General features: G+C 38.0%; 1 long non-coding RNA gene across 1 annotated transcript; it reads right to left on the reverse strand.

The window, feature by feature from the left end:
- Window positions 1-25,621: 25,621 nt before the first annotated feature.
- LOC115431134 (uncharacterized) lies at window positions 25,622-48,356 on the reverse strand. The gene is made up of 3 exons (XR_003937053.1): window positions 48,227-48,356; window positions 26,065-26,070; window positions 25,622-25,634 (listed from the first exon to the last, which is right to left on the reverse strand). It is a non-coding gene; the product is annotated as an uncharacterized LOC115431134 (long non-coding RNA).
- Between the last annotated feature and the right edge of the window lie 23,733 nt (window positions 48,357-72,089).

Genomic DNA, 72,089 nt, shown 5'->3' on the forward strand with positions numbered 1-72,089 from the left:
ATCAAGACCCTTAAGAGTGCATACAAATGCTGACCTTGAGACACAGAAGATTAGACACTTGAACTCCAAACTGAAGAGACACGCATCCTCCGAGTGGCGGAACCTTGTGAAAAAGCGACAACATACTTTTCTAAGAGACTGGAGGCAGGCACTTGAGGGAAAATTAAATCTCTCCAAGGATGCTGTCGGGGCATTGAGGAAAGATTGGCATTTTGTGTCTAAATACATGTACACTCAACTGGCTTACCTCACGTATTCTCAATTTTTATGTTTTTTGTTTATGGTGGATTCATTTATGCTGCTTTAAATGCTGTTCCAAAGGTGCAGAAACTTGCCTTGGAAGGTTTTGCACAAGATTATTGTTCAGTACATGGAGTGACAAAGTTTGAATTTAATTTTTTTATTTACAATGGATGAAGAGATGAAGTGGTTACTCAATCAAATGAAGAAGATAAATAAATAAATAAAATGTAATTGCACTCTTTTTAGTCCAAAGTCAGAAGAAAGTCCCATCAGTGGCATCCAGCTCTTCCTGGAGGTTTTTTTTCCCCCACTGATTCTCCAATTGTAACTGTCTAGGTCATTACCTTGTCTTTTATGTCTTTTAAAATTAGTTTTCATAATGTGAACTCTTTTTATCTAGTAATAATTTGTGAGCTTATTTTTTTTTTCCTGAAATTGATTGAGCTTGTAAGATGGTGCGTGACCATTTCAAAACCAAGTTACAAATGGTATATTTTCATTAGTCGGAAATGTAAGAACAAATTTAAACCAAAGTGGAATTTCTATTAGAAAATCTATCACAAACATCTATAGAAAACTAGATTTATTGCTGTAGGTGTCCTTTAGCCAGGACAAAGGTATAGTAATTCCATATTTATTGGCTTTTGAAGAATATAAGAGAACATATTCACATAGAATTATGCACGCATAGCACATATTAAAGAAACATGGAACATAGTATTATTATAATTGATATTATTGTTATGTTTAGGTAACTGAGTACATGGACAAGAATAAATAACATTGTTGTCCTTCCAAAACTCCACTAAGGCCACTGAAATCACCATAACAGAGCATGATCACATAAATCTATGCAGAGCTCCTTAGATTTCATGTTGCTTTCTGAAAGACTAGTCAAAAAATGTCCACAATCCCTGCCTTAGTGTGTCCTTGAGCTTTGAGTTTCAAGGTCAAACACTCTGCTGCTCTAGATCTGGACTCTATATGTGAAGAATTAGAATAAAACAGAATGGGTTTTGACTAAGATAATATATATATATATATATATATATATATATATATATATATATATATATATATATATATAATTTTTTTTTTTTTTTTTAAATGGAACATGAGAAAGTACTTTCAAAGTATTTTTTCTTGATCTTGACCTTTAACCTCAAAGGACAATCACCTGTAATCGCTGGTGTCAGTAGGGGTGTATGAAAATATTGGTTCCGCAATATATCACAATGTTTCATTTCAAGATACTGTATTGATTTTAAAAAGTTATGTATCAATATTTTTAGATATTTTTTTCAAATGCAGATGTGGCGGATGTTCATTTTGTTTTTTTGTTTTTCTTTTTTGCTTATATATGTTGGGAAATCTGCAAGCTCTTATTTCTATATTAACATGGGTATTTTGCTTGGTAGTATCATGATATTGCAGGTCATACATGCAGTTTTTTTGTGATTATAACACTGTTTTTAGCTTACCGGCTGACAGGCCGTAAGCTATTGTCGTCATGCGGTGTCTGTTGTCGTCGTCGTCTGTCGTTGTCTGTCATCCAATACAAAATTTTCAATCATCTTCTTCTCCGAAACTACAATTCCGATTGACTTCAAACTTGGTATACAGCTTCTTTATGATGATGTAAACAAAAGTTAGTGAAATTATTTGGATCCGGATCTGATTCTGGATTTGGTGCCACTTTGAAAAATGTCCCCATTATAAGAGATAGGAAGTGGATCGATGCAATAATCAATAAATATAAATGATATCCAGTGGTAAATTTCTCCAGTCCAGCCCTGATGGGGAGATGACCAAACATAATGTCCACATGCTGATCAGGATCTTCTTCTGGATCCGGGAACTTATGGCAAATTTAACATGGGCTCTTACGGGTGAAAAAATTTCAATCGTCTTCTTCTCCGAAACTCCAGTTCTGATTGACTTCAAACTTGGTTACAGCTCTGTATGATGACATCAACACAAGTATTGAATTATTTGATCCGGATCTGATTCTGGATGGTGCGACTTTGAAAAATTTTCCCATTATAAGAGATAGGAAGTGGACCTGATCCAATAAATCAGTAAGTATCAATGGATATCAAAGTTGGAATTTAAATTTTTTACAGATCTGATTGGAATATGACCAAAACATGGGCTATTTCTGTAATATAATAAATACACATAACTGGATGATAATAAATGGCATCTGGATACATTTCTCAAAGCTTTTAATTTGTCCGGTAAGCTACAGGGCCATTGGTCCTATTTTGTTAAATAATGGTTATTTCAAGCACCCGAAAAGCACTTTTTACTGTCTGAAAGAGGCAGATGTTAGTTTTCCAGGAAATATTTTATTAAAAGAAACAAAACAAACAAAAAAATATCACCTTATTAGTATTGTGATATATTGCAATATATTGTAATGAGATCCTAGTATTGTGATTTGTATTATTTCACTAGATTCTTGCCAATACACACCCCTAGTTATCAGGAACTCACAAACACACAAAAAACCCCAAAAAATCAAGATGAATTGTCCAAAATTCTGTGTGTGTACAGTGGTAAAGGATAAACAGTCATCCTTTAAATTGCACCAAACAATACAGTACAGAGTTTTAAGTAGCACTTAAGACTTTAAAACTGTTAAATATTGAAAATGTTTTTAAAGTTTCAGTGTTTATTAGAATAAATACTTTCTACGTCTTCTGCTCTTTGTTTTCTGTATTTCTGTTTTTCTGTTTTGCTTCTGTTATCAATGCGATTTCCCCACAGTGGGATCAGCAAAGTCTTATCTTTGGTGAGTAAAACTAATTTCCAGAATGCAAATGTCACTCATGCTGTAGTCGTAGTACTTAGAACTGTTTTAAAGGACATTTTACCCTGAATGACATTGTGCTACTGCTTTACTTATTGTAAGTTTAAGTCAAGTTTCAATTCTAAGCATTTTCAAAGTTGCATAGAATTTTATTAAAGGATTTGCTTGCATTGAGAAATTAAAAGGTATTATCCTTCTCTCCTTAGTTTCTATTGTAAGTTTTTTTTCCTATTACTTCTCTGATTACTTCTTTCACTGAATGAAGGGCATAGTGGCACTGACCCAAGTGCTTAACAAAATGAAGCTTATTTTATTACCATGGTCGTTATGTATATTATCCAGTGAAAGGTGATGTGCTGATGAAGTGCTAGGTCAATTAGCATGATTTATCTGAAAGAAATTGTTTTCAAAACTTACAACAAAGTTTGAAGTATTCGTTAAAATAGTTTTAGTAAAAGCAAGGAACATTTGCTGTGTTAATATTACTACTGCTCTCAATTTTAAATGTCTAGGTCAGTGCTCTTTTGCATTTTCTGTTTTGATTTTTAATGAGTGTTCATTCACCTCTTTGTTCGGTTGTGAATTGTAAGCTGGAGCACCCTGAAAAGTCAAGTTTTTTTCCACCGGCGTTTGAAAGAAAAGGGGAGCAGGCTGGAGCAAAGACAATTGATTGAGACTGACACAGGCGCACACCTCTGAACACACACACCGGCATAAAGATGAAAGAATCAGTCATTCAAAACTTTCTCCGAACCCACAGGTTGTGTCGCAGAGGGAACAGAGAGATGAAAGGCGAGGAAAAGTGCGAATGAAAGAGAAAGGTAGAGCGGCAGGGTGACTGACTGGCAGAGTAGATCGCGTGCCAGGCCACTGTCACTGGTACTTAAAGGGCACACACTTGAACACACACACACACACACACACACACACACACACACACACACACACACACACACACACACTGTATAGCTTAACCACTCCAGTATATACATAGATGCAGAAATGAGAATCACAGAATAGTTTTATGAACATTTAAAGTAACAAACCAGGTTTTGTACAGTTTTGACTGATAAGAACACACACACACACACACACACACACACATACACACAAAAACTCACAAAACACAAATTAGCTAATGATGTGTTGTCAAAGTTTCCTCTTCACTTTGTTTCTGTACTGGTTACCATGACGCCCAGGGGCTGTCACTCAGACAACTGTGCAACGGTGAGTAATGAACACACACAAACAGACACACACACGCACACACTTTAACACGCTCGGCGACGGTGTACAAGTGACTGCGGGTGCCCACATCAGAATGCAGGTTGGAGGTTTGACATTCCTGGAGGCTGTGTCCGTCTAGCCAGTTAGGGGGAGGACAGCCAATATCACACACACACACACACACACACACACACACACACACCTACACACACACACACACACACACACACACCTACACACACACGCACACACACACAACACTAACCCGACTATCTGATGAGCCTAATGCTGATCCAAGTCAATAGTGAGAAAAAAGATGGGCTTTTAAATGCTATAGCTCTTACCAGGACGGCGTGTGTGTATGTGTGTGTGCTGGAGAATAGGTGTTGGGGCTTGAATGTATTTGTGCTTCCTCAGTGTGTTTTTCTTGATTCTTGTCTCTACGTGTGTGTGTGTGTGTGTGTGTGTGTGTGTCCTATAGTAGTAATGAAGGCAGTCGCAGAGATTATCACAGTTGGGCGCTCGCAGACCTCAAGGTTAAAGGAGCACAAAGGCGCAGCAGAAACACTGTGGCGTGTGTGTGTATGTGTGTGTAATTGTGCGCATGTCTTTGTATATGTGCACATGGGAGTGTGTGTGTGTGTGTGTAGGTAAGATTTAAGGACGAGACAGCAGAGCCACAATAGGCGTGATGATTGATTGGCTTGATGCTGAGAGACAGAAAGGGCAAGAGAGCCAGTGAAGAATTAAGAAAAAAGAGAGAGAGAGAGACTGGAAGAGATTAATGCAGGGTTTTGCAAAGATTTTATTAAAAAAATTCTCTTAAATTTTTGGGAAACATGGCTGAATTGTGTTTGATGCTGTGCAAGTATGTCCCCAACAGGAAATTTTGCAAATATGCCCTGAAAGTATTAAGAGTAAATAGGTGAATTAAATGTATATAGGACTTTTGCATGTACATGATCCAACATAGTGTTAAAAAGGCTGTAGGAAATATATATGTGTACATAAAAAGCAGACCTGATGCATACATATTACCCAAACACTCATCTGTATATGTGTATGAGGAGCTGCCTTTTAAAGGTCCAGTGTGTAATATTCATAATTATGCTTTCAATAGTGTATAGTTGCCTGCAAATATGAATCTTGTTTGTGTTCCCTTAGGAACACAGTCATCTGTTTCCTAAAGAATGTTGTATATTTCTGCAATCAGAATGGACTCCCTCATACTTTTTCCATTAAATGTCTGATGATATAGAATGTGAAGGTGCATTACCATCGCTGACTGTGTCAGACGATGCCAGAGTTAATATCCTCTTATTTGGAGCAGACAAACCAAACACTAGCTTTAATGTGGGATTTCCATGTTTTTTTGCAGCCAAGTTCTACAACCTGATAAACATTATGGTTTAGTATTCAACAGTTCAAGTGCTACCACCTCAAAGGTTGACCACTACAGGTCTTTAGGTGAATGTGTAGGACAGTCAATTTAACACATTTGTGAGTTAGGGTAGATACTCATACATTCACTACGAACAAAAAGTCAAGGATATATCTTTTTTTTGTAATTTTTTGGTCATTTTTGCCATTTGTAAATAAAACTATGTATGGTCAATAAAGTGTTTCAATTCAGTTCACACACAAAAAAGTAAAAAGTGCTGTGCAAGAATAACAAGTGAAAAAAATAGCCCAAAAATTTAAAAAAATATCCTTAACTTTTTTTTTTTGTGGTGTGTGTAGTTTACCACCACCAGAATGTGCATGTGTGAGTGAATGAATAATGGATCCACTGTACGCGTTTTGAGTATGCGTTTATAGAAAAGCACTATATAAATCTAATCCATTAATATTAGTATTATAGAGTCAATCAGCCATATAATTAGAAGCCAGTAGTGATCAGTTCGTTTCTTTATTTTATTTGATTCTTATTTTTTGAAATTGCACTAAGATAAGACGAGGTACAATTTAACAAAATATGCTTTTGGATTCCTTGAAGATCTGCCGTTGATAATTTAGAAACTGTACATTATTCACTGTGTGCTAAAAAAAAAAGGTGAGTTCCCTCGAGGTAAACGAAGGGCACTTTTAATTCGTTTCGGAGAAGCCTTGTGCCTGTGCTCGAAGTGTTTCCTTTGGTGTTTACGACTGTTTAGTCAACCTTGCCAAATTACCTCTGAAGTTTTTAATGTCGCTCATTCAATTAAAGTTCGAGGGAGAGCTGAACCTGAGGGGGCAATAAGTCACATATTGGTATTATCCTGCCCTGCTAATTACTGAAGCAATGAACTTTAATTAATATCAGAGGTGGATGTGTGTGTTAAAGCATGCAAATGGAGGTGTATGTGGCATGTTTCTTTGCATACTTGTGGCCAGCGCTCCTTTATCTCAAGCCATCTCTTTCCAACACACGTACATACACACACTTAGACACACATACACCAGGGGCTGACATTTCCCCAAGTGTCTCGGTTCACGTGAGCAACGCTGACACCGTGAACCCAGGAAGGCTAGCAGTGCCGTTAGCATTAGCATAATTATCTCAGTTATCAGCAGTGTGGAAGAGCAGATTGAACAACAAGAACGACGAAATACACAGCTCAGTGTTGTGCTTCTGTTTCGCTTCACTGACTGATAATCACAACATGTCAGTCTTGTCCAGCGAGAACCAGTTTGTTCCTTAATACTTGTTTTTTCATAAGTCCGTGTGGCTTTTTTGTCTGTATTGTGCTGTCAGTCTGTCATAGCGGGGCCTTTTGCCATGCTTTGTTGGTGTTGAACAAGTTGATCCCATCATCCATGTGGAATAGTGGAAAAACTCATTGACTTTCTTTGTGTTTCTTTAAAATATGCTCACTCAAAGGAATGAAAAACAGCACAGAGAACTAAGCCTGTCTCATGCACAATTCAACTCCTAACCAAAGCTTTAAAAACCATTTTCTGCATGTCGTAGGAGGGAGGAGAATGCTTTCTAAAATAGCCGCCCATCATCAGAGTTATACGAACACACTACTTCCTGTGACGCACACTTTAACACTGCAATAAAAAAAAAAAGTATTGAGGCTCTTTATAGTGAGGGGTTGCTTATGCAAAATGACAGAAGAAAAGGTTAATAAATATTAAATGAATAATCATTTGGGTTTAAAACTCAACGTATTGTTGGCTTTCCAATTAACAAATTCATTCATTTAGCTAATTTATTAACTAAATTAGCTTGGCACAAGGATCCACACTAGGCTTGTATTATAGATAAATCAGATAAATAATTATATAGTTGTGCTAGTTTCATGGAAAAGGGTTTTAAACGATCCCAGTGGAAATCTGACTTGATAATCAATATGAATTAAAAAATAATCAGTGAGTAGTCTTGCATCTTATCATGGATGGGATTTTGGGGTGAGTTTGACTTGCTTTGGATAGAAAATAAAGTCCAAAAAAAAAAAAAAACAGTCATTTTGGGTTGTAGTAGGAAAACTAGCATGTCTAGTTTTTTGTCATTTTTAGTTTTGCCTACAACACAATCAGATTCGCCATCATCTTTTAACAGGTCCTTCAGTTCCCTTCATTGCTGAAACAGTCGATCCTTATGCTTCCAGACAGCAGAGTTATTGTTGTAACATGTAAGTGTCACATCATGTGTCACTGGAGACCAGAGGCTGTTCTGTTTGGATGGAGTCCTATGGGAGGAGTGGCTCAGTTCCCTGAATAAACAGCCATTTAGTGAAAACAGTTGGTCTCATAACAATCCCATTATCTCTCTAATGATCTTTAACATGTATGCCATGAACTGGCAAATTATGACGCCACCAGATAAGTTATAAAAACAACCAAATGACAGAGATGTTTTGACAAGTCAGACCCATTTACAGCAACTCAATAATCTATCGACTGCCTGACCACTTTATTTTTTTCTCTATATCATGAAAACTGTTCAAAACCCATCAGGATTCTCAGGTTTCATGACTAAAACAACGCTTTTGTACCACGAGACCACATTCGGAGAACGTTGGTTGAAGGTGGAGACTTGATACCATTTGCTGATAAACATGTTTAAGCTACTTGGCTGCAGGTTAGCTGGTATGATTTTAGTAATTGGTCAAACAGCCAAAATAGGAATCCTCCCTCTTTAGTTTTGGTTATGCACTGTGGGACATTAATCGAGAAAAAAAGTGATATTTGATCTTGTTAGAATGACATCAGTAACACACAAAACACATACAAGCTTGAAGCAAGAAGCAGTTCATTATAAAATGAAAACTCGTATAAAGACTCAACATCCAAAAGCTGCGTTCCTCTGTTAGATGTGAGATCTGTTGAAGATGCAGACCTCAACATAACCTTTTTTTTTTTTTTTTTTTTTTTTTTAAATGAATTGATGCCTATAAGCTCAGTTCAGGCACCTGCTCCATCCACACTAACATGCCTTTCTCTCCACATATTAACCACCCCCTTCATTTTGGCGGCCTGTTTAAACTGCAGCTCTCCCTGTAACACACCAATGCTGCTGTCGGGTCTTTAAACCGCCTCCACCCCCCAGCATCCACCTGTGGGATCCATTGGGAGTTATTTATCCATCAAACCCCAATACCTGCACTTAAATATCTGCCGTGAATGATGATCCCAGAGCTGAAACGCCAAACTCTACATGCGTCTGGCAACTACGAATAAAATATTCTATCTTTATGAGCAAGTAAAACAGAAAGTGTTATTATAGATATTGAGTATGTAGTGCATAAAATGAAATTTAGACCAAGAGTGTAGTGTTTTCTTTGTTTTTTCTAGTTGTTAAATAGAATATCCAAATAATTTTTAAATAAATGCATGGATTTTGTATTTCTAAAGAATATTTGGTGTATGATCTCAGTGAAATAGATTAGCTATGTTTGCATTTTCTTTATTAATTAAATAAACTGGGGCTTCAACAACAGTAACAGTGTTTTCTCAAAAAGCCTGAATTTTTTAAAATTAATTTAGTTTTTTTTTCTAGTCTGTACGTAGCTTACTAGCTAATGTACATATTTCGATTAAAAAACATAACAAAACATGTAATCATATATTTGGAAAATATCCCAGGAACTGCTGTAAAAAAGAAAAAAAATGCAAATGACAGGAAGTAGCGTTTTTGCATGTTTCCAGGTTTCTGGTATGGATCAGGTAGTAACAATTCCCTCTTGATATACAAAATATCCTTTAAAATTTAAGTTTTTTTTTTTTAATACTATTTTTACAGCCAATTAAATTTAGTTACCATGTGGCCTCCTTTGTATCCAGACAAAATAATACAGTACAAAACGCACAGTTAAAAGCAAAAAGTACCAAAGGTGTATTTTGTGTATAAGTGTGCTGATTCCTCTGTGTGTGTGTGTTTTCTGTGTGTGAGTCATGCTGCCTACTGGGCTTTGCCTTAAGCTAGTTGTGCCCTTCACTTCCCTTTGCCCAGAGCTTTGCTACGGCCGCAACTGCTGTGAGGCACACAAAGACACTCTCCCAACTAAAACAACTGTCCCGGTGAGAACAGTAGCTTCTTGGACATGTGAGATACACTTTCATTTTTGCCTGTCCTTGTTTGACTGTTTTTGAAAAGGATTTATTAGTCGGGCCCATGAACTTCTCTTGAATGAATCAAGATTATTTTAGTGGACACAGAAATTAGTTTATACACAGCTTCAATGTATCCCTCCTGTCTTTATTCCTCCATTCACTTTCATCCTCTCCATCCTGCCTCTCTGCCTCTGTCTTTTTGTCTCTCTGTGATCATTTCATGTGGGCTGATCCCTCCTTGTGTGTTTGAAGCCCAAAGAGCAGTGGCAGGTGATTCTGGATCACACTACAGAAGACCCCGACACATCTGAGAGCAAGGATGGATGGATGGATGAGTGGGTAGGTGGATGAATGAATGAATGGATGAGTGGGAGGGTGAGTAGGTGAATGGAGTAATGGATGGAGTGGATGAATGGGTGAGTGGGTGAATGAATGGGTGAGCGGGTGGATGGATGGATGGATGGATGGAGGGATGAGGTGAGGGATAGATGGATGAGTGGGTGAATGGATGGATGAGTGGGTGAATGGAGTAATGGATGAGTGGATGGATGATGAGTGGGTGAATGAATGGTTGAGTGGGTGGGTGGGTGGATGGATGGATGAGTGGGTGGGTGGACGGATGGATGAATAGATGAGTGGATGGATGAGTGGGTGGGTGGGTGGACGGATGGATGAATAGATGAGTGGATGGATGAATGGATGGATGAGTGGATGGATGAGTGGGTAGGTGGGTGGACGGATGGATGAGTGGATGGATGAACGGATGGATGAGTTGATGGATGGATGGATGAGTGGATGGATGGATGGATGAGTGGGTGAATGGATGGATGAATGGATGAGTGGGTGAATGGATGGATGAGTGGGTGGGTGGGTGGACGAGTGGATGGATGAGTTGATGGATGGATGGATGAGTGGATGGATGGATGGATGAGTGGGTGAATGGAGTAATGGATGAGTGGATGGATGATGAGTGGGTGAATGAATGGTTGAGTGGGTGGGTGGGTGGATGGATGGATGAGTGGGTGGGTGGACGGATGGATGAATAGATGAGTGGATGGATGAGTGGGTGGGTGGGTGGACGGATGGATGAATAGATGAGTGGATGGATGAATGGATGGATGAGTGGATGGATGAGTGGGTAGGTGGGTGGACGGATGGATGAGTGGGTGGGTGGACGGATGGATGAATAGATGAGTGGATGGATGAGTGGGTGGGTGGGTGGACGGATGGATGAATAGATGAGTGGATGGATGAATGGATGGATGAGTGGATGGATGAGTGGGTAGGTGGGTGGACGGATGGATGAGTGGATGGATGAACGGATGGATGAGTTGATGGATGGATGGATGAGTGGATGGATGGATGGATGAGTGGGTGAATGGATGGATGAATGGATGAGTGGGTGAATGGATGGATGAGTGGGTGGGTGGGTGGACGAGTGGATGGATGAGTTGATGGATGGATGGATGAGTGGATGGATGGATGGATGAGTGGGTGAATGGATGGATGAATGGATGAGTGGGTGAATGGATGGATGAGTGGATGGATGAGTGGGTGGGTGGGTGGGTGGACGGATGGATGAGTGGATGGATGGATGGATGGATGGATGAGTGGATGGATGGATGAGTGGGTGAATGGATGGATGCATGGGTGAATGGAGTAATGGATGAGTGGATAGATGGATGAGTGGGTGAATGAATGGATGAGTGGGTGGATGAGTGGGTGGGTAGTTAAGTTGGATGGATGGAAGGATAGATAGATAGATAGATAGATAGATAGATAGATAGATAGATAGATAGATAGATAGATAGATAGATAGATAGATAGATAGATAGATAGATAGATAGATAGATAGAGCAGAATGAAGACAAAGAAAAGAGAGTCAGGTACACTGAGAGTGCTTTTCATGTCGGTCTTTCGTGCCACTCACATGCAGATGTCACCAGTTGTTCTTGCCAACCCAGCACACACACACACACACACACACACACACACACACACACACACACACACACACACACACACACGTTCTCTCGATCACCTTGCCACAGGCTCTGTCCTCCTGCTTCAAGCCGCTGCTGTCTGCGAGTGTATTGAGTTGGTTCAATCAATGGTAAATTCTGTGTGTGCGTGTCCACGAGTTTTGAGCGCAGAAACTGATGTGCCCCCCACCCCCTCCACCCCCCACCAGTGACGTATATAACAAAAAGCACACATTAGAGCTGATTCAGACAGGAATAACACAATACAAAATATAAAAGGCTTGACAAAGAAAGCAGCATATGCGTGTGTTTCCGTTTTGACTCACCTCCAACATCCTGCCCGGCTGCATCCACGTATACATCAGCATGTGCCTAGGTTCACTGTAGACATCTTGAATCCAAAGGTGTGTCCAGTCACTAAGTTTTTAAGAACACACACCCTCTCCGGCGTATTCATTTCACCATATCTTGCGGATGCAGCTGCAGTCTGATCCAACACCTACCCCCAACCTTTGATCCAGGAAGTAAAAGTTTTTAGTCCCACCATGCACCATTACTGAAGAATTACCGCAGTTAAAGCCATGTTGAATGAATGTTGCTTGCCTTAAACATGTTTTCCGTGAACGCCTCACTGTGGGTCACTGTATACGCTTGTTAGGTTGTGTAGACATATGCAACTATTGTACATTTTCCTTGTTTGTCCACTGAAATATTAATAGTTAGTCTTCTCCTAGCAGATTGGTCCTATAGCCTGTTTTTCAGATGGTTCATGTGTGTTTTGCTCCTCATTCTAATGTCCCTGTACCTTCATTTGCACCAGTCAGGGGTCATTAGAAATCATCCACCAGTATCCTGACTGTCCTGTGAACTTCATCTGAACTGTCCAAATAGCAAAACAATACGACTATAAAAGCTCTGCTCCGTATTATTCATGGGGTTTACCGACCTTTAGGCAGGTTTTTAGATGACCCATGTGTTTCCTGTGCTGAAATAATCCTGTATGTGTCTTTGTAGATTTGAAGAGTAGGTGTGGTGTACATTCTTATACTTGATTAAGCATAGAGACACATAAATCTGTCAGCACCTATTCTACACATCTCATGTGAGGAAATGACCCGGCGAGTGTACTTTTAATGGCTTTGCACTGGCATTTAACAAAGTCAATGTGGAAACAGTTTTTGAAGGGGAAAAAATTATCCAAAATCATTCTGTATTCACAAATGTCATTGGTTTTAGTGTAAAATAGAAAAAAAGACTAATTCATGCATTTTGTCAAAACACCAAGAAAGGAGAAGTAATTTTTCCAGCCCCAACAGTTTTGCTCCTAACAATGAACCAAAGATTAACCTGCGTTTAGCCGCTTTGAACGAAATCACCTCCATCTCACCAGGAGTTTCCTGTGCCATCATGTACTGACGCACAAGATCTTCCTCATGTTTAAAATGGCACAGCTCACGTGTAAGCCACGCCATACCAACAAAACCAGCCTTAACACTTTCTAAATTATATTTCAGTTCTTTTACTGTCAGTTTCTGTCTGCTCCTAATTCAGAACTTCATTAAATTTGTCCCTTTTTATTGTAAAATGAGTACAATATTTGTTTATCTGTTTCCTTTCATTGCTATGGCATTGAGTCATGTAGTTCACCTCGCTACCATCAGTATGTGCAGAGCTTTATAAAATAAACTGCTTCACAGATATTACAGGAAAATCTTTTCAGCTTTACTCTGTGTAAATGACCCCTGATCTCTGTGTCTGCACAGCTGTATTGTTTCATGCTTCTTTTGTCTCATTGCTGTCGGTCTCTTTCTGTGAATCTGCGTGCCTTTTTTGTACAGTGTATCTGTAAGCTTGTGTGTCTTTATAATCCCATCCCTCAAAATATCACAACACACAGTGTACCTTCCTTTTCCTGTGGAAAATCTGCCATGCTGCCTCTCTTTTTGAACCGAAAATGCAGAAGATGAGACAAGGTGTTTTTAACTAGAGTAGGTTAAAGAGTAGCACCAGACGACCCTGTTCGTTTCCATATGGAAACTGCAGCTTAAATTGTAATTTAGTGATGATGGAAAGAAAGGCGTCATGAGCAAGTTATTTGAAGGCAGTACGTCAATGCATCAAAGTGGACCGGAGTGCTGATAATACACATTAACCTTTTAAGACCAAGGACTATATTTGTGGTGAATTCTCTACATGTAACCTTTCCTAAGCAATTTATCACCATTTATTTTACTATCCTCTGCATTTTGCATTTTTCAGTGAATAAGGGCTTTTTACTGGTGAATCAATGTTGCAGAAAATGACAGTGTTTCCACATTCACTACAGAAGCTCTGAAAGTCCAAATGTTCATAGCTGATTACAGTGAAAACCTGAGAAACTGTGTTTTTAGCTGAATTACTTCCATGTTTTGATAGGATTAGTGGTTCAGAAGTTATTAAACATTTTTAAATCAGTAGATGTTTTTGGTCACCAGTGACTGTTCAGGTCTTTGAGGGTTAATGTTGAATGTAAGAGGAGGACAGCTATTTTTTTTTTTTTTTTTATAAACTTGTCTTGTCCAGAGTCATGACAGCAGACTGGTAGTCTGGCTGCCTTTTGGGGCTGAACAAATTTGCTTTGCCAAGGGAAAGTTCATAAAGTATATGAAGCTCCCCTTGCTATTTTACTGTCTTTATTATGAGTTTTATTGAACCACACAGCTATTGGCACCTATTGATGTTTGAGTTGTAAACACTCAGATACTGCTCATGTTCTTCTGCCCCGTGTCTCTCTACGTTTGTGTGTCTGTTCATGTTTGAGTTCGATTGGCCAGTGTGTCAGGTATTTACAGGATAAAATTCACACACTGAGCTGTGCTTGATATCCAATTGATCTGAAAAGCCTGCATCTTACAAATGACCAGGTAAAACCTAATGTGTCATTTGGTGATTTAAGCACACTGTTGGACTGGGAAGTGTGGATTTTTGTCCATCAAGGACTTTTTGAAGGACAGTTATTGTATTGAACATTGATTTAGGTTTACAAAGTCCAAATACTTAAATATATTTCACATCTAATGGAGGTTTTTGCCTGGATAGTTTCATTTGCAAGCTCTTGTTTTTAGAAATACTTTATGTCCTTTTTCCGTACCAAGTGTTGCCCTTGCTGCCTTTGTGTGTAATGTTAGGGAAACAAGGGTTAATATTTTAACAGCAAAAACTGTGAAAAGTGTAGCCTTTTAGTATTGGTGTATTTGTATATTGGTATATTTTGTATTCTTATATTCATTACTATGCAAAATACTGTAGAAATGTCTTAAGCAGCCTTTAGCTTGATTGTTTTTGAAGGGTTGTAATGGACATGCGTCGTTATTTCTAACAAGAAGTATGCAGGAAATATGTGCACAGTATCAAAACAAACATAAAAATTAGACTCAAACAGCTTCTCCAGGGAAAGTCACTGTTCACTGTGACCTCATCAACATCCAGAGAGTTGACCCGAAAGAGATGAAGATTTACTGAGTCCAAATGGAGGTCAATATTGTCCACATATTTTTACACATTTCACATTTCTAACACAAAATTAAGGCACACACCCATTATAGTCCTGTAAAAGCAACAAAGCTAAAGGCTGCCTAAGACTTTTGCACAATAGTGTATATATAGTACAAATGGTTTAACAATTGTCAAAACCCACCACGGGATTCAGTTTGTTTTTTGGATACTAGGAAGACAGATTAACATACAAAATTAACTTCACATAAATTAACTAAGTACACAAACGCAAATAAATAAATCCTGCTGAGGAGTTAATATCAGTGTTTTTTTTTTTTTTTATATGACCAATTTACAGTAAGGAGACTAAAATATGTGTACAATTTGCCCTGAACTTATATAGAGTAATATTTCTGTGATTTAAAAAAAAAAAAAAAGATCTTTAACCCATAAAGACCCAAACATCCATTGGTGACCTAAAGTTTCTGCTGATGTTAAATGTTTAATACCTGCCGATCCACTAATCCTATCAATATGTTGAAATTATTAGTGTAAAATGCAGTTTGTCGTCTTTTCATAGTTATCAGATATGACCCGTTTGGACGTTCAGAGGCTCTGTAGTGAACATGGAAACACAGTCATCTTCTACAACATTGATTCACCAGTAAAACCCATAGAGTTGGATCAGTGACAGTGGATGGAGACACTGGGTTTATGTTCAGTTAATGATAGATTTTACTGGAAAAGTCACTTGGTCTTCAGTTTCCTCTGTGTTTGATATTATAACCTTTTAATTTAATCTGAGCTTTTGCGAAAATCTACATGATCAGCAAATTAACTATAGGAAGTTACCTGATTTTCACTTAAAAAATGCAAAATACAGAGGATAATATTATAGTAAATGGTGATAAATCGCTTACGAAAGAATAGAATATGGAGAAAAATGAGTAGCACTGGGTCTTTATGGGTTAAAAGACAGAAACACAAATGAAAACTATATTGTATATTCTTGCTGATTTCAGAACTGTCACACTGACCGTCCTTCTTTCCACACTCATCATCTTTGTGTGTGCCCATCCCCTCTCCTCAATGCTCTGTAGCTCCTCGCTGTAGAAAGCCAGCATCTGGCCCATTCTCCTTCTTTAACCTCTGCGGCCTCTTGCCTGTGTCTCCATGAGTGTGTGTCAGTTTAGTGTGCATCTCTATCTGCCCAGGGCACTGAGGCAAATGGTGTGGTCCAGCTGTAGACGCTACAAGCCAACAACTATGATAATGTGCACACAATTAGAATTCAACCTGACAGCCCTATATTAGAATATTTCAGTTATTACTCCATTTTGAGGAATATCTTGGATTAAAATGTCTCCAAGGTGGCAAAACACACATTTGAGGTAAAAGCTGATAATATACAGTGTATGGCAGAGTAAACCTGAGACGTGCACAGAGCAGGTGACATCAGTCAGGTTAGAAAAAGTCATTGCGCTTCACGTCTTTGACACCTGCTTACAGCAGTGAAGCAGCAGCAGTCGATGGAGCAGAAAAACACTGAGCTTTTCTTCTGCTTGTCTGATCAGCAGGGTGGTGCTGAGACACCTGGACGCCCTCCAAAGGAAGCACACACACATACACACACTCATTCAGTGTCCACTAGGATGAGTGGCTAATGTGTAATGAAGAAGAAAAGACACATCTGCATGCTGCTGCTGTGTTCTTGGGAGGGGGGTTGAAATGAGGAAATAATAAAGACGTACAGTGTGCTGGAGTCAAACAGTGGTAATCTGGTTGATCCTCTTGGATTATTCAGTATCAGGAAACTCATCCATTTGAAGGTTTGCACCACAAATCTTGGGACTGTCATTATTTACCATCGAGTTTTCTGTAAGAATCATTCGATATGTATTAAGACAACAGGTATTCAGATGTAGTTCCTTTCATGCTTAACATGCATTTTGTCTGCTTAATCTCTAAAAGTATGACTAAAACGATTTAATATCTTTGTCTCAACATTGTTATCATGTCCATTGGAACTGTATATGTGGATTTATTTCATTCCTGAAAAGCCAAGTGTGTGTTTGAGGAACACACTCCAGACATTTACCGCAAGGAATTGGAACGCCAACAAAAGACAGACACCAAAACAAATCCACAAAACCATAACGTGAGATTATACATGTACCACTTTGGGAGCTTAGAAAATAAAACATAAGATTATGAAGAACAGATTTAGAAGGAGAGAAAGTGAAGAGAGCGGGGATAATAAAGAAAGACATCTGTAGCAGTTGTAAGGACATGGATTTACTGTCTTAATACAGTTACGTCTCTCCCAAGGGGACCAAAGGATTAGATATGGTCATTTCATCAGACAGGGGTAGCGGATGGGTGGAGGATTAAGAAAAGACTGAAAGAGGAGGGGAAAAAAATAGACGATAAGAAACAGAGATAGACAAGGGGATTGAGGAATCGACGAGACACAAAATAATTTTGGCTCTTTGCTTTTATGAAATTAAACTAAATCTTTACAATGAGGGACTTTTAAGGAGTTTATAAATGTGGGCCGTGTTCACCCATCATCCCACTTACAAAAATAGCAAAAAAAAAAAGAGGGGGGAGGGGGTGTCCTTAGTTTATTTCTAAAACATATCACAGGCTTTTGAGGATGACTCGCACTCAGAAACCTGAGAGGAACTGAAAGAAAGGCCACGAGTTTGTGGAAAAGGAGACATGAAAAAGCACAAGGCTTCCTTCCAGCCGGGGTCACTGCCACACCAGCTGTCTCCACACAGGGGATCACCACACACATATGCACACACAAACAAGCTAAATACACAAACCAAAATAAATTCAACTACATTTTTAATTGATGTTGATTGGTACTGTTTACCTTTTAGAAAACTCTCCTACTTATTTAATCAGTTTACTGTAATAAGACGCAGTTCAGTTCTAAGGGCTTCAGCTGATGTTACACAAAAAGGATGTCTGAAGTACGTCAAAGTGGCTTTTCTTTTCTTTAATGAACAAATTGAATAAAGCAAAGACAAGCAAACTAGAAAAGCGGAAACGAGGAAAGAATTAGAAAAAAAGAGACTGTGAGGAAACGAGACAGCTGAGAAGAAGGAGTGAGGCCAAGGCTCAGCACCCTCAGACATATGGCTGTCTCCTTCTTGATTACACTTCAGCTGGCTGGAAGATTACCAGCTCTGTGTGTGTGTGTGTCCTCCTGCATATGCTCGTGTGTGCGTCCAAGAGCTCATACTGAAGCCTGCTAAAGATTACTAGATACCACTTAACTTCTGTGTCTGTTTGAGACACTTATTTAAGATTACAAGGCTCTGCTCGTCTGTGAGTGTGTGTCGTGATGCTTAGTGTGCTTTAAGACGCAGTGAGTGTGTGCAGATTATCAGACAACGCTGGAGTTTTATTTACATGATTGTGTGAGTGTGTTCAGACTTCCTCAGATGGTCTTCTCTGGATTACTGACATATTAAGCGCAGTGTGTGTCTTAACACCAAGATTACTCCAAGTCAAGTAGATTGAGCCCTGAGGTCATAGAGAAGATGAGAAGTGAGATCAGAGCTTGTGGTTTTCTTTAATCTCCTACTTCCACTGAGAGAGTGTGTGATATGCATGCATGTTCTCTGTGTCTGCAAACACGTATCCGTTTTTTTTTTTTTTTTTTTTTAGGGATGCACAGATACCGATATCAGTATCGGGTATCGGGTCTGATACTCAGCATGTGTACTCTGATACAACCCCACCGATACCATTAATGGCAGCGTGACATTTGCAGTTAAGTGCAGCAGGTACGCGGTGGAGGTGTAATGTCAGCAGTGTGGAGATTTTTCAAAATAAAGGACGGTGACAAAAGTAATGCTGACTGAAAGTTACATTAAAGACTCAGACGGATACAGACAGAGTGTTCTCTGTGCACATTCCATCCATTTTCCAGGTGCTCACAGATGCATACCCAAACGGAGAATACTACCGTGAACCGTGGAGGTAGTGGATCTTTTCAAAGAGCAACTGTGTGTTAGTGAAAAACTATTGACATATTTACGGCCACTACCCTCATCAATATCAATATCCACATTAGTATCCACATCTCTGTCATCTCCATGTTTATTATTACCCCAGGAAGAATAGCAATTGACGATTCAGTTGCTAATGGGGATCTTAATAAATGAAACAAAATTATTACTGACTTTCTTCTTCTTCTCAAAAAACTTTACTTTTCTTCGTAGTATTTGTCCAGTATGGTTAATTAAGAGTGGCGCCCCCTGGTGGATTAATTGAGAAGCGCTCATTCCAACGCATTAAATGTCAGTCGCAGCACTTTGTTGCAGTCAGACTAATGACAACGACAGTGAAGCACATTTTCAAAAGGACCTAAGAACTGTAATGGTATTATAAAGTACTCATGTCAGAACTTGGTATCGGCAAGTACTCAAATGTAAGTACTTGTACTCGGTGTGGAAAAAAGTGTTATTGGTGCATCCCTAAATTTTTTTTAATCTTTTATTTCATTTCTCTATTCACTTGTGTCTTTGCATGTGTGTGTGCATGTGTGTGGTCTCATCTGGTTGAGGTTTTCTTGGAAGGAAACGAGTCCATATGCTACAAGAAGGCTGCCTGTGACCTCACACCAGGACCCTGCTATAGTCTGCCACTATCCACAAGGAGGGCGAGAGACATAGACGGAGGAGGAGACAGAAAGTGAGAGAGAAAATAAAATGAGGTGGTGGGTAGAGACATGGAAAAACAAGGGAGGAGGGAGGGGGAAAGAGATGCCAAGACAGAGGGAGATAACAGCAGTGGAAGCGGAAATAGGAGATACAGTCAATACGTCACCACACGGCATCATTACAAGGCTTATATTTAGTAGATAACACTTTATGTTGCAAGAGAAAGAAAAATGAATATCAACAGAGTGTAACATGTCAGTCAGACCTGGCAGACCCCAATGAGGGTGTACAGAGAACGTTTGGCGGAACCCTCATCATCTCCCACCTCCAGTAGAGCTTGGACTCTGAATGGACTATGTTCAGTGTCCCCCCTGGAGGAGCTAGGGGAGGTTTTAGGGGAGTGGGTAGTCTGGGGGTCCCTGCTGAGGCTGCTGCCCACCTCGATCCAGACCCAGATATGCAGAAGAGGATAGATGGATGACATGTTCATTAGATGTATTAAATAGAAGACACTGGCGAATCTTATCTGTCCATATTCAACTTTTCTCTTTTGGAAAAGACCATTGGAGAACAGCAGGAGATCAAATTTCTTCCCCAAGTAATTTTGATGAATTCAGAAATTAATTCTTGATATTATTGTCATTCTGATTTAGCATCTCCTCCTACTTCTCCAAAATAGTATGAGCATTTAATAGCCATTTTTGCAACAATATACCCATTGGAAGCGGAATTTCCTGCTCCCACAGTGACATTTGAGCAGCCCTGTCGTTGTCAACAGACTTAAATAATAGTAGCTGCTTTTATATAAGTGGCATTAATAATTACACATACATATTATTATGATGATTCATCTTCTAATATTGAATCTAGTATAAAGGGCCATCAAACATAGCCTGTTAACTCCATCTAAATCCATTTATTTGATCTTTTTCATAACATTTTTATTTGTTTTCAGTAACATGCATGAAGCAACCTTTTATTTTAAGAAATCTATAAATCTCTGACATTGCTGGTTTAGCTTTTAGAAGATAATATTATTTGGTGAAATGGTGATTAAAAGTTTATGGAAAGAAAAATTCTCTCTTTCTGTAATATATACATCAGGCTTGTGTCTAGGACAGTCTGAAACTTCTAGAAAAAAGTCTGGATGCTGTACTTATTCCTTTGTGAAAGAAGAGTTTAATAGCTACGTTTCATGATGCAAAAACAGTAGCACATTGATGTCAGTCTATTCTGAGGCCTCCCTTTTGCTAGTAGTGGTAATTGAACTTTCATGAAGCAGTGGTGATGGCACGAGCCAAGGAAGTTCTGAAAAAACAGAATTTAGGTTTGATTCAGTACCATTACTAGTGCTGTCCATGGTGCTGATTCTGCTGTACTGTAGAAACTGGCTTTCCCTAGGGACATGTCTACTTTTTTTATTTATTGATTTTTATTTTTATTTTTTTAACCAGCTTTACCACTAGAAATCACCACAATAATTAAGAAGATTGGTAAATTTAGCAGTTTTACCTGATTTACATGGGCTGTTGTACTGTTTCCTCTGCTTTCTCCTCTGCTAAAGATATACAAGTTTTTATTCCATAAGCTGTAGACATATTTCAGTGAAGATTGATGAGGCAAATAACATATCAGCAACTAATTATCGTAAACCAAACAGCAATGTCTTATAACATGTGTTCAAGGGATCTTTAAAAATTCCAGCCATAACCCACAGGCAATTGTCTAAACAGATTGTTCTAAACAGATTCTCATCTTATTAAATAATATGTACATGCAACATATGCAGAATCGTAATATATGAAAAAAAGTGTGAAAACGTTTTGGTATTAAGACATTAAAGAGCAAAGGGGTATCTCCAGGTGATTTTCCAAAAACCAGACAGAACCAACAGGCTCCATCTACATGATCTTAGTTGTATTTTGTTAATATGTGGGTTTGTGTATGTACATATGTATGTCACTACACATTCGTCTGCAGTAAGTTTGCGTGTGGAGACTGAGCATCTAGAGAAACCAAATCACAGAACAGGAGACAGATTTGTTTAATCCAGATGGACACTAATGGGTCAAGGTTTGTGTTTTTGTGTTTCAAGCATGCATAAGCATCATTCAAAGCTATTATAGCTGACGTTTAAGGAAACGCCGTCTCGCAGAAGACACACATAGCCTGGGGGCGACGAAACAAGAATAATAAGCAAAAACGAGTGTGTGTGCTTTCCCATGCTAGATCATTTCCCTGAAATCAAGTGGCATCTTCATTATCCACATATTTAAAAATACTCTATATGCCTTCATACATTAGTGTTTGTGTGTGCAAATCTATACCATTACTTCACATCGCCAGTGGCAGTGTTGTGACTAAGGAACGTAGCATTGACAGTTTTCTTCCTATAAATATTGTAGAGTTCAGGTACTAAATTAGAAAAATACTCTTGGGATTGCTTGGATAAATAAATTACTGAATCTTACTTTTTGTGTGTTCTTATACATGAAAAATGTATTGTTATTATATGTGGTGACTTATGTGTGGCCGCTTGAGGAAATAGCCCCAAGGTTTCTGGTAATGTTTATTGTAGTGAAGACCAAGGAAATGTCACATAGAATATCTATATGGTTCGATTTTTTTTATTTATTTATTTTTTAGATTTTTCTGAATTTAGAAGTAGAAAATTATCTACACAATCTTACTCCCAACTTGTCGAATACTGATGCTTGGTCAATGTGTCACATTTCAACACACAGGGTACCCTTAGAGTGTCACTTTTTGACACGTGGGGGAGGCATCGTTTCTTGACGAGCGTGGTAGTTCGACAGATGTCTAGGTGATACCATGGTTACAGTTGTTAGGTTTAGGCATATATACAATTGGGTAGTGTTAGAGGAAAAGGAATGAAGAAATGGTGAGAAACAAGAAAGCAAGTACACACGGATAGATAGAATACGCAAGTAGAATTTATCAAGGCTTTTAGTTTCTGCCATCAAAGCATTTACAGTGTTCTGCTGGGCTCCCTGTATGTTGACAACTGGTGTTATAGGGGTGACCCAGGAGTTAAAAATAGGCAGCACAGGGTCATGACCAAACAGCAGCATGTGATGACGTAATGACCAAAGTGTTCTTTTTTTATGGCTTTTATTTTTTAGTAACTTTTTCCAAACATATCACATCATCACACATCAAATACTAACATTAGAGCACTGGTAAATTGCCCACCCTCCCACCTGCCTGTAACCCGAAGGGATCTTCATATCGATATTGTGGCTTTTACCCCACACACATCACCTTGGAGTGTCTATGTATATAATATATACATACACCATAAGTATCTACACAGAGGTGTCTAATCATAATATACAAACATGCAAACATAAGGTATGTGATCATTGTCTTTTCAGTGTGAATTCTCTTAGCCTTTAGTCTTTGAGATCTAAAGATTCCAGGTATTTGCTCCATTTCAAAAGTTATGTTTGTCTTGTCCTGCATCCTTTATGACTTTCTTTCATATGATGACCAAAGTATTCTAATTAAAATTTTTCTAATTATGTAATCTGAGAGAAAAAAAATTATAGGTCCTAGCACCAAACCCTGTGGAACTCTATGATTTATCTTTTGCGTACAAGATTCATTAGTAACGAGATAAATTAGAAACAAATCTGATAAATAATATTTAATCCAAGTGAGGCTCCAGTGCAGAATGTTCTAAACAAAGGTACAATTAAAGGAGTATATAAAGTGCTTTATAAAAACAGTCCATTCAGTGGTTAAAGTGCTGTTTCTTTAAAACACAGGCGAGAGAGCAGTGAAGGTATAGGTGGGAGTAAACACAGATGTTTGTACTCAGTTCCTGCAGTTATAGGAGGGGTAACACATGGAAATTTTAGAACCCCTGACAGTAGCTCTGACAGAAAGAATACCGATAATCCCTGGATAGATTCAGGGGCCGCCTGTCCAGCTCTGGCCCCTGAAAACATTTAACCCCCCACTGGTGCATTGAAGGCCAGTCTCTCCAACTGTTAACACACCCTCCACCCTCCACCCCCAGGCCACTGATCTGGCTAAAATCCTCAAACAGGAGCCATGACATCGACTGACACAGAGCATAAAATATCCCGCGGCTTTTTAAAGGACTTTGGCCTGGATGTGTGTGTGTGTGTGTGTGTGTGTGTGTGTGTGTGTGTGTGTGTGTGTGTGTGTGTGTGTGTGTGTGTGTGTGTGTGTGCAGTGTCTGTTCAGGGCCACTGGGAGAAAAAGCCTGAGCATGAGTGGGATCTGTGTGTGCTGCCATGAAATCTTTAGTCAAATATTTGCACAGCGGCCACCGTGGATGAGTAAGATAACCTCAGAGCTTGAACTCAATCCCTCTTTACTGAAAACAGCAGTTCAGCTCTTTCTCCTTTTGTCACATCCTCTGATTCTGTCCGTCTTCCATTCTCCAATATATTCATCTTTATTAACTCCTACTGTGTACTTTTCCCAGCTCACCAGTTGACCAATCATTTAGTATTTTCCTGCATTGAGCTGTGCATGTACATGTGTCTTGCTGTCTTGTTCAAACAGCTTCCAGAGAATTCATCGCAATCACAGGAAGGACAAGATGACAGAATAACAGAGATCAAAAAAGATAGAACAAGATAACAAATGAGATTAATGCCTTGGCCACACTTACATAGATATTTTGCAGAAAGGCATGTGTTTCGTCTATATTTGGGTTTTTCATCCACACAGAAATGGATTTAAGGAGTTTTTTTAAAGGCACTTTCTAAAGCAAAAATAATGGGAAACTCTGGTTCATGTTTATATGTCTGAACAGGGAAAAGGAAGAGATTTGAAAATGATATAATTGTTGCTTTGTGTAATAAATTTTCAACCTGGACCAATGCTTGAGGTAGCTGAAATTCCTAATTATACTCCGCTACTGCCCAGTTTAACAGATTAAAACCACCAGTTCTGCTACGTCCAGTATGATCTATGGTGTCCATAGTTTAGAGTTTCCAGAAACAACGGTTTGTTGAAGTGAAGAGATATTTTGTAAATGGAACACTGTGTGGACTGTGTGAATTTAAAAAAGAAAAAAAAAAAAGCTGATGAAATGTACTTGCATCTGTGTGGACAGTGCATAATATAATATGACATAATAGAGTGATTTAAGGGTAATGAAGGGTAAGGTAAAAACAAGTATCACTAGAGAAATGAGTGTGAGGAATGGATGAAGGGCCTAGATGAAGGGAGAGGACTTTTGGCAGCTCGTAGCATTAATCCGGTGCCTGTGTAAATGATTAGCATATATGCTAAACACTTCAATTCAATCAGCTAACACTGAGAAGGTGAGATAACTACCACAGCACATATTCCTCTCTACACCTCTGTCTCTATCGCTTTTTGTCTGCTGCCCCTCTTGACAAACTGTATGTTTCCTCTTTTGCACATTTGCACATTATTCCTCTTTTCCTGAATCCCATCTTTGTCCTTTTCAGTCATTTCTCATGTATCCATTGCCCCCCTTCTTATTATCTTATTTCCTTGTTTCCTTCCAGATTCTTTTGCCTATATTTCAAATCCAGACAAGTTAATGAACTTTTTGACCACATTAATATATTTATTATGTATCTAATAATAAGCATAAAGCAATATTCAATAAAGCTGCAGGTGAGATTTAAAGTAAAATACAGCTTTTTTTTTCTTCTAATATTTTTTTAAAATAAAACTACAAACTTGAAAGATGATAAACTGTATTTTTAAATGCTGTATAATACTGTTTTTGCATATTTATGTATCACTTGAGTTTCTCCACCCTCACAAATAACTGTAATAAATTCTCCGAGGCTGTGTTGTACAACAAAGGGCCATTTGTGTTGGAGTCTTACCTCATGAAAACAACCTACATCCTTGTTATTTGCAATTGTTGATAATGTCTTTGCACACACACGTACATGTGTGCACGTACACACACACTTGAGGAGGTGTGAAAGGTGTCTATGAAACACTAGCTACGTTTGTGCAGAGTGCTAGAGAAACACATTGGGGCTCTTCAGTATCCATTCAAATGCAAAACACTTGCAGACACATACACAAACGGACGCACACGTACAGTACTCATCCCTGCCCACACACTCAACTCATCAGCACACACTTTCTCTCCACTCTCTGGACTGTGAGTGTGAGAGTGGGGGTGCATCATACAGAAAGAAATTACAGATTTTAACTGCATGCTCTACAGTAATGGCTCGTAACGATTTTAGTTACAGTGAAAATAAAGCCCCTAAATTCTAGCCTGGAGAACTTGCTGACATCCCCTCAATATATTTAGTGCTTTGATGAGTTTTTGTGGTGGTGAGATGGTGTATATGGAATTATCAAAGTAAGTTAAAGTGTGTGTTTTCTAGCAACATGTCAAGAAGTGTTACTAAATGGCTTTTCTCAAATAGGTTTTGGATCAAAGTATTCAGTACCTTTCTGACAGAGGATTCAATGGGGAAACTTGTCCGTAGGATCAATTCATTGTTGATTTTGAATTTGATGTTCAATCTGTATGATTTTTTGTTACATTTAGTATTGCTGTATGTGATAAATGGTATCTGGTAATAGTACCTGGGGGTCTCTGGTCTCATGTAATGGTACAGGCCGTTCCAAGTCAAGGTGAGTTGAGTCCTTGATAGATCTGTAATCACACATAAGTTTGTTTAACTTTTCCTTTCACTTATGGAATATTTTATTCTAACTGTATGACTTGGTAGATCATTATGCATTGCCCCGTTCTTCTTGCTGGATTCTTATATCAATAAACTGAAGCAAGGAATGTCTGTTCCTCTTCATGATGACCATAGTGTGGTTGTGCAGGATACCATGTAATCAGTAGTATAGTATTTATTCACTTATTCATTTTCTAAACCCACTTTTTCCTCACTACTGTTACGGGGGTCACTGGAAGCTACCCCAGCTACTTTATGGGCGAAGGTGGGGTACACCTGGACATGTCACCAGTTCATCGCAGGGCTGACATATAGAGACAAACAATCACTCTCACATTCACACCTATGGGAAATTTAGATTAACCAATTAACCTATCAGTGCACAGTATAGTATATTAAATAAATAAATGTACTGATGGTTTTACACAGCAATGACTCAGTAATCACTCATTTGAGACCTCAACAGAGCTTCAGCCAAAAAAGTACTATCCACAACTTCTTCCTGATGGAAAACACAAATAGGACAGTAGAGTAGAGATTGGCCGGTACCATGTGAGTGGAAAAAAAAAAAAGAATCACGACGAACAGAGTAACTGCATGCCTCAGCTGATTTTCAAAATAAAGTTTGACAGCAAATAGAGATTAGTTTTCTTCCTTTCTGTTTGATGTAATCTGTTTTTGTTCATCTTCCTTTTTCCTCCGTTCTTTTCTGTCTAATCTAGCATCTGTTTGTCTTCAGTGGTGAAGTGCAGGGCCTCCCAGCGCTCCTGGCCTTCCATACTGACACTTCCCTCCCATCTTTTATTCAGCTGCTGCCCAGCTAAGGGCTCCTCCAGACGGGCTGTGCCTTCAGGCAAGCCCGAGGCCTAGGCACCCAACAAGGCCTCTCGAGTGGAGCTCTGCGCTCCACCCCTGCCCCTGCCCCTGCCCCTGCACACACACATACACACACACACACGCACACGCACACACACACACGCACACACACACACATGCGCGCACACCATCGTACTAAAATATATTAAACGCACTTTCACACTTGAGCTGACAAAACACAAATACACACAGCAGAGTATCCACTGGACCATTCATATTGGTCACGTCACTGTTCTTTTTATTCATACAACTAGTTATTCATTTATTGTTACTCTTTTATTAATTTGCTCACTGGAGAGTAGGAAGAGAAGGGCTTATGACAATGGTACTTAAGCAGAAAGTTTACAGTTTCTTGTTTTGTCTGTGCAGATGTGGTTGAGAGATATGTCCTCCGTACTATAGCAGCTTTAATAAATGATGGCTGGTTAAAACTGGGGTTAAAACTGTGTTAGATAATCACTGGAAGGGTTGAGGTTATGTCAGGTTGTATAGTGATGAAGGCTCCGAACTGAGGCGTTGCAAGAAAAGTGTGTGTCTGATGGTGTTTGACATGTTTTCCTCTGTGTGTCTCTCAGGGTCTGGAGCTCACAGACAAGAGCTGATACATCCGTCCATCCTTGTGCTTGGCTGTGTGTATTTGTGCATGTGTCTGTGTAAGTGTGTGTGATATACAAGCTGCTTAAGCCTGGAGAGACTCCAAACAGGAAGACTTCAGCCATGGTGTTGAGAAATACTTCCAGGTTACCGCAAGGTCAGGTTGGGGGGGGTTACAGGAAGTGTTAAGCTGACAGCTGCGTCCATCTATCTTTGCTGACGCATACACACATGCGTAAAGACAAACACTTGCACACACACACACACTCGTGGTGCCCAGGGACAGCGAGGAGCCTCCTGGTCTATCACATGCGTCCTGTTTTTGCTGCATGGCAGAGAAACAGAGAAGGGGGAGAGGGGAAACAATCAGGCAAAAGAGAAAGAGAAAGAAAGACGCTTGGGCCAAAAAAAAAAAAAGAAATGATGCAAAGTGTTAAATGAAAATGATGGAGATGTAGTGTTAAGACACTTCTCTGTGAGAGAGCAGTATGTTTAAGTGACGTAGGATGTGCAATGGCAGTGTGCTCATACCTTCACCTAGGTGTGTGTGTGTGTATTCTCCTGTGTGTCTGCCTGCATCGTCTTGAGGATAGGCGCAGCTATGCGACAGCCATTGTGTTCAAGCGAGCATATGGTTTCTGACACGTCTCTTTTTAGTGCCATACTGTCTGTCTATACGGCATAATGGCAGCCAAGACAGCAGTCCTTTTTACTGCGACTGAAGGCCTGTTTGAAGGAAAACATGGAAGAGCATTAGTGGAAGTTTATTCCCCGGCTTATCATTTTGGACTCCACGGATGAAGACGGTTTTAAAAAGTGGATTCACTTTAAAGGAAAAAAAAAAGTTTGTGTCTCCAACTTACTTTTTCTTGATTTCTATTTATACTTGCTGGAACAATGTGATTCTCAGTGGGAATGGGAGATCAGGGAATAGTACCTTCCAAATGACTTGGAAAGTCAAATAGAGAAGGAGGAGAATTTCCTTTCTTATTGTTTTGCAGGGGATTGGGTGGAAAATGCTGGAAATGGTATTGTGTTTAAGGCAGGTCTCTGCAACTAGTAACACTCCAGAGGGGATTGGAGAGCCTGTTCACTTGCTCTGTCACTCCGAAATTTCCCTCTTCTCAATTTTCCGTTCCTTTCTGTACTTTAAAATAGGTCATATGTCCTCAAAATAACACTCACTCTTAAATGGCAAAGCACAATAACATTTGTACACAAGTGAAAATTTTTTATGTTCTATGTAGTACCTATGTATTTAATTTATTCAGGGCAGATAGGTACTTATGGTCATTGGATTAATACAGTTTAGATAATGTGTTTATGAACTGCATTACATTCTTCTAATGATCAGAACAGTGGACATACACTATGTATTGAATGTTAGAGTAGAGACAACTAAAGCGCTTTGGTGAGGGTTACCAACAGACTGTCATTTGGTTTGTTTGACTGGTTTGTAGACTTCTACAATGAAACAAGCAATCTTCCCTAAGTTTAATGAAATATTATCAGAACGCATCCTGCACAGCATTATCATCAGCTTGTGGGATGCAGCTCAGTAGATTTTTTTATTATTAGTGATACAGTTAACAAGACATAGTGGAAAGAAAAAAAACAACAATGACAACATCATATTACAGTGAAAAAGATAATAAACGTAAAGAGCAACGAAACAATATAGATTGATTAGGGGTGATTATTAGAATAATGTAGTAATTATTAGAATAATGATAATAACAATATATAGTAATAAGTCTAATTTGTTAGTATTACTGTGACAGCTGCAGCAGTGGAGGCAGTCACAATAACAGCAAAAATGGGTTAAATAATTAAATATTCATAATTTATATCAAACGTAGCTCATTAATGGGACTAGGGATGTAACAGTATGAACAGCATCTATCAAAATGCCAGTTAATACTGTATTACACTGTATTTTTTAGTCCCCTCGCAAGAAAACATATGTAAGGTCACCTGACAATAGCAACAGTTAGCCTAGCTCTGGTAGCTCTTTTTACCGTATGAGACTAGATGTCGGCACTAAAGAGTCTCAAACTCGCGCCTGTCAGAATGCACTAAGAAGGAACAGTCCAGAATTCAACAGAAGAATAAAACAAGTGGTGCCAGGCACAACAAACCCCGCCTCTCACACATATTTTGTCCTTTATAAGTAAATGGGAAGATTTTTAAAATTCATTAAAAAATTGAACTTTGACCTCCTGTTCCCAAAATGTGATGACCTGTATTCTGGGTCAGTGGCAATCTAGAAAGTCAATTTGGTATAGATTCAACCAAAGATTTGCTGCTACACACATGAAATTTCACCCATTATAAGTAAATGGAGAAAAAAAGATTTAAAAAATTCAGAAAAAAATTTAATTTTGACCTACTTTTCCCAAAATGTAATGACATGTATTCCAGGTCACAGGCAATCTACAAAGTCCATTTGGTATGGATTCAGCCAATAGTGTTGCTGCTACACACGTGAAATTTCGCCCATTATAAGTAAATGGAAAAAAAAAAAAGATTTAAAAAAATTCATTAAAAATTTTAGCTTTGACTTACTTTTCCTAAAACGTAATGACATCTATTCTGGGTCACTGGCAATCTATGAACCAAATTTGTTATGAATTACACCAATAGTTTTGCTGCTACAGACATTTGACATTTCACCCATTATAAGAAAATGGGGGGAAAAAAAATAATTTAAAAATTCATAAAAAATTTTAACTTTGACTTACTGTTCCCAAAATGTAATGAGATCTATTCTGGGTCACTGGCAATCTATAAAGTCCATTTGGTATGGATTCAATCAGTAGTTTTGCTGCTAGAGTGTTAAACAAATAAACTGAACCAAAAACAGTACCCCTTGCCTCCCCTTTGGGGGGCGGAGTAATAAACAGGAAAATACAGGATAACGTTTCTGATGTGATGCATTTGTTATGTCTGTTTGTGATCTGTGCTCTTTAATATTCTCTGTTTCTTCCTTTCTTCTGCTCTCAAACTCTCTTGTTTGATGGCCAACCACTTAACTGAAATTCAACTTCTTGGTCAATAAAAGTTTAAAGTCAACATGAAGTATAATTTCCCAGCGACTTCAAGGAAACAGTGTACAGCACAAATTCCCAAATGTTGCCCAGTGACAGTCGGAATACAAAGATGTGGAGGCTGCCTTAGTTGCTTGGTCTCATGCTGTGGGATCATGGGTAGTTAGTCACAGAAAAGATTTGAGAAGGCCACATTAAATTGTATCAACAGATGAGTTCTATAGTTGTAAGACTGTGTCCATTGCAAATCGCAGCGCTGCAGGCCTGGGAACACTGGCTCTACAGAATAGAAGATTTACTGGATGACATTGAGAGAAAACCACCCTTTATCAGTGCAGGACAAGAATGAAATATTACCATATAACCATAACATTCACATTAATTCATTAAAAAAGCAAGTGATCCACATCCCTTTTTCACGCCTTTTCCTTTTTTTCTTTATATTACACCTACTTAAAAAACCTGCAAGGTTTGTTTTTTTTACAATGTGTTCACAAACACTCTCCTGTAAACACTGTAAAATGTTAAAGAACTGATAACTTTGTAATGCTTACTGGAGCTTGAAAAGTGACACGCTAACTGTTAAGACAGGGGAGTGGAAGGACATGAAAGAGAGGATAAAAGATGAGAGAACAAGCACATGTCCCAGAGGACGGGAAGACTAAATAAATGGGTTAATCCTCTGAAAAGATGAGAAGAGAGTGGGATGAGGGTGGAAGAGGAGAGAAAAATGGTTTGATTGCTGTTCTTCTTAAAAGGTGACACTCTTGATGTTACAAAGAATGTCCCTGTAGAGCAAACACAAGCACATGTGGTGAAATTAAATAGTCTTAAGAGGCCACTGAGGATGTGACAATGAACAACAGACAGAGGAGGAGAGAATTTATAACGGTGATGGTCTGGAGGGAGGAAAGGGAACAGGAAGATGTGGCGAAGAGGCAGAAGGACAGGAAGATAGAGAGCACTCTCAGGATGTAGTGTGTGTCTTGGAGATGCTCAGACTGGATGATTGTTTGGAGATGGTCACCAGGGAGATGCCGGCGATTGTTTAGAGGACCTATGGGAAAGAATGAAGTACACATGAGTATACTTGTCTCAACATGTTTGTGTCAAAAATAACCAAACGCATGTTAATTTATTATCATAATTCAGCAAATTTTCAGGTTTAATAATAACCAAATATCAAATATATCATGTTAGAAAAAAAAGATATACATTTTATTAGTATTATTCCTTCACGTAAACTATAGCATAGTTGATACATAAATTCCAAAACATAATTAGAGATAAGAATTTACTCATTAGGTGAATTTCATCAAGCTTTGGCTCCTTACACATGTTCTTGTGTGTTAATACCTTCCATCAGGCACACGACCAGGTTGCTGTGACCTTTGATCCGAGTCTTTTTCTGTAAGCTTCCCTGGATTTTCTGTTTATAATCACAACAAAGGCTGTAAGATGAGAGATAAACACACTGGTTTAGTAGTAGTGACATTAGGATTCCAGCATATATTTGAGTCTTAATTAACCCATAAAGACCCAGTGCTACTTTTGTGGCAGTTCCCAAATGATTTTTTTTTTCTTTTCTTAACATTTCTTAAGTGATTTATCACCAATATTTATATTTTCATTCTCTGTGTTTTGTGTTTTTAAGTGTACATCAGGTATTTTCCTATGTGTAATTCACTGATCATGTAGATGTTCATTATAATTCAGATTAAAGTTGAAGGTTGTTATATCAAAAACAGAAAAAACTGAGGAAAAAGTGGCTTTTCAGCAAAGATATCATTAACTGAATGTAAAAATAACTGTCTTTATCCACTGTCTTTAATCCTTTATAGAGCACTCATACAAATAGTCTGAAATTCAACATAAATGCTGATCCAGACCCCTGTCCACATCCACATTATCCCTTTGAACATCATTCCTTACATTAGTACCATTACTTCATGGTACCTAACAAAGCAGGTACACTCACTGTTCATGCAGAAGTGGACCTTACAGACCCTGTAGACCACATTGGACCTGAGATTATTGACTCACTGTCCTCACTGGAACTTTTGCTGTCACTATCTTGGAATGTATGTGGAAATTACCAAAACTAGTCACTTGCCTGATAAATGGTTAATCAAACTCCATGGGTTTTACTGGTAATCAGTGTTTTGGAAGATGACTGTACTTCCATGTTAACTATGGAGTCTCTGAACATCCAAATGGGTCATATCTGATGACCATGAAAAAATGACAAACTGCATTTTACACCAATTATTTGCATGCATTGATAGGATTAGTGGATCAACAGGGATTAGACAGTTTAAATCAATAGTTAGTTTTGGTTGCCAGTGGCTGTTTGGGTCTTTATGGGTTGAACAAAATAAAAAGGAAAAAGCATATTAACCCTTTCATGCATAGTGGTCACTACAGTGGACAGCTATTCTACAATGTAATTTAACCTGAACTTCTGTAACAGTACCTGAATAATATCTGTATGAGTGAATATAAGGGCAAGGAAATAAAATTCCTATTTAACCCATAAAGACCCTTCGCTTTTTTTATGGCAGTTCCCAAATGATTGTTTCCTCTCTATTTAACCTTTCTTAAGAATTTATCACCATTTATCATTATATTATCCTCTGTATTTAGAATTTTTTTTCAGTGTAAAGTAGGTATTTTCCTATATTTAATCTGCTGATCATGTTGATGTTCATTAAAACAGAGTAAATTCAAAGGTTATTAAATCAGAAACAGCAAAAACAGAAAAAAAGGGACTTTTTCCAGCAAATTTATCATTAATCAAATGTCTCCATCCACTGTCATTGATCCAATTCCATGGGTTTTACTGGTGAATCAATGTTGGAGAAGATGACAGTGTTTCTGTGGTAACTACGGGGCCTCTGAATGTCCAAATATGGTCATATCTAATGACCACGAAAAGATGAAGAACTGTATTTTACAACAATTATTTACATTTTCATGGAGTTGAAAAATGTCCGAGTGGACATTTTTTAACTCCATGAAAAATAGGTTAAAATTTTTTAATTGCATTGTTTGTTTTTTTTTCATGCCTAAAGAGGAATAAAAACACTCCAGAAAAAAATCTTGACTAAGGTTCTCATAATTCGTGCATGAAAGGGTTAATACATACAAATATATTTTTTTCCCGTCTCCATTTGGTTTTCAGTGTGTGAAGCCTGAACACAGTACAGAAATAAAACCTGGTAGCCTTATGAGTGGGCCTCCCCTGCCTTCATGCAAGATGCTCCTCCAGTTGGAGGCTGTGCCACCTCTTGACTTCATTTTTTAAGCCTTTGTCAAAGAACAGGATCCTGCAGCGTAAAGGAGAAAGAAGAGCAAGGAGAGAAAGGCAGAGAATGGACAGAAAGAAGACAGATGATAGAGGATATATTCCTCCTGCTGTGAACCAGAGTCATTTATCATTAAAACCATGTCTGCGGTGTCCAACACCTTCTAAAATCCTTAAACGCAGTATTAGTTTTCTTACAAACCTATATAAATATCAGCTGGACTGTCAGGAAACAAGTCTATCTTCCCCCCTTTGTGAGTGAAAGTGACGGTTCAGAAAACACATAGCATTGTTGTCGCTCAGATCTCTCCTTTCTCCTTCAAATCTCTCCCACTTTCCATCAATCACTCCATCTCGTGCTTTCACCAGCGCCTCCATCCATCACTTCTTGCTCTCTTCTCCATCCTCCCCTCCTTCTTTTGTCTGCCTCCTTCCATCATCGGTGGGTACAGTGCTAATGTTTTGACAAGGGCATGGTCACAGGTTAGTCTATACATCATTACTGTCAGGTGCAGACTTCAGTGGCTTTACAATCTCATCTACAGTTGTTAGTTTGACAGTGGTGTCTGTAGATTGAGATTCAAAAGAGATGTGAAAGCTACTCAGTTTATAATCATCATCATCATCATCAGACAAGAAGCACATTTATGTTCTGAGGTGTCGTGTTCCTTCTTCATATAGTACAGTATATTACACCTTTCAGTAGCCGGGTATCCATTAAACATTGTGTGTAGTTGAAGAATTAATGTTTTCAAAAGATGCACAAAAGAAAGTAATCACATGTTTGAATGGATATACTAGGCTGAGTCATGTCATTAGAATGTGGTGCTAGAGGCTTCATTGCACATTGCTCGAATAAACAATAGAACAAGAGCATACAATTGTTGTTTTCCATTGAACATTGCTGCAGTTTTGTTTTGTTTTTTTCATATAAGAAAGCGAGGAATGAGGGATCTCCCAGTACACTGTATTTATTGTTGTAGCCATATTATTTAGCTTCACTGGAATATGATAAAGGAAGCTGCCGGAAGAACAGCTGATCAATTTTGTGTATTGAATTATTGCTATATTTCTTAGAAAAACTTGTTCTCATTTCCAATTAATGCTCATTTTTGCCGAACTAAAGAGTGGAAAAGCTTCTATTTTCTAGGATATTCCTGTTTATAGATAAAGCAGTCAGTGTGTTAGAACTAATAGTTCAATCATTTTCATTTTGTCTTCTTATCTTAATCATACAGGAGTTATTTTCTTTTGTTCAAAGTAGCAGTAGAGTGATGTTCTCATGCCTGACATGTTTCTGCTGTTGCTGCAGCCTTCTTCAGAGATGTCTCCCAACGTGACGTGTTATCAGTTGTTTTTACCCTGAGGCGTGGCCGTCCCAGTGAACTTGTTAAATCCACTGGGACATCCATGCCCCTTGTTGTGTGATGGTCTCTGGAGAGGGGAGTCCCAGGTGTGTGAGAACATGTATGCCTCCTCGTCCCAGCTGATGGTCCCATTGGCCCGCTTCCTGATCTCAGTAGCCTCCTTGGTCCAACGTTTGTATCTATTGCTCTCCGATCCAACAGTCCTTGTTCTGTCCCAATCCATAATGTGATTGTTTCTCTGAAGAAGGCTGCAGCCACAGGCCGAACATGTCAGATATGAGACCATCACTCTACTACTACTTTGTCTGAACAAAAGAAAATAACCCCTGTATCGTGGTAGAACTCCAAGTCTGAAAGCATTTATTTGTTACAATATTCAGGTTTCCATCCAAATATATTTCACATTTATATTAATATTCAGAAAATTCCATATGTGCATGTAGGTGGTTGATATCGATAAGCAGTAGGTGGTGTACATACAGTAACATACTCGCTGTGGTATTTGACCCAAAACTTCATCCATTTTATCCAAAAACCTAGGTTTCTTTCTTAGATTTCTGAATTTTCTTCTTCATGTATTTCTTTAAAACTTTCCCACTTGCTTCTCAGAATCTGCCAGTTTGTCAAAGACGTCTAATATTTATTTCAGCAGCTCTTTTTACATGTGGTGTTTCGTGTCCATTTCTCATGTAATGTGTTTTGTTTGGGCTTTTTTGCCACTATTTTTCACCTCCCCTGAAACAACAACTTGAATGACAAATGAGTCACATGATTTCTCTGTCAGCATTTAGTTGCTAAATATGTTTCTTCTTATTCCTTTTTCCTTTTCATCGATATATCAGCTTTTCACCTCCTCTGATTAGTTTGGGATTTCCACACTGCAAAAATCTAAATCTTACCAAGTGTATTTTTCTCATTTCTAATCAAAATATCTCATCACACTTAAAATAAGACATAATCACCTAAAGAATAACTTTTCAATGAGATAAAAAAACTTATTTTTAGACAATAGATCTTGAAAATCTTATTTCAAGAAATCTTACCAAGATAATTTTCACTTGTTCCATTGGCAGATTTTTTTTGTTTAATTCGCAATTTTTTTTTTTTTTTTTTTTGCTTAATTCAAGATTTTTTTATTTTTTTTTTTCTTAATCCAAGCAAATGGAACAAGTGAAAATTATCTTGGTAAAATTTCTTGAAATAAGATTGTCAAGATCTGTTGTCTAAAGTAAGTTCTTATATCTCTCTGAAAAGTTACTCTTTAGATGATTATGTCTTATTTTAAGTGTGATGAGATATTTTGACTAGAAATGAGAAAAATACAGTTAAGATTTTGATTTTTGCAGTGTATTCTCGTTCTTTTTAAAAATGTGCATAAATACTGTCTAGACCTAGAAATAAGCAGATACTTAAGGTATCATCTCGTGTTGATTTAAATATTTACATCAAACAATCATGAGTTGTGCTCCACACATTTCTGACTCCAAATGCACAAACTCATTCAAAGTGCAAAGAGACAGGCAGGGAAGAAACTCAAGTAATTACTACCCTCTTCCTCTGAAGAGCTCTCTTCTTTCTCACACTCTCCATCCCTCCTTCACGCCCCTTCCTCAACCCTCGGTCTCCTCCTGCCCTCGCCCCGCTCCTTCCTTCCCATCAACCATATCACCCATCACCTCCTTAATCTGTCCCTCTTTCTCTCTCTCTCTCTTTCCCTCATTTCCTCCGTCACCTTTGTGCCCCCGCTGAGATTTCTGAGGGTTCTCTTCTAACACACGCACTCACGCACACACACACACACACACACACATACATCTGTACCTGCAACATTCATATGCTAACACACATTATCCACAGTGATGAGCATACAGAGGTGGAGAAAAGGTGTGTATGTATAGATTTGTTGTTTTCAAAAAAACACACGCACAAATATAAGCATTTGTAAGTGTGCACACACACACACAAACACACAGAAATAGGATAATGGAGTATGATTAGAGGCAAGAGAGGGTGGTGGCTAAGACATGACCTTATGACTCAAGTAACCACTCAGAGCGCAGCGTTCATATGAACTACTTCAACCTTTCCACAAGAGCTTGATTGCTTCCTAGAGGAGATTTGTGTGTGTGTTTGTGCAGGTGTGTTTGTGCAGGTGAGTGTGTGTGTGTGTGTGTGTGTGTGTGTGTGTGTGTGTGTGTGTGTGTGTGTGTGGTAAAAGGTGAAGAAGAAAGGGAGAAAGACAGGAACAGACAGGAGGTAGAAAGAGAAGTTGCCCCCTCCCTCCTTTTCCTCTCAGAAGGGTACAGTACTTAGCAGAAATCCTTGATAGAGGCGATCGGCCAATTCAGCCTTTTACCTGAAGAGACCACTTGAAGAAAAATGCAGAAATTGATTAGAAATTGAATTCAGCGTGTGCGAGTAATAAATGAGCGCTGGTTAAAGTCACTGAGGTACAAGTGTGTGCGCGTGTTTGGTGTGCATTAAGATTGTTGTATTCTCTAAAGGGTCAAAGTTCAAACACAGAAAATCAAATAAAATTCTGTTGTTACCCTTAAAGAAATAATGCAGTCATAGAAAATGCCCATTTTAATTTGTATTAAATAGTCAGGATGAGACTGAATGGAATTATGGACTCAAACAAAGTAATTTTTCTCCTTTCACTTGCACAGTTATTTAACAGCGGGAACAAGAGTGATTAAGAATTGAGGTAGCCCCAGATCAAGGTTCTGCTGAAATGCTCCTACAAGAATGATGTAAAGGAAGGAGAATAGGGAGATATTAGAGCCTTGAAGGTTCCAATAGCTCAAGACCTTTCCATTCAGTGGAGTACATTATGAAAGTGGTTGCAAAAGCCTCAGACTTGCTTGAGATAACTAATTACTACCGCCAAAGAGGTTATGTGATTATTACGAGGATTACATAGAAACTACAACGCTGATTTTCATGAATTGCGGTGGAGGGGTAGTAAATGGGCCAAGGCCAAACTTCAAATTCTAGAGCAGATATGGGAAAAAAAAGATCCAAAAAACATTCAGATTTTCAGAGGAATTATCGAAGGTGATCCAAAGCATTTAACAAAGGAAGATGAAAAACAACCTGAAGACGGAAAAAAGAGCTGTGGTAGCATATGAGGAGGAAGTTACACAAGTATTTAATATTTAGTCCAATGGCCCGAAGGGTCCAATGGACTATTGGTCAGTTGTCGTCCGTCCGTCTGTCTGTCCATCCGTTAACATTTTTTCAACAATCTTCTTCTCCGAAACCGTCAGCTAGAATCAATTGAAATTCATAGCAGAGATTCCTTGGGGGTAAGGTCTATCAAGTTTGTTCAGAGAATTGAGAAATATTTGATTTTTGAATCTTTTATGAATTTTTCAAATTTTAAAAATCCCCATTGGTTCATAATGGGAAAAATTACCACCTCTAAAAAGTACTATAACTTCAAAACAGTTGAAGATACTGATACAATTACTATTGGCAATAGATGGGAAGTCACATATTGGCTTTCATGTAGTGCCATGACCTTTGGCCTTGACTGACCTTGAAAGGTCAAACAAATCTCAATTAATGTCTTTAAATATGCTGTTGGACTACAGTACCCTTGGTCCTATTTTTACATAACAGGCTTGTGCATTTAGTGAACTTGTACAGTGTTACGCCATAATAATGATGATCATTTTTGACAACAAAGTTAGTTTTTTATCACTCAAGCAGATAAGGCTACCCACCAAACTGAATGTTGAGGAATGGATGTATACTTACAAAAGTTACGAAGATGACCAGAAAAAACATGAAATACATTGTAAGTATTTGAAGTCAACCCATATAGTGTTTAATATGTTTATTGAATTTTTAACAATAACAACAAAAGCTTAAAAGAAAAATAAATACATAAATAAGCAAAAATCCCACCCCACACAAATACGAAATCCCCATCCTCACTTACAAAAAAAAGACAATCTGTAAAACACTAATAAATAGACCCTCAGTATGTAAATCAGCCAGAATACTGTGTAAAGATCCATTCATTGGTTTAAGTCAAAAAGGCCTCCACACCTGATGGAACCTCGTTTCAGAATCCTTCATCACGAGTCAAGCTTTGCTTTCTTCAATCTGTCTTATTTTAGGATGTAAGCCAATGTGGCATTTTTCATACTGCCTCAAACTGTCTTAATGGAGGTTGTAAAAAGCAGACAATGTGAATCACAAGGAGACGCAGCCTACATACAGGATTATGATGGGATGTAGTTATGCTAAAGGTGTCCACATGTCATGCAATGTTGTTTAATGTGGTGTGAAGTCATAATTTACTATAACAAAACATGGTTCAGACCTTGGTTCAATCATGAAAAGGTCTTAAATAGCTTCGTAGGGTTAAAAGTTGTACTTTTTAGTTTACCGACCGACAGGCTAAGCTATTGTTGTCATGCATCGTCATCTGTCGTCTGTTACGAAACTTTCAATCATTGTCTTCTCTGAAACTACAATTCTGATTGATTTCAAACTTGGTATACAGCTTCTTTATGATGATGTCAACAAAAGTTAGTGAAATTATTTGGATCCAGATCTGATTCTGGATTTGGTGCCACTTTGAAATATTTCCCCATTATAAGAGATAGGAAGTGGATCAGTGCAGTAACTCAGTAAATATAAATGATATCCAGTGTAAATTTCTACAGTCCAGCCCTGATGGGGAGATGACCAAAACATAATGGCCACATGCTGATCAGGATCTTCTTCTGGATCCGGGAACTTACGGAAAATTTAACATGGGCTCTTATGGGGAAAAAAATTCAATCATCTTCTTCTCCAAAACTCCAGTTCTGATTGACTACAAACTTGGTATACAGCTTCTGTATGATGACGTCAACACAAGGTATTGAAATTATTTCCATTAGGATCTGATTCTGGATTTGCTGCAACTTTGAAAAATGTTCCCATTATAAGTGATAGGAAGTGGATTAATACAATAAATCAGTATCAATGATATCAAGTTGGAATTTGAATTTTTACAGATCTGATTGGAATATGACCAAAACATGGGCTATTTCTGTAATAGAATAAATACACATAACTGGGTGATAATAAATGGCATCTGGATACATTTCCCAAAGCTTTTAATTTGGCCGGTAAGCTACAGGGCCATTGGTCCTATTTTTTAAGTTGGTGTGACATAAAGGCAGGATGACCCGACTTCTTGTGGCACTGGACGTTTGCTGAATCCAAAACTAATTAAATGAATAAACTAAAGATGAAAAGTGTCCGCCAAAAATGCACAATAGCAGAAGAAGATGTGGTCGACGAGAACAGACGACGAGCAAGAAGTGAGGAGCACAGAGGAGACAAGGTGATGATAGAGGAGGTGAGGGAGGAGGATGGCAAGAGAGATAGAGGAGAGATGAGAGGAGCGATAGCACAATGGACGCCTGAAGGACGCGTGTACTTCGATAACAGATACCATCGGAGAAGATGCTATCAAGGCCGCTATCGCTCAGCACCACACACTGTTAATGGACAGCAAATAGGGGACGGGTTGTGTGTATACAGTGTGTATGTGTGTTTTTCTATATGCATGACTAGAAACGGCTCCTTTTGTGATGTATACCGCATACCTAGCTCGTCTACTTCACCATCTCACTTTTTATTCCCTCTACATCTGTCTTTTTTTTCTGCCGAACCCGCTTTCAAGCCATTATGTGGCTATTATATCACAAATGAGTCATTCCAGAGAACAAGAGAGTGAGCAAGAGAGAAAGAGGGGGGGAAATTGTCTAATTGAATGAAATCATTTCTCCAAGTTGGCAAACTGGTTCAAGTGCCATTAAGTTGTTCACAGGCTCGCATTAGCTCTGTGTCTCTCTCAGAGAATGTTGGTCGTGGGTAACAAAAGAAAATTGTCATTGGCTAGATGTGTTTGGGGGCTCGTCAACCCTTTTCACACTGAGACACACACACACACACACACACACACACACACTCTCTGGCACATACAAACACACACACACAATCCATCAGCCAATCATGTAGACAGATGGGTCATCAGCGCTCTAATTGTGTGATTGGCTGAAATCAGCAGCAGAGGATGCACCGGACGGTTGGATGACACATTAGGTTTCTTTCCATGTAAACAGGGATCTTGTGGGAGTAAGTTTGTGTGTGTTAGTAAATTCACGTCGGTTTGCATTCATCACTGTGACGTCTTGCGATAAATGCACAAAGCGACAAGGAGATAAAAGTGAGAAAGGTGAAGAGAGAGAGAGAGAGAGAGAGAGATGGAGAAAAAAAAAAACAAAAAGCTGCAACACTTTCTTTTCCTTCACTGCAGAGTCATAAAAAGGAGTAGATAATAGATATGTTGGCTGGCTGACTTGTGTGTGTGAGTATGTGTGCTCATGTTTTTGTCCTTGCAGAGATCGGGCCAAAACACATTAGAGCACATCTGTCCACTCCACTTCCACTCCTCATCCCTATTCTGAAGAGCGCTCTCCCTTTCCACTCTCTCTCCATCATCCATACATCCATCCATCTACCCGAAATATTTCTTGAATTAATCAATTTGTGTCAATTCCACTCGAAACAGTGTGTAGGCGACGTGACACTTGTAAAACAGCTCAACTTCTCTTTCAGCCTCTCTTTTTTTCTTGTTATTTCTACATCCACACATTATCCATTACATCACCTGTGTATTCATCTGCCCTCTGTTCAGAATAATAATAATAATAATAATAATAATAATTAATAATAATCTGATGATTGGTAGTGACGTGGAAGGGCCTCTGACTGATGAATCCAAACACTGAATTAATGAGTATAGAGCGCCAGTGATTAATTGAACAATCAATCAATCAATATGTTCCTTTTTTTAATCTAATATCAGGTTTATCCTTGGGGTGTTGGACTGTCTGTGGGAACTGATGAGGCATGTATGTATAGATGATGAAGCTTGGTGTGCACAAATATCACATTTTATAAACTAGACATTGTTTCTAACACATGCAGTATGTTTATCTGATTAATACCTACAACACATTACATTCCTTACCTACATTTTCTATATGACTTGGGTTGGGCAGTTTCACAGTCTTAGATCATGATTGTTGTTATTTGTTTTATGATCTACTTTTCAGAGGGATTGTACAGGGTTGTGGCATTAACTCATAAAGACCCAGTGCTACTTTTGTGTGAATTTTCCCTCGATTTATCCTTTCCTACATGATTAATTACCATTTATTATAATATTATCCATTCTATTATGTATTTTTCACTGTAATTCATATATTTTCCTATATTTAATTTACGTCTTTTTTTAAATTTGTATTATGTATTTATATTTTTTATTTTATTTTTCATTCAGTTATGGCCACAGTGGCAACAAACATGGAAGCAGCTTCATTGCCTCTTGCTACTACAGCTGCGTGGAACTCCGCTTCTCACAATGCACGTTGCGACAAATTTCGGAAAATGCCCGAGTGACCTACCAGCTCTGTTTGTAAACAAATGGATTGTTAATGGTGGAGTACACTTTGAAACTGTTCACCGTGAGGGAGGAGATTCAGGTGCGTAATCACGGAAAGACTTACAGATTTATGATACTTAGGCTATGACTGGGGTTTTATAGATTTGATGAAAAATTGGAGACAAAAGTCATATGCAGCTTTAAAGTGATTTATTACCATTTATTATAATATTATCCATGGTATTTTGTGTTTTTCACTGTAATTCATACATTGTCCTATATTTAATTTTGATCTTAATGAAAACTTTGAGTAAATTCAAAGGTTGTTCTATCAAAACAGGGAAACTGAAGAAAAAGTCACTTTTTTCAATAAAATCTATCATTAACTGAACATAAACCAAGTGTCTTCATCCAGTGTCATTGATCCAACTCCATGGGTTTTACTGGTGAATCAATGTTGTAGAAGATGACAGTGTTTCCACCTTCACTGTGGAGCCTCTAAATGTCCAAATGGGTCATATCTGATGACCATGAAAAGATGACAAAACTGTGTTTACACAAATTATTTACATGCATTGATAGGATTAATGGATTGATAGGTATTCAACAGTTTACGTCATTAGATGGTTTTGGTTGCCAGTGGATGTTTGGGTCTTTATGGGTTAAAAGAACAAAATAACAACATTGTCACAACTTTTCTACTGTGCTAACATTCACCTTTTAGTGTAATTGTGATTTTTACAATAATGCAGTAAACAATTAGTTTCTAGCATAAGTGTCTGTAGTGCAGGTTGCTGAGCTAATCAGTTTATTATATGTATATAATCAGCTAATAATTATTTGGTCTGTTTATATTGACACTTAATTGAAGGTATCTGCAGTTTGACGTTTAAACTACTTTTCAAGGCGTCTGATCAAATTTCAGACTTTACATTCAGATAAATAACAGTACAACAGGTCTCATAGTATTAACCATGTTTCCATCTATCGTATGTTCCATTTCCATTTCTCCTTGACTGATTCTGCTACTGACACTCAAGCTGCTAAAGCTCATACCTGAACTCCTCCACTCATGAATGATCATTGGTGGCTCCAGTCATTCTGATTTTCCGTATGCTAAATAGACAAACAATAATCACAAATCTGACAAATTCTTTAGAAAGATTTCCAAAGCAAAAATAATATCTTTTATTGTTTCTGTGGAATTTTTAAAACATTTGATTGTCACTTTTAAGGATTAAGAATCAATTTTAAGGATAGTTAAGGCGTTAATGTAAGACAACCAGAAGACTTCGTAAGGATCTGTGGACACCCTGTAAAGTGTTCCGTTTTAGTCTTTATGTAATGTGTTATTTTGATGCCAAAGAAGAAATAATTACAGTAAGAGTTAGGGTTCAACCATCAGTTGAGCTGAAATCCAACATGCATTGAATCTGATTTACAGATTTTTTACAGTTAAGCTGGCGTGAAAATGTTTTTGATTCATTGTAAAACTCGGGACAAATTACTGCACAACGGCCAAGGTAATTATTGGAGACACAGCTGCGATCTGGGCTAGAAATTGTGAATATTGTGATAATGTTGACCCAAAGTGATGCAAAAATGTTTCTACAGAAAAAAAACCCTCACACACAGACTAAGCCTCCAGTAACCACAGAACATGAGGGACGTTCAGTTCGGTTATGCCTCACCTATGTTTTGTATGAGGTGAAAAAAATATGATTTGGATTGAAGATTGTGAAAGTACCTCAAAAGGTTTTTAGTTGATTGATTGTTATTCATTGTTTTATTCACCAGTTCTACGGTGGAACATACACACAGAGATTTCATTTGAGCTCCATTAGTGCTAAAAAGACATACTTACCAAGTTTCATATTGATCAGAACTGAATTAGATTATGTGTGTATTCTGAACCGATCAACAGGCAGATGTACAGTCATAGAGAAGCATGGACACATCTAAGAATGTAATAAAACCAAATGTTATTATTATTAAAAATAAATAAATAAATAAATAAATAAATAAATAAATAAATAAATGTATATGTACAGGGTGGGGAAGCAAAATTTACAATTTTTTGAGGCAGGGATTGAAAGACAGTGACCAATTAGTTTATTGAAAGTCATGAGAATTTATTTGCCACAAGAAAATTTACATAATAGAAAATGTTTTTATTCTATGTGTCCTCCTTCTTTCTCAATAACTGCCTTCACACGCTTCCTGAAACTTGCGCAAGTGTTCCTCAAATATTCAGGTGAGAACTTCTCCCATTCTTCTTTAACAGTATCTTCCAGACTTTCTCATAATAGTTTTGCTCATAGTCATTCTCTTCTTTCCATTATAAACAGTCTTTATGGACACTCCAACTATTTTTGAAATCTCCTTTGGTGTGACGAGTGCATTCAGCAAATCACACACTCTTTGACGTTTGCTTTCCTGATTACTCATATGGGCAAAAGTTTCTGAAAAGGTATGGATAATAGTGTAAGGTATGATTATGACATTAATATATGTTTGGTTTCAAAACAATTGACGTAGTGCCTGCTGAGAAAAAACAACTAAATGTTCATTGTAAATTTTGCCTCCCCACCCTGTATATATCTGTTTTTGCATTATACTTCCTGTAAGAAACATAAAAATCATATTGTTTGTTATTGGAAAACATGCTGAACACCCATTCCGGATCATTCTAGGACAGGCTCATACTGTTTGGGCTGTGGAGTTTTCACCCTCTCGCTGGCATCAAGAAGGAAGTTTTATGTACTCTCTCTCTCTGTGCGTGTGTGTGTGCGCGCACATGTGTGTGTGTGTCTGTGTGCACGTGCACATGTGTAACGTCTTAGTCTGTAGCATTAACCTCATTAACACATGCCTGAACCTAACCCTTAACCCAGGGGTGTCAAACATACGGCCCGTGGGCCAAAGCCTGCCTAAGGGTCCAATCTGGGCCATAGGATGAATTTGTGAAATAAGAGTTATTACTCAGATATTAACAATCAAAGATGTCAAGATTATTTTAGTTCAGGTTCTACACACGGACAATATGATCTAAAATGGATCAGACCAGTAACATACTATCATAATAAAAATAAAAATAGTGACAACTCCAAATTCTTCTCCTGGTTTTAGTGTAAAGTAAAATTCTGTGAAAATGTTTTTTGAATGATTGATGTACAAACCAAAATAAATTCATTCAAAGTAAATTTAGGAAAAGACCTGATTTTCACTTAAGAATCCAAAATACTGACCATAATACTAGAATAAATGATGATAAATCACTTAAGATAAGTTAAAAATAGAGAAAAAATAACACTAACACTAGTAGCACTGGGTCTTTATGGGTTAACCAAACCCTAAAACCCTCAGATTTACTGGTACACTTCTTAGGGTTGAGCTCTAAGTCCTCATCATACAAGCTGTGTCCTTCCAATGTGAGTGTCTGTTCTGGTTCACATCGTCTTAGTGTAATAAACAAGAAAAGCACACACACACACGCATACACACACAAACAAAAAGCTCTTCCTGAGGTTATTGATTTGTCTTTAACTCAAGATTCTCAGCTCTAATAACTCCCATTACAAGAGATATTACTTTGTTATCCAGTTGATGTATGCTGAAACATACACACACTGAAGCTGTGTGCATATGTGTGTGAAAGTGTGTGTCTATCTATGTCTAATCATTGTCATTTTTTCTGCTTTTCCTCTCTAATTCCTCTCTTAGTCCACTCTTAGGCTCCCTCTCATTGTGTCTTTATTTCAAATATTTAATTTATACGCTGTTACGTCTAATTCAATGTTTTTCTGTCGATCTTTCTTTCTTTCTCTTTCTCGCTCCCTGTGTAGCCTCATAATTAAAGTGCACTGATATATAATTACTGTGCATATTTACCTCAAGTCCCATCTCGGTGAATGGGAGGCCTCTCCCCCCTCTTTTGTGGCTCCGCATTATCAAATGTTATTATTTGCATCCCGTTCAGCTTCTCAGCCATCCACTCATTAAGTCTGCGGCTTTGAGAAAATTAACAACCTCATATGCAAATCAAAAAAAAAAAAAAAAAGGAAAAAATAGGCTTGCCACTAAAGCATGGGCAGTATGTCAGAGTGTGGGATTGTGTGTAATCGTGGTTGTGTACGTCTTCAACAGCGTGTGATAACATTTTCATTTTCCCCCTGTGCAACCCATAAACACATAGTCAATATGCTTTCTTCTTGTACTAATGGGAATATTGAAGGAAACTTGAAGTTAATTTCAATTTCACAATAGCAAGTAGTGAATGTGCCTTAAAAACTGCAGTGAATAGCAAGGTGCTGACCTTGGTTTGGTCCTAAACACACATAGCAGTGCCTTTATTCATATTGTTGAAGCTTAATAAACTAAAAAAAAAAAAAAAAACTAATTAACTTTTTTTTTATCCGTACCATTTAATTAATTATTAAAGAAAGATGTCCATTTTTTTTAAACAAATTCCTTAATTGCTCCCTGATCCCTTTGAAAGGAACCTGTGTTTGGATGGAGGTCATCTTTCATTAAACCCCTCTATGATGCCACAAGAGACAGGAGAATTCAGTCATGTGTATTCTTAAAAATAGATAGTTGGTGAGTTAAAGAAACCCAACTATGGAGAAGTTTCATTTTGATGGATTCATATTTGTTTTTCTATTCTGTCCTTCCCCTTTAGCGATACCCTCATACTTGTTTCAAAGAATACAAGCATCTTAACCTTCCCAGTTTAATTATTTTACATTATCATCAGAGTTTGGGTTCTTCCTCTTGACATTTGAAAATGCATGAAAAAGGAACAAAGAATAAAGAAATGTATGACTTCACTATCATGGTTGTCAACATTAGGAGCGCTAAAAAATAAGTGAATGCAGTTGAGTTATGAATGTACTTCTTTAATATTGTTAGATGACATTTCATGGTTGGTGGCTTTACTTAAAGGTAGGGTGGAAGATCCTGGAAAAAATGGTTCGAGCAAGCTACATTTTGAAAATACACAATTCAAAAGTCCAAACCCCTTTCTTCAGACTTCCTCCCAAAGCCACGCCTTCAGAGTACAGGAAGGCGCAATGCGAGTTTCTGAGCGCTGCACAACATCAGTGGACTCTATGCACAGTCCCACTACTTCCTGAACTTCAGGTGGGTCCTTTATTTCCTGTCTTTCATTATTGGACACACTGATTAATCCAGGTGTGTCTGCTACTTCTTGTTGTGACTACTGATTAATTAGGCACACCTGGATTAATCAGTGTGTCCAATAATGAAAGACAGGAAATAAAGGACCCACCTGAAGTTCAGGAAGTAGTGGGACTGTGCATAGTCCATATCCCCCACCCTCGTCTGTGGATCATGCATACGTCATTGATTCTCCTCCAACCCCCCACCCCCCCTCGCTCTTATGATTCACACCCCCTCACCTCTGAATTCAGGTCTGTATATCAGTATATTTGATTAGAAGTTGGACTTTTCACTTGTTGTTTTGATCCATGATCTACGTAATTTCGGGCTACTAAGAACAGCAGATAGATAGATAGATAGATAGATAGATAGATAGATAGATAGATAGATAGATAGATAGATAGATAGATAGATAGATAGATAGATAGATAGATAGATAGATAGATAGATGCTTTATTAATCCCATGGGAAGTTCAAGTATTCAGCAGCTTTGCATATAGCACAAGAAAACAAAAAACAGACAGACCAAAACAAAACAGTAGGTTAGTCACCAGGTTGACATTAAGGTTAGTATGTATACTCTAAAAGACACTTGCTAAAGAACTACCTCTAAAAGAGCTTGTGTGCAGTAAAACTGATGTCAGGCTAAAATGACACTTGAGTTTGATAAACGTATCACCATTCAATAATTTCGATGGGTCGGTTAAAATGATTGGTGTTTTTTCTGTGCTGTTCATTCCACAGGTCACTAAAAATTTGTATTTTTGTGTCAGAGCATTTAATTAATTGGTTGTAATTGGGATGTGAAGGCGATTTTAAGCAATATAGTAAAAAATGCTCCAGGAAAACATCTCCTACCCCACCTTTAATCATTAGGCCTGTGAACTTAGAAGCCAAACTGTGTCACAGTACCACCACCCCCACCCCAATCATTCTGCATTGATCGGTTGATATAATGTTATGCCAAGAATTTATAATAAGGACATATGCAAATGCTTAATTGTTGGCTTTCTGCATTGATATGTAAATGAACATCCACATGCTTTTGCCATTGTACATGATTAGTCTGTGTTGTTATGTGTTCTGTTCCGACTGTAAGAGAGTATGAAACACATTTGTCGTTATGGTCAGTCTTAGGACACGCTCTGCTGTTTTTATGTCAGATTTTGAGTATTTATCAAGATGATTGCGTTCGACTTTTTCTGAAATCTGTGTCTGGCAACAATAGAGAAAAAGCCTACTGCGTTGAGGCTTTTCATGTTCTATTTTTAAGCATTATGATGTGGGTCAACATGTCATTTTTAACTTATCCAGTCCAAACTTGACGCTATATTTGGGATATAACAATACCTCTCAAGGTCAGTCAGCTGTAAATGCTCAAAAGGAGAGCAGGGGAACACACAGGGCCATTGTATTGTTACCCTCGGATTCTGTTTAGCTGTGATTAGTATTAATGTAGCTGTTTTGTCTGTGTTGACCTCATATTAACACTATGTGCTATTTAAATGCATGGTTGAAGCCACTTAAGGCCATGTTTTTGGAAAGACATTGGCCACGTTTCAGTAAAAATAATAAAATCCCACCTGAATTATGACAAATTTCTTTGCTCATGTTTAAATTGTTATGCAGAAAGTTGTGCATGAAGGGGACAGTGCTGCAATAAAACGACTGGTTTTGAATAGTTCGTCGAACCTATAGAGTGTCTTCAGCGCAGCATTGGAACAAGCACATTTTTAATATGCATGAAAATAAACTTTGAAGGAGGGAGTATAAGGGAAGTTGAAGTGCTGTAAATGTGTAGGTGCTGCTGTCTCAGGGCCAGTGGATGGTGACTTGCTGCTCTCAAACCTGCCTGTCAGACGCACTCAAACCAAGTCACACACATGCAGAAAAAACACGCACAAAGTCACCCGCACACCGAACCACTGTAGACACTCTTGACCCTGCACTGAACTGACACAAGCTTTAGTTTGTCGACCGGTCAAGCAGTTTTTCTCCATAATCACCGTGACTAAGGGACTAAAAACAGTAAATACAGAGAGGGGACGTGAGGTAGAATAAGACTGAAGAAAAGATGAGTGTGGTGACCTGAACTGAAAGATGACACAAGACAGAAAGGGAATAAAAAGCAGCATAAATGAATAGATACTCCAAGGAAGAAGGAGTACTCTGCATGTTGAGTTTGTTTGGGAAAGGCGCAGACAGGCAGCATACGACGTCACGATGATTATGCAGCGTCTATTGTCCAGTGGCTCGCTAATTATTGCAGCACACAGCGCTCTGCTCTTCAAAAACCATTATGGAGCTTGGATAAGAAGTCTGACCTCTTTCTGTCTGTCTGGAGGGAGGATTCGAAGAAATAGAGGGGGGCGGTCGGAGGGGAGAAGAGAAGAGAGGATTCAGTGTTTTGTAGTTTTCATTTATAAAAAATTAGATATAAGAAGAGTAGAAGCAAAGACTTGACTAAACATTTTCCATTTTGTTGTTTTAAATGACGTATTTTTTACCATTGTTTAATTCCTCTGTCAACTCATTTGTTGAACATTCAAGACAGACATTAACTAACTATATCCTTTTACAGGAGGAGTTATTATAATGCACGTGATATTCAGTCGTTTAAGTTTGGATGTGTTAATGTAAATGTGGAGTGTTTTTCAAACAGTTGTAGCCCTGCTGATCCCTTTCACACGCACAAATATTTCTTCATTAAAGCACCACTCAGGAGCCTCTGCACCTGACAACCAAATGGTTTCACAATGCAATTAATTAGATTAGTCCACTAATGCATCCATTTGACGTATCATTTTTACCTCCTCACATAATAATAGGGACAAGAAGGGGCGCGGCTGTTAGAGGGGCGGTGTCTGTTTGCTCTTCATTTATGATAATTATCTTTTGTGTCTCGTGTGGGGCCATCCTAATTTGGATTTTGCTCAATGGCAAGTGCCACACTGTAGTCACGCACTTTAGGATTACAACTACTGCTGTAATCTATTACTGCGAAAATAATCACTTTAGTTTGATTCTTCTGAAGTAGCCCTTCAAAAGATTTTCTGATTGCATATTTATTTTTGCTGTGTGATGCTCAGTAAAAAGAATAAGATGGGTTTTTTTTGCATATTTTAATGTTGGTAGCCCAGTCTCAGCAGGAAATTTACTGACTGTTTTCGCTCCTACCCTCACGCAAAAGGTACCACAACCTGAAATGCAAAACTGCTAGGTTCAGGAACAGTTTCTTTCCCACCGCCATCCATCTTTTAAACAAAGGACTGTAAATAAGGGGATGTGCATTTAGCTTGGGATGATTGTGCAATAACTTTTTACTTATTTGTGCAATAAGTACCAATTTATTCTCTCGTTTTATATTTATTTTATTCACTCACTGCACTACCTCACCAGTATTTTATAACTTATTTTATCTCAGGTGGGTTTTTTTTTTAAGCTATATGTGTTTTTATTATTGACCCTGTATCGTCATTTCATTCTGCAGTGCATCTTTGATGTAATTTGTTTGAATGACAATAAAGTGATCTGATTCTGAAAATGACAATACTTCATACTTACAATTAATTGTTTAAGTTTAAGGGGGGTTTAAAAAGAACTGTCAAATAGTTTAGTGATGCATTTACAGGATTTAGTGCACCTTAGAGATCAATTTGTCACTGTAGTAAAACCGTTATTTTGTGCATTTTAACATTCTCTGTGGTATTTCTTCTACTGCCAGAAGGGGGCACTTATCCATTTTCTATGATCAGCAAATCTGCAAACAATAATATGTCCTTTTGGGAGTACAGTTTGTGAGACATTTGATTAATTCTGTTTGATATATGTGAAGCTGGTAAATAGATCCATGAAAGGTGGACCTTTAGGATGAAATTAAGGAAAACACGTGGCTCAGCTCTGACGTTGAAGGGGTAAACTAACGAAGCACATGAATTGTCGGTTGTTTGTGGTTTGTTAATACTGTGGAACTCGAGGAAGAGTGGACCATTCACTTTGGTGGCGGTTTGTGCTCTCTGAGTGCCCTTCTAGTTCCAAATAACAGAGGAGCTGTTCTTTCTCACAGCAAGGTCTTTGTCCAGCACATTTTCCTCACTCTTTTTCAACAGCCTTCATGCTAGTTAATCTTGCAGTCTGCCCCAAATTGGCACCATTTAATCTGAATATCCGACCACTGCCCGAATGGCCGAATGGTGTGAATGCATGGTCCGGGCAGTAAAATTTCCCTCTGATAAGTCAGATGTAAGCATGGTGCTGAATTTTGACTGCATTAAGCATGTAAATGAAATGATTTTTCTTATTCATTGTTTTCCAGGCAGTCTTCTGCAGTGACTTCATCATGCATATTCATAGTGCAATGATGATGAAAATGCAACAGTAATACTTAGCAGCTTTCAACTGGACTCTATGTAAGAGTTGGCGTTACCAATATTAGCAGTTTACTTTGCATACTTTCCCATCCTTGAGAGACCGACCATTTATGTCTGCTCATGACTGAAACTAGCCAGGCATGATAACATCAGCACACAAATTTTAAAAGTGAGAATTTTAGTAAGTATTGCCTCTCCTGCAGCCATCACAAACACATAGTCACACCATAAAGCAGTCCATTTAGACCAGTGTCACTACTACATATTGTTCTCTCCCAAGGCTAATGCAGTGTGTGTGATTGAGAAAGAGAGGGGAGAGGAGCAGCGACAAAGAGGGAGGAGGGATAATAGTATTGTTGGTAATGGATGTGAAGGGCTTAAAATTGGATGTTATTAGGACTACAAGGCTTTACTACATACTTTACATGGACACAGTGGAGTAGAAAGACAGGGCAGTGGAAGCTGGGGTTGAAAGTCTGTCAGATTTTAGAATTAGGGTGGGAATTTCACTTTTTCTTCTCAGAGGCCACTGAATATGCATCTTTAAAAACTTGCAATGTCCACAACAGCCTTAGGTCACATCCATGCTAATATGCGTCCGTCCACATTTTCCACACTAACAATCTGTATCCTCATGAATGTTTTAAGAAATGATCTCCAAAGTGTTTCGACAGGTCTGAAGTGCATATGAAATGACCATTAACCCATAAAGACCCAAACAGCCACTGGCAAATACAAGCATCTGCTGACCTAAAATGTTTAGTAACGTCTGAACCACTGAACCTATCAATATGCTGAAATAATTGGTGTAAAATGCAGTTTGTCATCTTTTCATTGTCATTAGATAGGATGTTCAGAGGCTCCGTAGTGAACATGGAAACACTATCATCTGCTACAACATTGATTCACCAGTAAAACCCATGGAGTTGGATCAATAACAGTGGATGGAGACACTTGGTTTATGTTCAGTTAATGATATATTTGACTGAAAAAAGTGACTTTTTCTTCACCTTTCCCTGTTTTGATAGAATAACCTTTGAATTTACTCAAAGTTTTCATTAAGACCTAAATTAGATATAAGAAAACATATGAATTAGAGTGAAAAATACAAAATACAATGGATAGTATCCTACTATAATGGACGTTTCTGTGTCCGGCGCATCTGTGTCCGATTGATGTCCGATGTTGCACCACGGGAGGGCGCTATCGTACAGTGGCACCATAGGTATAATGCCGCTAGTTATAAAAAATGGTAATAAATCACTTAAAGGTTAAAGGGAGGGAAAATGGAGACACTTGGTTTATGTTCAGTTCATCTTTGCTGAGAAAGTCACTTTTTCTCGAGCTTTCTCTGTTTTTGATATAATAACCCTCAACTTTAATCTGAGCTTTTATGAATGTCTAAACGATCAGTAAATTAAATATAGGAAAATACCTGATTTTGACTGAAAAAATAGGCAATAAATGGCGATCAATCATTTAAGAAAAGTTAAATTTTGAGGAAAAAAATATTTTGTAACTGCCTTAAAAGTAGTACTGTGTCTTTATGGGTTAAAAATACTGGATATACAGGGGTAAACAAGAAGGAGGCAGTTATGGAACATAACATATGAAGACTGAAGAGCAAATAACAGCGGTGAAGAATATGAGGGATTTCTTTTCCCGGACAGACGATGAGATTCAATTTTTAATCAAAGTAGCACTGGACTATAAGGCATCCACACCGGTAGAAAATACAGAGTTGCAGCAAACTAAATACAATGATGTATTGGTGGAGGAATGGGAGAGTGAATCATCCCTGTAGTAATTGATAAGAACTGATGAGGCAGGTTTAATAGGTGTAAACACAGCGAAAGTTGTGTGTTTTAAAATAAGAATGAAATAGTGTGGTCAGGGTAACAGTATGAAACAGCCCTGCACTGACCTCTGTACTTTCACTATATTAAAGGTTTTCAACAGTGTTTGGCAATTAAAGAGAAATCCATAGTTTCATGTCAGAAAAAAGCAACACAGACATATACTACATCACATCATCTGCCGCTGCGACTTTTATTAATGTGTCCAAACACAACAGGCTGGTTTCGAATGATTTTAGTCATTAAATATCTTAGATGGGATTACAGGATATCATACAGCTGTTGCATTTTGGCTTAACCTTACGCAGTTAGGTCAGAGAAAAAAAGAAAAAAAAACAGTTTTTGTGATGGAACATTATGACACTCGTCCTGTTTTCATTCACTGGTTTCTCCCTATCAGTGTCTTGTTCATACGACTGCACATTCTCACAGCAGGTATCTGAGCAGATGTCATTTTAATGCCCTTTAAAAATCAATCAATATTTTCATCTACAGCTGAGGCTAGGCTGTTTTTGTTACTATCACAAGAAAATACATACTGTTTATTTAAATGTATTACGCATATAGGTTTATACTTAAAATTATCCCTTTTTAGTGAAGTTGGCAAAAATTAAATCGGACTTGAATCCTACTTGTGATCGTTGTGAAGCTGAGCTGGCCACACTGTATCATATGTTCTGGTTTTGTCCAAAACTGAAAAACTTTTGGCAGTCTATATTTAAATTTCTTTGTGATGTAACAGGGTCTCATATTGAACCTGAGGCATCAATTGCAATATTTGGCATTACATCACATTCTTTTCATTTTAACCAAAAATCTAAAAATCTAATTGCCTTCACCACTCTTATAGCTCGTAGACTAATACTACTTAAATGGAAAAATAAACAACCTCCAACATTTAAATCTTGGTTTCTGGGTCTTTTACATCATTTAACATTGGAAAAAATCAGATATTCAATAAGAGGATGTGCCAATAAGTTTTGCAGTACCTGGCAACCTGTTCTGAATCACATAAAAGAGGTAGGTCCCTCACTTATTCCAGAGGAGTCTTATTAATATGAGTCTATCACTAATATCTGACTTCCTTATTTTTATTTTTTTTTAAATTATTTATTATTATTGTTAATTATCAGCTTTTTTATGGTGCAACAGGGTGGGAATGTTCATGGGTTTGGGTATAAAAACAAAACAAAAAAAAAGATGACGATTATGTTTTTCTGGATGACTCAATGTCCAATAAAAACAAAAAAAAAATTTTTTTTTTTCTTTTTTTCTTTTTTTTTTTTTTTTACAGTGTATTGATTTGTTGGACATGTATTAAAAAAAAAGACTATTTTGTTCCAGTAAAAGCTAAATGTTGGTCATTCTCATCCCCAGCATCTCTCTGAAACATCTGTTTTTACACCTAGTAGTCCTGTGCTTCACAGTTTTATGGTGAACATCAGCTAATATAGGTATGACAGATGCAAATCTTTGACATGAGAAAAGCTAGTGTAACTATCTGCATTCATCCATGCCCTTAGAGTGAGGTTTTTTCAGGCCTGCTTCATATTGCCTTTGCTTTTTGTCAGAGCGACTATGTGGGTGATTGTGGCTGTTTTTATTGTAATGTTCAGCTAAAGTAGTGCCTTGAAGCGAAGGTGAGAAGTTATATCCTTTAAGCCTTTGAGATCAAGAATGTTATCCTGTAATTTTACTGACTGCACTATGAGCTGGATTAGGATAACATAACGATGGCCAGATTCTTTCATACAAAGAGGAAAATTAAACCTTGAAAAGGAAGGTTGTAATGTCAGCAAAGAAGTCAAGGATGAGAGAGAAAAGATAAAGGAAGTCAGAGGGACAGAGTGATGAGAGAGGAGTAAAGAAAAGAGCAGAAGATAGTAACAAAGGAGAGTGAAGAGAAGGAGGAGATGTGGAGCGAGAGGAGAGAATGAAAGGAATATACAGCCGAGAAGGTGACAGAGGTAGGAGGGGAATAAAACAAAAGTTTGGTTAAAAAGACTTGAATAAACTGCAAGGCACATGCACGAGTTATAATAACTCCTCAGATCAGAGCACGGTCACTCCTTTGGAATAAATGAATAGTAATTGATTGGAGCAAGAACAGTACATAATGGCCGGTGTGGCTCCTTCACCACCCACTAATCTACTGAAGAGGATATGAGCGACCTATACGTAGGTGTCTGTTTTTTGGGTCTTAAGTATCAGTCTCCAATCTGTTAGTGGAGTGAATAGAAGTTGTTTGACAGGCAGATATTAGGCCGTCATGGCCAACATGAATAAAAGAGAGTCTGATAGCAAGAAACATAAAATAGTCATTAATGTGTGCACCCCGCTCTCCTCTGGAGGAGACAAAGACGTGCACACATGTTGGTACTACCCACAAGTGCACATCCAAACTGACAGACGCACACACACACAGGCCAGAGGTGACCAGGGCATCTTTTCCTGAAACTGTCAAAGGATAATAGCAAGGACTGAAAAGATTGTAAATTATAGGACAAAATTAATCTGTAAGAAAGAGACACACATACACAATAAGATCAGGTTTGGAGTGTTCAGAAAGAAAAAACATGGAAGTAAATGAGTGTAATGATGGGGTGTGCAGAAGAAAAAGGAGCACAGACACAAACACGCACACGGAGAAAATGAGATGAAGATGTTTGGTTACATAATACAGAATCAAATGACAGAAATCTGAGGCAGATGTTGTGTTCACAGCCAAGTTATTAAATGATTTGTGTTTTATGTTGTTTTAGTCATGTAAAATACAGTGACCCCGAGAGTTGCAACACAACAACAGTTTACAAAACACATTTCACAAAACACCACACTTGTACAACGTCAGAGAAAGTCAATTCGGGTATTATTCAAGAGATAGAAACGGGACATTGAACTGAACAGGAAGAGTTGTCCCACCTTTTGTTGTTATTCTTTCCAATTTGAGATTTTGTCTTTCAAAGCAACCATACCGAGACATTCTAAAAAAAAAAAAGTCAGACAAAAACACCGTGATAAAACAGATTACTTATAGACAACAGTAAGTATTTGATAATAATGAGACTGTCTGTGTCTGTGCAGCTGATTCTTGTCATGACTTTTCAAAGCAGCAATATTTCATCGTGTACTGTACGTGTCCTGGAAGCTACAGAGCGCTATCAGTATTGTTACACTTTAATATGTCTTGAGGCAATCACCTGTCACAATACACTCATGGCAGCAGTCCGCTAAATGATGCATGCTGGGAACAGTGACCAGCAACATGCATGGGGCAAAGAGAAATCAAGGTTGGAAAGAAACTTTGTGTGCATGTTGTAAACAGACAGTGATGTTTTATGACTCGTAGCGTGGATCCTTCTAACGCCTGTGTTTGTTCTTGGTATTCTGTCCCCATAAAAGCTCATTATGTCCCTTTAGAAGACCAGTCGTCCCCTCACAAGGCGTTCTTCCAAACTGAGAGGCTACACCTGAAAACTGAGAACTGTGTATGTCTATGCGATGAGGTGTTTACTGCCCGTTGCCACATTGGAGACAGTCCAGCTGGCAGACTAAAGATGGTATCATTTGTAGTCCTACCATACCAGTACATGCACATACTGTACATTAAGAGTGTGTTGTAGAAATGAGAGGAAAGTGCCATTAATGGGGGATTTCAAGAAATCCCTCCTTCAGACGTTTGAACTTTTTTAGAAACAGTAAATCTCTGAGGTTTAATGCAGTCCAAGAGTTTTTTTTTTTTTTTTTTCTGGAACCAATTCCACTCATTAATGCTGCTCCTTTAATGATTTCATTTATTTCTCAAAACTTTTAAAGCCCAATGGATGCAGTGACTTTTAGTTCCCAAATGGAGAGAATGTCTTTTATTGTTTGATTTGTGATTGATGTATTATGTTGATATTCAGCTATTATTAATCCCTGCATGACTTTGTTCAGACTGTTGTTTTTCCTGAAATACGATACGAGTTTTTGTCCCCTTATTTCCAAGCAGGGATTGACCGATTGTCAGTGTGACTCATTATCACATCCAAGATTCAACTTTTTTAAGATTATCAGTATCAGTTATCGTATCTCTGCAAGTTAAAGGCTGAAATAAAAATGATATTTTAGAGAAATCGAAAAAAAAGACAGTCAAGTAATCAAACTAATAAATCTCTAAATAAAACTGTATCACTCCACTGAATTATACAATTTCCTCCTGGGATTAATTAAGTGTTCTGATTCAGTGTAATTAATCATTTAATGTTGAAGTGAGGATTAAATATCAGAATCAGAATCAGTTTTATTGGCTAAGTATGTGAACACATACAAGGAATTTGGCTTTGGTTTTTCTTTGCTCATGACATACAATTACAACATGAACCCAAACACAACATGAACTCAATCACACTTGAACATGGACCTAATATAGACAAACATTCGACTAGAGACGAGGACAACAATGGGTTGAGATTTACAGTGGAGTTATACTGTAATATATACAGAGTGCAATTGGAGCTTTTATACAGTGAGTGGATGTGTACAGGGATCCGGACTATTAAAAATATATGTTTATGTATACACCACTATACACTGCTCAACTGTGGTCAAACTATAAGAAAATAAGTTTGCAGAGGTTCAAAGTAGCCTATAATGATGCATTGAGGTTGCTGCTTCATGTCCCTCGGTGGCATAGTGCCAGTCAACTATTTGTGACCACAGGAGTGCCAACTTGTGAGGCACTATTAAGACAGTTGATGTTTAGTTTTATGTGTCGCCTGGATGAATCAGAGAACCACATTATAGAAGGTCTAGTTAGCCCCATGAAAAGCTGCTATGGTTTTACCTCTAAACTGAGATGGCATTGGTGCAATAGTTTGTATATTTTATAATGTGTTTAATTTTTTTTTTTTTTTTAATCTTTTTATTCTTTTTATTTTTTTTAATTTTTATTTTATTTATCCTGTATGTTGTGTGCTTATGGTTTATGGACCTGTGTCTGCAATAAAGTTTATTATTATATATATTATTGTAGTGCAAATTAGTCAGTTTTCATAGTTGAGAGTATTTTTCATCTTATAGCTGCTTATTTCCTGTAAAGTCAGTATTTTCAGTCGAGAATTCTAATATTAGCTATTGGCGCCAACATCTATTGACACAATAATGTGTAAAACATCTTTCATCTGTAATCACCACCAAATAATCATCACTGAAATGAGAAAATAACACTGGTGGTTATTAAATGTAAAAATTGTAAATAAAAATAAACTATCATTGAATTGTACTTTGTAGGATCAGCAGTAATGTGCATCAGTATAATGTTTTGTGGTCATTAGATGTTAAGTTTTATCAGTCTCAGATACTGGTTATCAGTGCCAGTAACTGACATCTGTCTGCATGGGTGTTACTTTTATAACGCCGCAGGTCTCAGTAACGTCACAGCTTCATGTTCCTTCCAGCCTCACCTGCACTGAAGCCTCATCAAAAAATGCCACAGACTGTTGCGGCCTATGTTGTCCTGCAGCGTGGATCCTGCTCAGCCCTTCTGTCATGCTGGACTTAATGTCATCATCGTGTGTTACATTCCAAGTGAAGTCAAAGACAGATTGAAATCCAATTTGAGTCGCCAGACCATCCACACTGAGATGCATTTGTAGAAATATCATTGGAAATTTCTATTTCTGAAGTGGCAGTCAGATCTATTTTATACAGCACTAAAGACATTATGACCTTTACTGCTATTTTGCCATGTTGAAAAATTCTCTTAAAATGTCCTACATCGCCATCACAGTCTGCCTGGCTCAAGGATAGAATGTTTTTTTTTTTTGAGCCTTGGAAAAAAGCAGTGAATTTTTACTAAGAAGTGGCTGATTCTACATTTTCTACATGGGAGGTTTGTGTTTGTTGAGAGTTATTTGTCCTCGACTTCCACCTGTACTGCATCCACACAACTATTAAATACATCTAACATGTATAAAGGATACTGCAAGACAAACAACAGAGACCCTGGAAGACATGGAGTAAATTATCCAAGTAAACAGAGTAAAAACAACCTCTGAAGTTAAATAAATAAAAAAGCCTGTCATACAAAAAAGGCATTGAGCCTTTACTGTTGGCAATGTGACTGTATATAAGTATGTTCATATCTAAATACACACCCATTTAGGAATAAACTTCTGTTGTATTCACTGACCTGGTCTTCTGTCAGTCTCCCATTAGTGTGGTTAATACCTTACAATAGCCCCGCACAAAAAAGGATTGAACTGTATATTTTTACTCACATACAGTTTTTTGTGATCAAGGTCTTTTTTATTTTCAATTTTCAAACGTATAACAAGAAACATACAACTTGTTCATGAAACTGTTGTATCCAGTTCCCATCCAACTGCCCCCCCAGCCACCCCAAATACAAATAAATATATGTACAGACACATACATATATACATGTACACATTGACACACATGCATATTTGTAATACTCACATATACAGTTTGATGCAGAAGTCTTAGCTTTGTTGTAATGGCACATGTGTCTTTATTATTACCAAGAAATATGCAGGAAATATGTGCCCAGTGTCAAAACACACACCTTCTGCAGGTAAAGTTAGTATTCAGTGTGACCTCCATTTGGATTCAGTAAATCTTCAGCTCTCTTTGGTCGACTGTCTGGATATTTTCTTAAATAATCTTGTGTTATATTATACAGCGTCATAATGTCTCAGATGTTTTCATGTTTTTTTTTGTATCCTTTTCTCTGTTTCTCTGATCCCATATACCGTCTATGAAATTCCGATTTTTTTTTTTCTGAAATGCACGACCACACATAATGCATTTGTCAGTAGTCTTTATAGTAATATATATATATATATACACACACACACACACACACACAATAGGAATATGTTGTTAAAAAAAAAAAAGGTAAATGGGATCATCTGCACGTTTCCTGCATATTTCTTGTTAGATTACAAACACACACCCATTTGAACCCTGCAAAAACACCAAAGCTAAAGGCTGCCAATGACTTTTGTGCACTGCTGTACATTAAGCTTACCTTGATGAGTAAGCTTGTTTTAATTATCAGTCTTTTTTATTTTGTTAGATTGTTTCTATTTTTTCTCATATGTACATCATGTTAAATCAGAAATATGCTCGCCAAACTACATCTATGCTAATAAAGCAGTTGGAACTAAAAAAAAAACTGTTTCCAAATGTGGTTTGGAACAGATTTGCAAAATTCACGTTTGATGTATTGAAAAATAAAACCTAAAATAAATTGTTGGATATAGTGAAACAAAAACAGATTTGGACAAGGAGTCTGAACGAGGCCTAGAGGTGTCGAACTTTACTCTTACTAACATTTCCAAAATGTGCTTTCCTCACAATTAAAACTAATATACGAGTCAATTTGTGCAAATCAAACCTCTTTTTTTTGGCTGATCATATATTCTGCTCTGAGTCTCCTGTCGTACATTACAGGTCCTTCGAAGCATTTTGGCAGCACATAAACATAAAGCACATCATCCAAGTGAGGCGTGCACTGTAAAATGTATTTCACTGAATCAAAAAGGGAGGCTGTCAAACAGACGGGCGATTATGGCAGGAAGCCTTTTATTTCATGTGCACATCAGAACGCAAACTCGACAGATTTGCAGTTGGTATTAATGCAAACCTTATGGGAGGTCGCTCCACGTACAGATGCTCGCTGTCACCTGATTAAGTGGATGGTGATGAGTGATATGGACTGTCCATCCTTTAATTTTCAGTAGTGAAGGAACGCATGTTTCTTCTACGTTGGTGTTGCAGAAAAGAAGTGTGCCAGAACAATTGTAGAAGTTTTGTAGCTGCAGTATATTGAAGCGGACGATAATTGTTTATGTAAAAGAAAGGAAAAAATAGTGAAAAAAGATATTAGAGTTTCTGTAGTGACCAAAAGACTCCACATTAAGCCCTTTTATTGTGCGTGCCCTCCAAAACACTGCTCTATTCACCCTGCACACATTCTATCTGCCCATCGGTGAATAAGGGCCTATCTGGAGTGGACTGCAGGGTACTTAAAGCTATCTGCAGCTAATTCAAGATATGTGAAATTGAAGGGAGATATGACATGAGTGGAGTGAGGGAGTAGTGGAAGAGAATGAGAGGGCGAGGCAGGGGAAACATGAGGAAAGAGAGAAAAAATGGACAGAGATGGAAAAAGAGAAAGACACATCTTGGAAAGGCTTTCAGATAAATGTAGAAATGATAAATAAAACCACACAAGGACAGAAAATGTATATGGTGTGGGCAGGGAGGTGGGTGTTATGTACAGTACTGTATGTGTGTGCTTATTTGTACGCGCTGTGTGTGCATGTGTGTGTGTGGGAGTGACTTTGAGGTGCAGTCCTTGGCACACAGATGCCCCTCCATTATCTGCCTGTCTTCGTCCGCTCAACCTACCCTGCCTCGGGCAACTCTCTACTTTAAAGAGCTGTCCAACGGATACACACACACACACACACACACACACACACACATATTTACACACAGACAGACTCTTCCTCGCTCCACGTTCCAGTGGGGCAGGGTGGTTTGGCATGGAAGTGCTTGGCTAACAGCTTGCAAGAGTAAGGTGACATTTCTCTGTATGCAGAGCAGTGTGTATGTGTGTATGCGTGCGTGTGTGTGTGTGTGTGTGTGTATGTGTGTGTGTGCATAAACCCAGCAGGTGCATCTCTGGAAGTTACCTGCGTGTTTTTGTGTGATCAAGTTTCTACATTTGTGTTGGGCTGTATTTGCATCGTGTCTACAGTGCACATCATTACTTGTGTCTGAGTGAGAGAGTAAGTGTACACTCCTCTGTACCCGACACCTTTTGACTTTGCTTGTTCCACAGCTGCCTGGAGCCTTAGTTAAGGGGAAGGAGGCACTGTTTCAATGACACGGATAACAACAGCTGTGTGTGTTTGTGTGTGTATGTGTGTGTGTGTGTGTGTGTGTGTGCGCGCAGATGTAAAGGTCTGACTATGTAAGACAGTTAAAAGTTCACTTGCCTATATGTATATGTGTTTATGTATATTTACGTGAACTTTTTTGTGTCTCAGTGGGAAATGTATTGGAGATGGATGATGATTCCTCACAGAACTGTTGACTAACTGTTCTCTTTACAAATTACATAAAAGTAAGAAACTCATGGCGTTTAGGGGTCATGCTTTTGGAAAAAGACTAACATCTCATCGGTCACCCCTTTTCTTTATTATTTTCTTGCAAAGAGAGTAGCATTAACATTGTTGCAACAATGCAGAAGGTAAAAACAAACAAATCCAACATTCAGAGTTTAAACAAGTGAATAATCCATCCATTTTCCAAACTGATTATTCCTAGTCAGGGTCAAGGGGGTGCCGGAGCCTATCCTGGCTACCAACGGGCAAAGGCAGGTATGTGTCACGAGTTTATCATAAGGCTGACATATAGATACACACAACCATTCACTTTCACATTCACACCTACAGGTGATGTAGATCAACCAGTTGAGGTGCACGTCTTTGGACGGTAGAAGGTAGCCTGAGTACAAACACAAGGAGAACATGTGGAGTTTGCCCAGGACCTTCTTGCTGTGAGTCGTCAGAGCTAACCACTGCACCACGGTGCCACCCCCAAGTAAATACAGTGTCTAGTTAATATGCAATATCAGTAAACCTTTAACCACCAAAGTCTGAGTAAGTACACTCTTTCATACTGAAATCAAAGGCTTTCGGACAAACAGCTCTTGAAATATGACATTTTATACATGTATCTGTTGGTTTACAGATCTGCATAGAGGATACGACCTCAAAGCAGGAACTGTAATCATCTGCATTTGTTTCTGTTTCTACTATAGACAAAATGCAGTGACAGATTTTATGAATCTTAGTGGAGGGATAAGGCATGGACCAAAGATGACTCAATTACATTTTAACCAAATATATAAAAATGGACTTAATATGGTGGGATTTTCTTTCATCTTCTATATGCTGTTCAATTGAACTGACAGAATTAATTCAATTCAGTTCAACTTTATTTATACAGCACATTTCATGCACAAGGCAGATGCAATGTGCTTCACAACAGGTATGTAGTATAAAGAACATTAAAAAAAAAAAAAAAGACACGCAGGGCTTGACAGAATTAATTGGATATGAAAACAAACAGTCAAATAAACAGTAGAAGGGAACTAATTAACCCTCCTTCTCTCCCAGTGGGAAAAGAGAAACCTCAGGGATTAAAGTTGCAGTACTCCATAGTATTTTTGTGTCACTGGGCAAAAAATCTAGAACTGCCTTTTTGTCATTTGAGTTGTCTCAGAAGTTGCAAAACTGTGGCATGTGATGCAGGTTTCTGGCTAACCAGGGCATTTTCAGACAGACAGGAAAGTTGAATATGAGATTGACAGCGGTATTAACCAATCATGAATCAGATTATGTCAGCTGTGACCAGGATGTGACTCCACTACCTTACTTATCTCAATACGGAAGCTTGGAAAAGTAGCTTCGCTTTAACACAACAGTATGAAACGACTACAGGTCATCTAATTGATGTAGATTCTTTTGGACTGAGGAGAGAGCTGCAGAAGGAAGGAGCACATTTTCTGATTTTGATTTTTTTTTTGAATGAAGTGTTCTGCTGGTAATATTAAACTTGTAGTTTATTTCCCTTCATAAAAAGTGATCAGAAGTGATTTTCTATTTGACCCAGGGTGTAAAATTAACACCTGCCAAGCACCAATGACGGGTAAAAAAAATTGTTTGGCGTGTAAAACAAAAGCACTCACCCGCCAGTGGCCAATGGAAAATTTTGAATTGGATGTAAGTTTTTGTTTTCATACATTCGACCGTTTCTGCCAGATTGTTCTAAGCAGGTTGATGACACAGACTCAGACATGTCTGACTCAGCATTCTAAAAAAAAAATCTCTGGTCTGTCGAGTTCATTTCATTTAGACTCAATCCCAGTTGATGTTTTTTTTTATTTTTTTCCCTTTTCCTGCGGGTTAAATGCAATGTTCCTTTAAAGCTGTGACACAGACATTTGGCTCACTCAGTCAATGTCAAAGGTTGCACTTTTGAATATTTTTATTACATGATGATGCAGCAGTCACCTTGAAATGAAATATAACCTAATAAAATCGCAATCATCTAATTTTATCTGTACATAGCTGTATCTTTAAGAGATCCCTAAGTTGGACTTTCCTAATAAAAACATATGGTAATTATTTTAAGTCAAACAAAGCATGATTTTTGTATTTGGCCGGTGAAAAATATTTTTGGCTGGTAAATTTTTGGAGGTTGCTAGCCAATGGCAGATGAGGTAAAAAGTTAATTTTACGCCCGGATTTGACCCCACAGACAGTGTGAGGCAGTAAAGATGTGAAGTGGATGAACCTGTGCAGCTTGTGTGTGTCTTACCATACCAAGGTAATGTGTTGTATTGGTTTTCCTTTAAAACACAATGACAGTTTTAAATGTGCAAATGGAGGAGTGTGTCCTGATAATGCTGATCAGAAGATGGCAGTTCACAATCTGATGACTGAAAAGTGTACAGCTCTGTGTGTTTATGTGTGTAATGTGTGCATGTCACTATCGACCAATCAACAGTACACCTTGAAGACACAGCAGATAAGACAGGAGATAGTCTCACCTTGAGACGCACACTGTATCTAAAAGGAATATGGCACACACATTGACAATGCTACATTCCTGTTTGACCTTAAGGCATTTACAAGCTTTTCTCTTTTTAATAACTTCAGTCTGACAAAAAGGCTGTTACTTTGTGGCTGGTGTGCTGAATAGATTAATTAGAAAACACAAAGAGAGTTCAACCTCTGGCTCCTTTCCAGTTTCTCATCGTTGATGAAAGAAGAGGAGGGTTGACTTTTTTTTTTTTTTGACTAAAGGTACCAGTGGGAATCAGAAGCACTTCAGCGTAGAACACAAGTGGGGCTGGTGCAGAGGCAAAGAAAACATGGGATTACACAGCTATAAAGCACCAGCGCAACAGTATGACACAAAACCCACAATTATAAACAAGTGACAACACACATATGAATATTAAACACACAAACATGAGTGCAGTGAAGGCTTAAAAATAGAAATAGATGTATTGGTTTGACGAGTTTATTTTTGTGATTCTTGTAGTTCCTGTTTGTTGAACAGAGGTTAAAGGGTCCTGATTCATATTAAGCATTTCTTTTACCCAAATATGCAAGTACACAACCTTCAGCTTCCATTTACCATATTATTAGCTTTTCTTTGTATCTTAATTATCTTGTCTTTGTGTGTACGTACAGTAATAGTCTGTGTGAGTGTTGGGAGTGATTATGTGAGCTATTAACCACTAAGTGGACTACAGCGTCTGGCAGCGTGCCCAGTCTGTTCCCTCTGGAGGGAACTGGCCCGTCTTAAGACCGAGAGAAGGAGGAGTGCTCTGCAAATGTTTGGTTTCTGCTCTGAATGTGTGCACTGTCTAGAGATTTGAGGAGAGGCTTCTGTTATTCAAGTTTGGCAAACATGATATCACATTTTAGTATCAAAGAACAGTTGTCAATATTATTTCATTTTTCAAAGACTGAATTGATACCATCTTTTTTCATGGCACTAAATGAGGTTCATTCTTCTGAAAACAGCTGAGAATAATAATCAAGGGGTAAGAAGTGTTAGGAATGACATACATAATAAAATGAGAAAATGCTCTTTGTGAATGCCAGAATCAGAATGCATATATACTTGAAGATTTTCACTGCATATGCCTTAAAAAGAACCACATGGGATTCAGATTTCAGAAGTTTAATGATCTCAGAGCCTGACGTGATCCTACAGAACAGCTTAAATGTGTGATTTGCAAAGTGTATATTATGTGAATATGATATAACATAAATATGAGTCTAATTTTGATTATCTTGTTCAATGTGTTTGAGGTGGAGGGCTTCAAAGGATGAAAGTGGGACAGTTTCCTCTGGTGGTGTACGTATGCAGAGTAGATGTTTTTATAAAGCCATCTGCTGTATTTGATTGGCCTTTGTGGTGAAGTGATCTAAGTTTGATTCCCAACAATGAAATTCTAAGATATTTGCATGAAATGATGATCATGATTGGCTGATCTAGGATGTGGTTTAAAGCAGGTTTGGAGTTTTTTTCCTGAAGTCTAGAGCCACCATGTTACTGTTTTTGTTTTTTGTTTTTTACTTTATTTTGACTGTTACTGTTCTCCATTAATTTTTCAGTATGTGGCTTATCTTACTGTTACAACAGGAAAAAACATCTGCTGTTTTTGTATTTAATTCCTATAACCTCTCCTTAGGAAACAGATGCATATGTAAAAATGATCAAAATAAAATTATTGCTATTTTTTAAGTTTACTGACTTTGCACAGTAGGGCTAATTATATTTGGAACATTCATATAACAAAACTGAAAAAAGTGTTGTATAGCATATTTGGAAGCATCTGTCTCCACTATAGTCCTTTGATAGTCTTTACCGAACCGCAGACAGTGAATAAAATAAAATCAACAACAGTGAGAGGACTCCAGTCCAGTGTTTGACTGGTATGCTCAAAAATGTGACATATATGCCTTTGGTAAATTATAAAATATATGAAACACAAGAGAAAAGTGAACATTTAACTGTTGAGTTAAAGATTAACATCATAGCAGCAGGTCATTATATGATTTTTTCATTTGCATATTTGTAAATGTGAACAGAATAATGTTTATCTTGCTGGTGTAAATAGAAAATGGCCGGGGTCAGAGAACACAGCCCTGGGGTGCCCCTGTACTGACGGTCAAGTAGTGGGATACAGGGTCTTTTATTTTTTCCATTAGTTGATGAAGAAGCTTTGAGTCCAGAGGCACAAAGATCTGCATCAGATCATTGTTAGCGTTAGCACACTTATTATACAGTATTATTAAGCTGCTAATGTGAATACAAAAACACCCACTAAAACGGAAGCATAAGCCATTAGAATTACCACCGTTCCAAAATGAAACAGGGTTTTTTTTAAATGTATACACAATAGATACATCTATCAAAGTAGTAACCCAGGCTCAGTGATACATGATTAGTATGTGCAGGTTCTTTCCACTATACCTGTGCATGTGCACGTACACACACACACACATGCACATGTACCGGTGTGTGCACAGACTTCCACATCCACGGTAAAGGAGCGGAGAGAAGTGACCTTGGTCCAGCCTGGGGGGCTTCAGCAGATGGAGAGAGGGGCAGAGGGCTCTGGCACGATAGACTGCACCACACACACACATGCACACACTCATACGGACAAATGCTCAAGCTGGTGGGGTGACATTGTGTGTGTCTCTGCTGGGCCGGCCTTTCACTCCGACACAATGGCTCTATTTGGGAAGGAAATCCAGACAGGAACATCCCCATTTGGGATTGTCACAGTGTTAAAGTGAATATTTATGGTGTTTTTTTACACTTCAGTTCAATCTCACACTTGAAGGTAAATGTAATTAAAAACCTAGAAATGTGAATTATAAACCCTATAGATGTGAAACTGTGGAAGCTTTGGCAACTCTGAACAAATGCACAGACATTTAGTTTATACCTCCCAACATGTACACTGCACACACATGCAGAAAATCTGTTGTTGTTTTCTTCTTTATTTCCTTTAACAGATGTACATCCCAGAGAAAATAAAAGCAGCCATTTGAACTCGTTTTGGTGACAGAAGAATTCATAAAAGGCCATTTGGTCTCACTAATTTGCAATATTTATGTGGGACAATTTCTTAGGAGCCCAAACGAGGGGGGAGAACGCAAGGCTACATATGTCCCTCCAGATTGGGACAGCGCATTAAAAAAAACAGCAGCTAACGAGACAAGGAGGAAGGCAGCACGGGGTAGGAGCGAGAGGGAAGGACGGGGGAGGAGGGAACATTTGTGAGGCTACGACTCTTTGGAAGGGAAGTGCTGCCTGCCCACCTGTCTGCAAGGCTGCCAGCTGTACAACACACACAGACGTGCACGTGCATATGGGCGGCGATGCACACACAAAAATGTCAACACATAAACAGGGAGACAAGAACGCATGAAGATAGATTTAGTGAGCACCGCCGAGGTTTGACGGAAGAAGTGACGGCTGTATTTGATGTAAAGTTGAAACATCCAGGGCGCACACTTTTACCTCTTTAATATGGGCTCTTTGTAGGAATGCATGGAAATCTTATTATTAATTTTGTTTTTAAATAGCACAACTTTTTTTTTCTTAACTTATATTTTGTTTCATTTTTGAGATTTTACAGTACAAACATCTAGAACATAGTGTCAGTTGTCATCCTATATATTGTCCACTTTTCCCATCCATCTTCACATGTTGCTTGCTGTAGTCCTATGATATAAGTAAGTCTCTCCATGTTGTGAATTACTTCCATAATGTCTCTCCATTTATTTAGGATAGGGGGTTCCTCTTTGCACCATTTTCGTGTGATGGCTTTTTTGTAGACGCTACCAAGAGGATTGTAATCAAATATTTATCCTTACTTGGTATGTCTTTTCCTGTTAAATGACCCAAATATAGCACAGAACATGTCCTTGGTAGTTCGTATCCCAATATTTTTCCAAGTGACAACTTTAATACACCTCTTTAAAAGTATGAAAAACGTTGGCGGTAAATTCACTAACAATTTTTTTTTTTTTTATGTGCAATCCTCTTTTGTAGTTTTTTCCATAATTTAAATGATTGTTTTCTTTTGACATTCATTCTGACATTTATTCTCCACATTAATTTCTTGAGTTATCGCATAGTTTGCAAACTGTGTGGACATTACAGTCATTATTTTGATGTATCTGACCAATTCAAAACCTGTTCAAACTTATTCAAAGTCAATACATTTGCAATTTTTCTGTCATATATCACATTTGGCTTGAGAGTCTGGTTTCAACCAGCTCCATATGTCAAGTGTCATGAGATAAGTTTTGTTATGATTTGGCACTATACAAATAAAATTTGATTGATTGATTGATGATAAAAAAAAAACAACTAAAAAACATGAAAGTTCTATAGTTGAGAAGGTGTAACCAGCAAAAGTTTTTTTGAAAAGTGACAAAAAAGGACCATCACTTGTAAAAAAAAAAAAAAGTTACCACGTTGGAAAAAATCAAAATCTTTCCAAGTGTATTTTTCTCATTTCTAGTCAAAATATCTCATCACACTTAGCATAAGACATAATCACCTAAAGAGTAACTTTTCAGTGAGATGTAAGAACTGCCAATGTAACAAGTGAAAATTATCGTGGTAAGATTTCCTGAAATAAGATTTTCAAGATCTATATTCTCAAAATAAGTTCTTTATATCTCACTGAAAAGTTACTCTTTAGGTGATTTTGTCTTATTTTAAGTGTGATGAGATATTTGGACTAGAAATGAGAAAAATACACTCGGTAAGATTTAGATTTTTTTCCAGTGCAATTGATGTATTGACTGACTGTTGCAACTTTAATCAAGCTTCTCACCAGATAGGTTGTGATTACAGATAAGAAAACACAGATTTGGTCTCTTACTGTGAAGTCAGACCTACCTCTGTCTCCCTGTTGCTGAGGATGAATTTAAAGCACAGACTTGCATTCATTCATATTAGCATTTGAGTCCATCATTAGTTGTCCTTTACCATTCTTGCCTTTGAGTGGCTTTCTGTTGTTCTTAAGAAGCCACACTAATGATGAAGGACCTAAACTGGCCCGATGAGAGACCTTGTAATACAGGCGTACATCATTTTCCATTATCCTAAGAAGACACAAGCACTTGTGTTTTTCATGTTAAAGGGTCTAATTGCTGTCGCAGCCTTCGAAGTAGGAGAAGGGCAGCAGAGACGACATCCTGCAGTGTATAGGAAGAGGAGAAAAGGATGTAAATATGGGTCATTATGAAGCCATTTATCTTATTAGGAATGGGAGGAAAGACACAAAGGCAGACCTACATATACACGGATGCACCCCCATGCACATAGACAAACAAAAAACAGAAGCCACATGAACACACACACAAACACAGAGGGACACAGAAAGCCAGTGTGGCTGACTTAGCCAGCAGTGGATCTGTGCAGAGATGTCTTCCAGATGAATAGGTGGTAATGAGCGTGTAGTGGAACTGATTCTCTCCCATCATCCCCCTGTTTCCTCCTCCTCCTCATGCTCCTCCACATCCTCCTCCTCCTCCTCCCCCAAGCCCAGCCATCCCTCCTTTTCTCAGGGCTCAGGTGTTCAACACATGGCATCTCTCCCTCTTTTTCTCCCATTTTTTTCCCTCACTGACATGACTTGTCTCTCCCTCTGTTACACTTTCTAAGCTCTTTTCTTATCATCTGCTCCCCCTCTTTTTTGCTCGCGAGTCTCGTGCATCTTTTTGCATCCACCCCTACTTGTACAGAAACTTTTCATGTCTTGTA

This window comes from Sphaeramia orbicularis, chromosome 2, assembly GCF_902148855.1.
Source record: "Sphaeramia orbicularis chromosome 2, fSphaOr1.1, whole genome shotgun sequence".
NCBI classification, from domain to species: domain Eukaryota; kingdom Metazoa; phylum Chordata; class Actinopteri; order Kurtiformes; family Apogonidae; genus Sphaeramia; species Sphaeramia orbicularis.